This window comes from Mus musculus, chromosome Y (genome assembly GCF_000001635.26).
Source record: "Mus musculus strain C57BL/6J chromosome Y, GRCm38.p6 C57BL/6J".
Lineage (NCBI taxonomy): Eukaryota > Metazoa > Chordata > Mammalia > Rodentia > Muridae > Mus > Mus musculus.
In genome coordinates, this window is record NC_000087.7 from 8,791,565 (window position 1) to 8,863,653 (window position 72,089).

At 37.3% G+C, this 72,089-nt stretch overlaps 1 protein-coding gene across 1 annotated transcript; it reads right to left on the minus strand.

Annotated features, from left to right (window-relative positions):
- Positions 1–40,684: 40,684 nt before the first annotated feature.
- Positions 40,685–43,605, minus strand: Gm20815 (predicted gene, 20815). The gene is made up of 2 exons (NM_001017394.2): positions 43,482–43,605; positions 40,685–42,356 (listed from the first exon to the last, which is right to left on the minus strand). The coding sequence occupies exon 2, from the start codon at positions 42,073–42,075 to the stop codon at positions 41,392–41,394; it is 684 nt and encodes a 227-aa protein (NP_001017394.2). The 5' UTR covers positions 42,076–42,356; positions 43,482–43,605; the 3' UTR covers positions 40,685–41,391.
- Between the last annotated feature and the right edge of the window lie 28,484 nt (positions 43,606–72,089).

Below are 72,089 nucleotides of genomic sequence, written 5' to 3' on the forward strand. Positions count from 1 at the left end.
TTTGATGAGAATGAAGTGCCCCTCCTTGTCTTTTTTGATGACTTTGGGTTGTAAGTCAATCTTATCAGATATTATGATGACTACTCCTGCTTGTTTCTTCATACCATTTCCTTGGGAAATTGTTTTTCAGCCTTTCATTCTGAGGTAGTGTCTATCTTTTTCTCTGAGATGAGTTTCCTGTAAGCAGCAAAATGCTGGGTCTTGTTTGTGTAGCCAGTTTGTTAGTCTATATCTTTTTATTGGGGAGTTGAGACCATTGAAATTAAGAGATATTAAGGAAAAGTAATTGTTGGTTCCTCTTATTTTTGTTGTTAATGAAGGCATTCTGTTTTTGTGGCTGTTTTATTTTAGGTTTGTTGAGGGATAGCCTTCTTGTTTTTTCTAGGGCAAGGTTCCCTTACTAGTTTTTTTTTTTTCTGTTATTATCCTTTGAAGGCCTGGATTTGTGGAAAGGTAATATGTGAATTTGTTTTTGTCGTGGAATACTTTTGTTTCTCCATCTATGGTAATGGAGAGTTTAGCTGGGTATGGTAGCCGTGGCTGGAATTTGTGTTCTCTTAGTGTCTGTATAACATCTGTCCAGGCTCTTCTGGCTTTCATAGTCTCTGGTGAAAAAGTTGGTGTAATTCTGATTGACTTGCCTTTATAAGTTACTTGACCTTTTTCCCTTACTGCTTTTAGTATTCTATCTTTATTTAGGCATTTGTTGTTCTGATTATTATGCGTCGGGAGGAATTTCTTTTCTGGTCCAGTCTATTGGGAGTTCTGTAGGCTTCTTGTATGTTCATGGGCATCTCTTTCTTTAGATTTGGGAAGTTTTTTTCAATAATTTTGTTGAAGATATTTGCTGGTCCTTTGAGTTGAAAATCTTCATTCTGATCCACCCCTATTATCCGTAGGTTTGGTCTTCTCATTGTGTCCTCGATTTCCTGGATATTTTGAGTTAGGATCTTTTTGCATTTTCCATTTTCTTTGATTGTTGTGCCGATGTTTTCTATGGGATCTTCTGCACCTGAGATTCTCTCTTCCATGTCTTGTATTCTGTTGCTGATGCTCAAATCTATGGTTCCTGATTTTTTTCCTAGGGTTTCTATCTCCAGTGTTGCCTCACTTTGAGTTTTCTTTATTGTGTCTACTTCTCTTTTTAGGTCTAGTATGGTTTTGTTCATTTCCTTCACCTGTTTGGATGTGTTTTCCTCTTTTTCTGTAAGGACTTCTACCTCTTTGATTGTGTTTTCCTGTTTTTCTTTAAGGACTTGTAACTCTTTAGCAATGTTCTCCTGTATTTCTTTAAGTGAGTTATTAAAGTCCTTCTTGATGTACTCTACCATCATTATGAGATATGCTTTTAAATCTGGGTCTAGGTTTTCAGGTGTGTTGAGGTGCCCTGGACTAGGCGAAGTGGGAGTGCTGGGTTCTGATGATGGTGAGTGGTCTTGGTTCCTGTTAGTAAGATTCCTACATTTACCTTTCACCATTTGGTAATCTCTGGAGTTAGTTGTTATAGTTGACTCTGTTTAGAGATTGTTCTTCTGGTGATTCTGTTACCGTCTATCAGCAGACCTGGGAGACAGACTCTCTCCTCTGAGTTTCAGTGCTCAGAGCTCTCTCTGCTGGCAAGCTCTCCTCTTACAGGGAAGGTGCACAGATTATCTTGTGTTTGGACCTCCTCCTGGCTGAAGAAGTGGGCCGAAAGCAGGACCTTTTCCAGAAGCTGTGTTGCTTGGCAGGTCCCAGAAGTGCACACTCTCACCTGTGCAGACTAAGTTCCTAAGTTCGGTGGCGTCCCAGAACCAAGGTGGCATCTGCTGCTCCTGAGGCTGAGGCCTTTCTAACCAGGCAGATACCTGTCCTTTGGTTGGGAGGGTGGCTGGCTTTCTATGGCCCGAAAAGCCTGCTGCCTCAGCGGTTCTGTGGCTCCGCCTGTCCCAGAAGCTGTCCAGTTCTGTGGTGCACTCTCTTACCTGTTCAGATTAATTTCCTATGTTCGGCATAGTCCCCGAACCCCCGCTATTATAATTAAGGCTGCTGTAAACACTGAAGGTTTACTCATGATATGGTAGAGCATTTTGGGGTATATGCCCAGAAGTTGTATATATGAATATTCAGATAGACTTATTTCCAATTTTGTGAAGAAATGCCAGAATATTTTCCAGATTATGGAATCTGGAAAACACTTTGCAATCCCACTAGCAAAGATAAAGTGTTCTTTTTTATCTACATTTGCTCTAGCAGCTATTTTCATCTGACATTTTGGTCTCAACCATTCTGATTGGTTTAGGATGGAATCTCAGTGTGGTTTTGATTTTTATTTCACAATAAATGAGGATGTTGAACATTTCTTTAGGTTCTTCTCAGGCTTTTGAGATTCCTAAATTGAGAATTTTGTTTAGCTCTAGAGCTCATTTTTTCATTAGGTTGTTTTTTGTTTTGTTTTGTTTTGTTTTTTTTTTTTTTTTTTTTTTTTGGAGTCTAGCTTCTTGAATTCTTTGTATATTTTGAATATTAGCCCTCGATCAGATGTAGGGTTAGTAAAGAACTTTTCTCCATTACTAGGTTGCCATTTTGTCCTATTGACAGTGTCCTTTGCCTTACAGAACCTTTTCAGTTTCAGAAGGTCCCATTTGTTAATTGACCAAGATATGCTTTCAGACATGAACATGGCATGACTGTCCTAAAAGAGGCTATGCCATCAACTGACTGAGACAGATGCAGATATTTACAGCCAACCATTGGTCTAAACCCAGGAACCCCTATGGAAGAGTTTGATCAAAGACTGAAGGAACTGAAGGGAATTACAACCCTATTGGAAGAACAACACCATGAAAAAACTAGATTTCCCAGAATTCTCAGGTACTAAGCCACCAACCAAAAAGCATACATGTACTAGTACATAACCCCTACTATATATATGTAGCAGAGGATTGCATTGTCTGGCCTCAGTGCGATGAGGGTGTGTGCTTGTCCTGCGGAAGATTTATGTCCCCAGAAAAGTTGAATTCTAGAGAGGTGGGTGGGAGAGTAACCTTTTAGAGAATGGAGGGAAGTGTGGTAGGGGCCTCATGGAGGGAATGTGCTGAAGGGGATCACATTTGAAATATAAACAAATAAAATAATTAGTAAAATTGATAGTATGATATAGTTTAGAATATCTTCAAAACAGGAGCATGAAAGTAATTGGATATAGGAAGATAAATTTAATTTTAGAGATTTTAGGTATGGTAGTCAAAATTCTTTAAAGAAAAAAACTGGAATAATTATGTGTGTGTGTGTGTGTGTGTGTGTGTGTGTGTGTGTGTGTGTGTGTGTGTGTGTGTTTGTAGAGCGATTTATACACTGTGGTCCAGCCCAGGTATTTAAAAATAGATGTCTATGGTCAGATAGTAAAGGAATCCAATAGATCTTCTGTCCACAAGGCTGAATTTCCCAGATGTTCTTCAGTATATGTTGGGCTCTCAAAGAAATATACTCTAAAACCTTCAAAAGAACAAGCATACCTGTGAGAATGAAGACAAGCAGGCAAAAACCAAAGGGGTCTTCTATGTGCTTTATATAGGCTAGCACAAGAATATGTGTCCCAGAGTTAGGATAGGTTTTTAGACCTCAAATGAGGCAATGAACCAAAAATCACTTATATCCAGTGCTTTTCACTTTCAGTTAATTCAATATTCAGTAAAATTAACAACTAAGACTAGCAATCACAAAGGTAGAATTCATAGAAGTAATATGCCTGGCAACCTATCTCCTATATAACAACCAAATAGACAAGTAATAAAGTTCAAACAAGTAAGCTTTATTCAATAATAAAATATTGGGAAGACAAACAAGGGAATAGGTGTTGCAAATTCTGTCTTACAGTTTAAACACAGTGTACACGTTTAAACAGGAGGTGGTATATTTATGCCCACCACTGACATGTTAACTCAGTGCCTGTTCTATGGTCACAGTTGTCCATTTAGTGTGAAAATTTTACTCTGAAGCAATTTACACCTCTAGCTGTCACCATAGCTTCAGTCTTATTATGATTTGAATATATAATATTTTGAGTAGGCTAATATATTTAAACAGTTGGTCTCCAGGTAGAGACAGTGTTTGGGAAGGTTATGGAACATTTAGGAATGTTTTTTACGAACATTTCACATATTGTTCTATAATGAACATTAGCAAAAAATCCAATATATCTAGAAAAGAAAGAAAAAGTAGTTCAAGTCTAAGTGGATCCCTGATGCAGGAACACAAAGTCTAACCCGTGTATGTTCTTTTCAACTACCTCAGCCAGGGAATCTACATTTCACTCTAGGTGTGCAATGGATTTTTCTAAGCATTGGCTGTCTTGATCTGTATCTAATATAAGGCTGTATAGTTATTCTCTTACAATGTTAGAGCTGCTATCCCAGTGCCTGCACTAGGTAGCCCTGCTCCCAAAATTATAGCCAACGTTAGGGAAATAGTTTCTCTCTTCTGTCTTTTGAGGTCTCCCCCAACATGCCCTATTAGGTTCTTCAGCACTATTTCCTCTGAATAATAGGTTATGGATGGCACCAATTGGACTAGAATAGAGAACTCCTTTGCAGTAGGGGAATTAAGAACCTCTCCATGCACACACAGAGTCAACCCTGTTTAACAGGCCCACCATGCCTGTTCAGGGGAAATAACCCATTTGGAATGCACCATGGGTGTATTTTGGTTACAAATATGTTGATGTGACAAGGGAACTTTTCCCAGGCAGGTCCCCTGTCCTGATATGGTCTGTATGGTTAAGGTTCTTCTCTTGGGACCATATGCATACAGTGTCTATCTCGGACTCATTATATTTAGACATAAAACCAACATCTTCATAAAAAGGGTTTCTGGCATAATAACACAGCCAGCAGAAGATGGTTAGCTCTGGTTGGGAACTGGTCAAAATCTGAAAGGTTTTTAGCATCCTTGACCAGAGCAGATCTACGGGGGCGCAGAGCTTGCTGGGGAAGAACTGGGAGGTCAACAAACACTGGTTTGAGAACAGACTTTGGCATAGGTTTTTCAGGGCAAGACCTCTTGGTATAGGTTTAGTGTTTGCCAAAATTCGGTTTGGTCCTACAGTCACATTCAGGGGGTTTACTATTGGTTTTATCAGGAGCCTAATTGTGAAAATGAGTTTGAGGTTTTTTCCCCCAATAATATAAAATCGGAGGCCCCAAGGTTTCCCAGTTTCCCAGCCCTTTTCCTGCTTTCCTAGGCTGGTGAACTTTAGTTGAACTTCAGATTCCCTCCCCTGTCAGGTGACTGTAATAAAATCTTCCATTGATGCCTTCTATCCCGATGTTTCACAACCCCAAAAAGCATAATAGAATTGTTCTGGTTCCCCATATGCCACAGTTCTCTTTTTCCCAGACATATACAAAATTCTCCCTAAGTCTACTTAGTGTATGAATGTTGTAAAGTCTGTTGGGTGTCAGGCCATGAGTTATCAGCCAGCCGGCACAGATCAAACGTTAAATATGGAAATCATGGCATCCCAAGTGGTTTTTCTTTATTAGCCAGTTGGGCCCAGTAACCCATTTCAGGATTCTCAATTGTCCTAGTCAAGTCATAAGGCTGCTGCTGGTTTTTGATCTCTGAATGGAGACATGGACTGGGAACAGCAGCACATGCAGTCAGTAAAAACAGCAATCTTAGGACCTATTTAATTTTAACATGGAGGGATGAATAGGACTCCAGCTCTTTTAATAGTATGAAAAGTGATCATTGCAGAAAACAAGGATGAACCAGTTTTGTGATACCTTAGTTCTAGGATTGTCATAGACTTCATAAAAAATGAATATTTAGCACCAAATATGTGGAAACTAATGAGGGCAGGGGAAGGAGGGGTAGGAAGGATAGCCCACATCTGGCCAGAGTTCCTCCTATGCTCTGGGCAGGCAGACTTGGGAGAGCTGCTAACCCTCACGGCCTCTCTCCTGCCTTCCCATACCTGAATGTGTTCATTTTTTCCTCCCCCTCCCATCTCCCACCTAGTTCTCCCTCTCTCTCTCTCTCTTTCTCTCTCTCTCTCTCTCTCTCTCTCTCTCTCTCTCTCTCTCTCTCTCTCTCTCTCTCTCTCTCTCTCTCTCTCTCTCTGTGCCTTGTGTGATTTCTTTCTTCTCCCTTACAAGTGTGATTGAAGCATTCTCACTTGGACCCTTCTTGTTGTTAAGTTTGTTGAGTTCTGTGGATTGTATCCTAGGAAATCTGTACTTCTTTGGCTAATATCCTCTTATTACAGTTCATTTTTCTTTGAAATTTTATTTGTATTCGAAACAAGAACAGTGTTACATTTATGATAAAAATGATAAAATGTTGAATAGATTCATAAAAAGAAATCTTAGTAATTTATTGTTTATTTACTATTACCTGGACGTTTTAATCATTATCATAGAGTATAAAATAAAATGTGAATGTGAGAAAGAAATTTAGAGAACGAATTGGAGGGTAAGGATGGAAGGTGTCGAAATTTGTGTTTTGTTGTTATGAAGAGATACTATGACCACAGTAATTCCTATAAAGCAAAGAACGTTGCTGGGGCTGACTTACAATTTCAGAGGTTAATTTCATTATTGTCTTGCCGAGAATCATGGTAGTTTTCAGAAAGATTTTTGTTAGAGCCGGAGATGAAGCCAAGAGCTATAAATCTTCATCCACAGGCAGCAAAAAGAGGCTGTCTACACACTGGCCAGACATGAGCATATATGATATCAAAACCTGCCTCTAGTGACAGCCTTCCTTGATTGAGCAGCAGAGTAGAGCTGGCCCTAGATTTGGGGCTTTCTGATGAGCTGCCTGGTGGGCATGGGCATGGGTACCTGGTCCTGCCTCTTGTTTGATGTGCAGTGGTTTGGACAAAGGAAAGACCCCTTCCCTCCCTTCTGCCCTCACCACCCTTGGCAAGAGAGCTGTCCCTGATGGGGTCATGAGCCCAATCACCTCTTGCAGCACTTGGGAGAGTAGGCCATGCACCTCATCTGAGCAGCAGGGAGGGAGTTGGCCCTGGTTTGGGGGGTTACTGGTGAGCATGCTCAGAGGGAGTGAGAATTAGGGACCTGGCTCCATCCCTTACCTGCTGTAGCACTGTAGAGTATGACCCCTCTACCTTGTCTGGGAAGCACAGTAAAGCTGGCTTTGATGGCAGGGGCACAAATGAGAGAGCACTGAGGGTATGGTAGCATGAAAGTTGTTTGTGCCCCTTGTTGGCTGCAACTTTGGAAAGGGAAGCTTGGGAAGGGCAGGAAATCTCTCCCAGATGGTGGTAGTGTGGCAGAGCTGGTGGTCTGATTAGTCAGATCCCTCTCAGGCCCAGATCCTGGGGTTTGAATTGCCCCACCACAACATTGACCCCCATTGGTGAACTGCGGAAGTAGATTAAAATGGCCACCCTACAGATCCCATACTACAGGATCTCCATGAAAAAGGGCAACAAAAGGATATCTGAGAGGAGTTACAGTTATGCATTAGTACTGATAGTATAGTAGAAGGCAGAGAGCTCTTAAGACTCATTAAAATGAACAACTTGGAAACAAAGAAGTGTAGATAAAAGGGCACACTGTGGGATATACACTGTGACATTATAAATTCCAGGATGAGATTCTTATTCTGGTGGGGTGGTTGCAATGATGGAAGCGGAATACAAGGTGATGAGGAGATAAGTGGGACTGGGTGCCTTGATTTAAAACTCAGGAATATCAAACAAAAAGTTTGAAAAAGAGTACCAAATTTTCAAACCATTATTCATTTCTATGTTAAAGGGAAAAAGTCAAACATACACAAGGGTATACAACTATCTTCATAATATAAAAATAAAAAAATACTAACTTTTCTGACATCTAGGTTTCTACCCTAAAAATTGAACTAATATCATGTAAACATGACATTTTGTGAGTTAACATATTTTATTTTGAAGAGTTATAGTAAGCTATAGGTTTCGAAATAAGTTAGATACTTGCACAAGTGTGTGCATGTGCATGTGTGTGCAGACACACACACACAAATACACATAAGCTTATGCACATAATCCTGGATATATGGTATATAAATCATGATTTTTTTTCTGTTCAGGAAATGTGCAACAAAACTGAATTTTTTTAACATATTCTATTTTATTAATATTTTATTCTTCTTTCTCTTACAAAATCTACGGTGCAGATACCTATATCCCAGCTAATAGTTTTCTTGTAAATATCTAAAACAATTCTTGCTGGTATGGTAGTTAATACTCATAGCTACAGCCATAATTGGAAGACCTTTGAGTTAAAAAAACAGCCTAAGGTAATTGTTGAGATTCTGTTTCAAGACAGTAAAGTATGCACAAATACTTCATTACTCAATATTTTAAATGTTAGCAAGATAAATATCTATGTTACTATTTTAATTTGTTTACATATGTGTGGTTCATAATAAGAATGTCAGTGCTCAAATACAATTTTCTTTACTGATTTTTATTTTGGGCGTTTCAGTTTGCATAAACATTTTCAGAGTAGCAGAAGCCTTATGAAACAAAGGCTTGAAACATCTGTTATTTCTCCTAAATTATACGTCCCTACTGAATATTCATAAAAGGAAGGAATATCTCAAGCTTAATTATTTAATCTTCAATTTTTGTTTTAGATTATTTTTATATATGCAGAAACATTGTCAGGATAGAGTTTTCATATACCATTTATCTCTTTTTTCTTTATTAGTAATACTTTAAATAACCATAGTACATTTCTGAAAGTAACATCACTACCATACTACTTGCTAAAGTATAAAGTATAAAGAAATATGAAGAATGTCTTTATGCCAGGATACACCAAGAAAGTAAATCCATAGTCAGCTAAACTATACATAGACTAAACAAAACTAGATATAGACCTTTATGTTATGGGCAGTAGAGATGGTTCAACTGGTAAAGTGTTTCCTGCCAACCCTGACAGCCTGAGTTTGACTCTTATGTCCTATATTGTAGAGAAATAAAAGTGACTTCTGATGTCATCTGAGCTATACATGCACACCATGGCATTTCTTCACAGGCATGTGTGTGTTCACATGCACACAAACACACACACACACACACACACACACACACACACACACACACACCCCATCTCCACCACCACAACCACCACCATACCAAACCACACAACCGAGGGGGAGGGATGGAGGGAGAGATGAAGGAAAGGAGAGGGAGGGACAGAGACAGAGACAGACAGACAGAAACAGAGAAAGAGGAAGGGAGAGAATACTTTATTATCTCTCTTTAAATAATATATTTAGTCTCGACAGGTTTTCCCGTCCCCTTTGTGGGAGTATTTTAGCTAATGCCATCCTTCTGGAGTCCTGGGAAGCTTTTGCTTTCTTAGCATCTGGGACTTTCTGTTTTTTACCACCAGTTCCTCATCCTCCAGTTGCTATACACCCCTGTTCAATGTCCTTACCCTCTGAACAACTCTCCTGTCTTCTCCCATTCCTGATTCTTCCCCTCTTTTTTGCTCCCCCTCTTCTCTTCTTCACAATTCCCTCCCATCATCTACGTCCCTTGATTATTTTGTTCCCCGTTTTAATTAGGATGGAAGCATCCACTCTTTGGTCTTACTTCCTCCTGAAGTTCATGTAGTTCATGAGTTGTATCGTGGTTATTCCACACTCTATGCCTAATGCTAGAGCGGTGAGGCAGGAGTGGTTTGGAGGTTGGGGGATCACCCTCATAAAATCAGGGAAAGGGGAGATGGGATATAGGGGTTGTAGATGGAAAACATGGAATGGAGATAACATTTGAAATGCAAATAAGTAAAGTGTCCAATTAAAAAAAAGTATTTAGAAACAGTGTGAATAAGGATGGCCCCCATAAGGTTCATATATTTGAATAAGTACTGAGTAACATTATTGAAAGAGTAAGCAGGTATGGCCTTGTTGGAATAAGTATGACCTTGTTGAAATGGGTATAACATTTTTGGAAGTATTGACACTGGGTATTATTTTGATATTTCAAAATGTCCATTACAAGACCAGAGTTTCTCTCTTCTTTCTACCTGAAGATTCTCTCGCTACTGTTCAATTAACATGTCTGTCTACATGCTACTGCACTCCCACCACAGTAAGAATGAACTAAATATCTGAAACTGTAAGCAAGTCATGATTAAATGGTTTCATTTTACAATATTTTCCTGGTGATGGTATCTTGTATTAATAGAACACTTATTAAGCCATAGGTTCTCACTACATAGCTCAAATTTCCTTGGAAAGTATGATTTTGCTGCATTAGCCTACTGAATACTGCAAATAAAAATTATGTCTTACCAATACCAGTTACTTTCCACTATTGGAACAGACTAGCCTAAAGATCTAGTGTAGAAAATTATTTTCTCCACAAAAATTTCGTTTTTTTAACAACTTCACTAACCATTACTATCTCTCATTTTAAATTCCATTTTTAAAATAATTTTGTAAATTAATTAGTAATGTCAAAACTATCTTCCATTCACTTTCCTATTCTGTTTATTTTCTTATTCTGTGTAATGCTTAAGACAAATATTCATGTATATTCTGATATGGTATAATTCAACATGTAAAGCATTAACCAAAGTGGAAAATGGTCCATGGTCAAGCACTTACCTTTGCCAAACCTCTAATCATTAATAGGTCCTTATGATATCTTGTTGAAATTCATAGCTATCAAAAAGCTCTAAAACTAGAAGAATTTTATTATTTGTCTGTGTTCACAAAAGAGTATTTAAAGAGATGTCTTAGTAGTTAACTGAGATTGCTACTGAATCACAAGGGCAGAGTTTGAATTTACAGCATCCATATTGTTCATACAGCAACAATTTGGGCAATGGGTGTAGGGATATGATTCAAATTTAGAAGGGGATATTAGCAATACTATTGTTAGAGTTTGCTGGCTTCAAATATAGCCAAATCCTGGGGTGTATAACTCCAGAGGAGACACCCCAACCCAACCTTCCTGGACTGCTTGGTTCATAACACTTTCTCTTCGCACCCTCACAAAGTTCAAATACACTCACAGAAAGACACACACATACAATGCATACATACATATATACATACATACACATAATACACCCATTTTCGGATAATAAAGGACACAAGTTAAGGGCTTTTCAATGATCTCTCTGTTAAAATATAGTTCACTGCTAAAACATTTTATCACATAAGGTATCTTATGGATATCTTCATTGTGGGAATAATCATATGTTATATTTTGCATTAATTTTAAATGCATCAATTCACACAATAAAATCAGACTTCTTTTTTATTTTTTTATTTTTTATTTTATTTACTTATTTATTTACTTATTTATTTATTTATTTATTTATTTATTTATTTATTTATTTATTTATTTATTTATTTATTTATTTATTTATTTATTTATTTATTATGGTTTTGTGAGACAGAGTTTCACTCTATAGCCCTGGCTGTCCTGGAACTCACTTTGTAGACCAGGCTGGCCTTGAACTCAGAAATCCACCTGCCTCTGCCTCCCATGTGCTGGGAATAAAGGCGTGCACAACCATGCACAGCATAACATCAGACTATTTATTTAGTCTACAATAACCTGCATGAAAAATGAAATGAAAAATAGTTATTAATGTTGTTTAGTGACAGTTAACATTTTAAATTAATCTAGTATTTAAGGTACAGATGGGAAACATATTCTCAGACAATTAGCATCATGTTACAAAAGATTTTATCTATAATTTCCAATATAAGAACTTCAAGAAAAGACATCTTGTCTTAAAGAAATAATATTCTTGAATTGGAGAGATTGCTCAGTGGTTAGGAGTGATAGCCAGTACTCTTCCAGAGAAAACATTTGTTTCTCTACACATTCTTTGTAAGTTGAAATCATCCATGATTCCAATTTCAGGCGCTCTGATCCATGTACCAGACGTGTAATCTGGTGGTGGGGAGCTCTTAGGAACTCTAGAAAGTCCCAGAGAGCTGGGATGTGAGAGGCTCCCGGAACTGGGTGGTGATCTTAGCCGAAATGCCCAACAGTGCGGAGATGGAACCTGGAAAGACCACCTCCAGTTAATAGACAGGGCCCCTAGTGTCTCTAAAAACAACTGACTGAGACACATGCAGATAATTATAGTTAATCATTGGACGCATACAGAAGAGTTAGAGAAAAGTTTGAAAGAACTGAAGAAGATGACAACCCCATAGGATTACCAAGAGTGTCAATTAACCCAAACTCCCAGGAAGATCTGAGAGACTAAGCCACCAGACAAAGAGCATACTTGGGCTAGTCCATGGCCCCTGGCACATATGTAGCAGAGTATTGCTTTTTCCAGCCCAGTGGGAAAGGATAGACTGAATCCTGGAGAGACTTGATGCATCAGGGATGCTGGTGTGGGATATGTTGAGGTGAGATGGGGTGGGTGGCTTGTGGAACACCCTCTCAGAGGAAATGGGGAAGATGAATGGGTTGAAGAACTGTAGGAAGTGGGATCAGGAGGTGGGATATTTGGAATGTAAATAAATTAAAATAAAATACAAACTTACTGCAACATCAATAGCTAGTCAAGTCATTGCTTTCTTCATACTTGCCAGCAGTGTTGATGTTATGAAAATTTTAGAGAGAATATGATTTCATCAAATGCATCCGTGTCTCAAAGGAAGACATTCCAATTTTGGCATACTATTAATAACTCCAAAGATAAGCTAACGTTTTAGTGTGGGCTTTAGTCTGCTCATTGCCACATGCTTTCAAATAGTATTTTATTAATAAATATTTCACTAAGTTTTGAAATTACACTTTTATTTAGCAAATGCTGTCTATTTTAATGTTTTGTGTGACTTTGAATCTTATGTTGACTTCTATCCCATTGTCACTATTTTCTCTACAGTCTCATGCAACATTAAACAAATGAGAAATTAAAATTTTCACATCCCTACTTTTAAAAAGGTTTTTTTTTTCATAGCTCTTTTCACCTTAATGTTGAAACTTTGCTGGTTTTCTCAATATTAGTTTCTGGTTTTGCCAATAAAGCATATTAATTAGGTTTACTTACCCAATAGTTAACTTAATTTTAATTTGTCTGTTGAATTTATCTTCTAGCCATTCTAATCCAAAAGTTGTTAATCCAATCAAGACATGTTCATGCTTGCATCTCATGCTAACAAATATTATTTTTAATTTCCAGGTGCAGTATTTATAGTCAAGTGTTGGGAATGACTGTGGGTGAAGTTAACTGCCTTGTCAGCCAGAAGTCCTTACTAACAAAGTTTTGGCCTTAGTGGAAAAGTCCTATCTTAGTTGAGATTTCTGTGGGAAAAGTTGAGTCCTGTGTAGGAAAGTACTAGTCCCAGTTAAGAACAAATAGCTATAGATCTTGTAGACAGGTACTTAGCAACCCACTCTGTTCTGTTCCTCATGCTGAACTTTTTTTTACCTAGTCAATATCTTGCTTTGGGGAACAGGTGCTTTCCCCCAGAAGCAAAGTGATTTCGCATCATTTTCACTCCCCATTTCCTGTTTCTATTGGTATAAAACCTGCCTGGGAAAAACAAAATTTGTCAGCTTGATCAGGTTTTTTGTTGTTGTTGTTGTTTTTGTTGTTGTTGTTGTTTTTTGTCTTGCTGTCCATTCTTTGTGTTTCTTGTTCCCCATTCTCTCCTTAGGTGGTTTCTCAGACCCTGTTCGATTGTTTCATGGGTCAGGACAGTCGAGATTCAAGAATGCTCATGGTAAAAAGAAATTCTAAATGTTACTGAAGGACTCACCCATCTCTAAGCTCAAAGAAAAAAATTACTCTAATTCCTTCCAGGGCTGTGTCTAATGAACATTAAGATATTTTTCTAACAGATTTAGAATATAAAAATTCCTTCAACATATTAAAAACATTGTAGTTATTTGGTGAGTATATTGATGATTTTAATATTCTTACACATCATTGTCATTCACAAAGAACAATTTAACAAATTAAGAATCTGTTGAATAATGCCTTGCTATGTAGTGTAAGACGTAGCATAAGATTTTAAAATTTGAAAAAAAGTGATTCAAAAAGCTTTAGTGTAGTAATCAATGGATTTAATATTAGTATTATAAAAACACAATCAGTATAAAAATCAAATCCAGTTTCCTCCCAGTCATCTAACATCTCTAGTTATTATTTCAGGCACTGAAATTCAGCATGTCATCTAATCCCAGATGCATAAAATAAAGACTATAATATCTTAAAATAGTATTGATGAATATGAGATACAATCTATATTAAGTAAAATTGTTCCTTCACTTATGCTTAATTTTATTAAGGCAATATTTTCTGATAGCAATCATACTTATTTTTATACCTTAGTAATTTTAATAAACAGTTATTTAATTTTCAAATTGGTAATGTCAGTTTTGAATTGATTTACCAAATCAGTTGAATTGTAAATATTTACCAATATTGGAAGATAACTAAAAGTTTACATTATTATATTAGTTATTTCGTAGTTGGAATGAACACATGTCTGTAATGAGATGGTCTCTTAGAAAAGAGAGATGTTATAACTCTAACAACAAATTTGTTCTTATTCTTAAGTGGAGAAAACTTATTTATTAAGTTTCATAAAAATATGGTTTCCTCTTCATTCTCTTCCAGACAAAATGGTGTTGAACATAAGAATTCACAAGACTGTGGTAGCACAAATGAAACCTGTACAAGTTCAAGATAGATGAGATCCCAACACTTAGATGGGGAAATGTACATAGACTCTGTTCTAAATTGAGACCCTCAGGCATATGAAAGAACTCTTTTTTTTCTGATGGAATATTGCTGTGCATGTCAACCAAATTCCAGAGTTGACTAATACCTACAGAGAGTTGACCAACACATGTTATTTTTGTGGACTTCTTTGATGTTGTTTGTTTTGGCTCTCTCTCTCTCTCTCTCTCTCTATCTCTCTCTCTCTCTCTCTCTCTCTCTCTCTCTCTCTCTCTCTGTTTGTGTGTGTGTATATGTGTGTGTGTTTTGTGTGTGTGTGTGTGTGTGATTTTCTGAGGCTTTTTGATTTCATGATATTTTGTTGTTGTTGATTCAGGCTTTTTTGCTTTTTTCATTTAGAGAGAGAAAGAAAAAGAGAGAGAAAGAAAGAGTAAGAACATTAAATTGGGTATGATGGTTGGAAAAAATCTGGGAGGTATTCAGGGGTGGGACACATGCTCAAAATATATTGTATGAAAAATTGTCAATAATAATAATAATACAAATTACTTTATCCTAATCTCTCTCTCTCACACACACACAAATACACATGTAGTTATGTATACCTTTTAAATTCCTACAAATCATCATTGCAAAAAAACCTCTTAAGTTCTTAGAGCAGCAACAAGGCAGTTCATCTCATTTTTTGACTCACCATGTTAACCCTCCAAAACTAGAGTAAATTCTGTTATTGAAACTCTTTGTTCAAATTAATGAGCTTTATTTTCTGTCAGACATAATTATCTCTATAAACTGGGCTTAGAAAAAAATAGCATAATATATGTAACAGGATAGGGTGTTGTCTTAGTCAGGTTTTTTATTCCTGGACAGAACATCATGACCACGAAGCAATTTGGGGAGGAAGGAGAGATTTATTGGCTTACATCACTAAGGAGGTCAGGTCTGGAACTCAAACAGGTCAGGAAGCAGGAGGTGATGCAGAGGCCATGGAGGGATGTTCTTTACTGTCTTGCTTCCCCTGGCTTGCTCAGCCTGCTCTCTTATAGAACCCAAGACTACCAGCCCACAGATGGTCCCACCCACAAAGGGCCTTTTCACCTTCTTCATTAATTGAGAACATGTCTTAGAGTTGGATCTCATGGAGGCATTTACTCAACTGAAGCTCCTTTCTCTGTGATAACCCCAGCTGTGTGAAGTTGACATAAAACTAGCCAGTACAGGTCTATATACTATAAAATCTGCAAGACAATATGTTTTTTCAAGGGTTGCAGATTTCTAAAGATATTTTGGTTACTTTGGATTTGTAGGAACTTGACTGAATATTATAAAATTACTTACCAGAACTTCTCAGGGTACCCTTAAATGTGAGTCAATCTCTATACAGTAGAGAGCATATCAAATACTCGAAATAGTTTAAAGCACAGCACGACCCACTTGAGTTTTCCATCAAACAGAAATGCATTCTTTTAAACTGAATTGGCTTTTATTTTATTTTATTTTATTGAATTTGGAAAAAAAATATTTTCAGAAAGAAGGTGTTTATCATTAATCCCCTTGAGGTAAAACAACATTAAATGGAGAATGGAGGCTAGAAAATGTAAGACATATTGAGAGAATTTGGATGTCTGTGGACAAAACATTTCATTGTGCATACATTTTATGTTTTTTTTAACATCTTATGTTCATATTTTTAATCACAAAGTCACAAGTCCTTGAAATGGAACTTTGTACAATGAAGTTCATACCAAAAATATATATGTTGAATTTGTTTAAAAATAAATTAACATACCTTAGAATTGGGAATGATTAAAAAGCTTTGGGAACTCTGTATGTTTTACATTCGCCAATGATAGTAGTGTTGATGAAACATGGTCAAACGTTTCAGATACATTAACTGTAGATATGATGTTACAGCTATGGTCCAGTGAAACTAGGTTACCTCTTGGGCCAGTCATGAAATTTGGTGGCAATGTCTACATTTTTCTAAATTTAATATATGAAAGATGCAATACTAAGAAAGTCTTTAAGAACAGCTGAGGCCAGAACTGTGTGACAGAGTTTGAATCCTGGCAAAGAAGCCCCAAGAGGCTGTTGCATGAAGTTATGAAGGTAAAGTTTAAGCTACTGTAGAGATTCCAGAGTATTAGAAAGGCCAGGATGATGGGACATGATCTAATATCTGGACAAGGACATCTGAAGGAGAGAAATGGAATCAGTTTAAATGCTGAGAAATTCTGTGTGTGCTGAAGATAGCATATGTAGAGGAATTGGGACACCAAAGCTGATTTCTCCATGGAAAGCCCCAGAAATGGAGGATTTCCTTTCTCTGCTTGATTTTGGCTTTTTGTATAATCATCACTTTCTATTCCTAATACTTATTTTTATTTTGTGATAATAATTTTTACATTATTCTATTACGCATAGCAATAACATAATTTTTTACAAGATATCACAATACATTTTTGATGTGGTAAAAATTTTAAAGACTATGAGGACTTTTAAAGTTGAACTGTATTTTGCATTATTAAACACACAGAGAACTTTGGAAATAAGGGTTGGTAGTTCATGTCTAAAACATAATGTGATGTGTCTATGTGACCGGTTAACAATGAATGAAGCTGTGATGGTTAATGTTAAATACATAAAACAATATAGAATTGCCTGGGAGGGAAATCAGAATGAAGGCTTGTCTATACTACTTAGTCTGTGAGCATGGTTGTGTGCCTGCATCTTGATTACTTTTAATTTATATGGGAAGAACTTCCCTTGTTGTGGCAACATTATTTACGATGGGGATTCTGGAGTGTATGAGAATAAAGAAAGCAAATTAAGTTCTAGTAACCATACACACATCAATTCCTTGATCTATACTCTTGACTTGTGTCAAGTTTCTGCTACTTCCTGTTGCACTGATGCCCCAACAGTGATGGACTATAGTCTGAATTTGTGTGTAAAATAAATTTTCATGTATCTTGTTTTGGCCAGGATACCTACAGAAAGTTATAAGGTGCTAACTTTCTTAATGCAGTTCATGCTTGCCTCAAACTTACAATACTACTCCATTTTCTCTTCCTCAGTGCTAGTTTTTTTTGTAAGCCTAATATAATATGACTGAATAAATTTTCTTTTCATTTTTAAACACATTTATTATTATTATTATTATTATTATTATTATTATTATTACTACTACTACTACTACTACTATTATTATTATGTGGTAGCATATGTGATCTATAGCACATGTGGAAGTCAGAGCATCACTTTGCTGAATGCAGTTCCCTCTTTACATTCATGTATGTTCTGAGAATGGAATGAAGGCCATCACAATTGCTTAGTAAGTGCTTTATTTGTTTAGCATCTCATTAACCTCCCGTTTTGTGTGTTTTTTTTTTGATATTGTTTTTGTTTTTGTTTTGTTTTGTTTTGGACTCAGAACCTCCCTATGTAGCTCAGCATTGCATTGAACTTACACTCATCCTCCTGTCTTTCACGTACATAGATATTAGGTATGCATTATCATGACCAGTGAAGTTCATTATTTCTATGCTCTATCTGGACCACCGTGAACATTCAGTACTTGGTATTCCATATGAGCTACATTGGCATACTAACTTGCCTTAGTAAGGGATTGTATTTAGGTGATAAGACATTATGAACAACATCAACTGGGAGAGAAAATGTTTTGGTTCATAGTTCAGTTTGTAATTCATCATACATGAAAGTCACACCAGAAACCCTAGACTGGAATTTGGAGCAGGTAAGACCTGAAGTAGAGGACATGTAGAAAAATTGCATACTGGCATATTCCCCATGTTTTGATCATCCTACTTTTTTTTTTTTATAGCATCCAGTACCATCAGTCCAGAGCTGATACTGCCAACTGGGATATCCTTCTATAGAAATCATTAATTAATAAAATTCAACAAAGCCTTTTCCAGGCAAAAGTTTGGTGGGGTTATTTTCTCAATTGAAATTCAATATTCTCAAATGGTTCTGGCTTGTGTGAAGTTGATATTGATTTAGACAGAAGAGGGCATTAATGATTATAGCCATAGGCATGATGTGTTAAGTGTAAGAAATGTTGTCTTGGACTTATCCTTAACAGGAAGGCTTGCAGCTGCTGAAGTAGATTTGGTAGAGTACTTTATTCTCATGCATGAAGCCTTGGGTTTTATCTCTAAAACTGTATAAAGTAGGGCATGCTGGTACCTCTCTTTAATACTAGCTGTTCTGGAAAATGAAAGCAGGAGGATCAGTGGTTCATAGTCATATTGAGCTATTAAGTGAGATAAAGGACAGTCTGAACTATATGGAATATATCTCGAAAGCAAGTAAGGATTATAATACTATATAATACCAACACACAAACAAAAGCCAGCTTATATCACATGAGACTGTGACTCTCTCAGTTTTATTTAAGCCTCCCCTTACATAATCCAATAGCTCTACCATTGATCTCTATCCACAGTTTACCAGTGGACCTCATGGCTGCACATGTCTAGGGTGTAATTTATTTTTTTCCATTTTTTATTAGGTATTTAGCTCATTTACATTTCCAATGTTATACCAAAGTACCCCATACCCACCCACCCCCACTCCCCTACCCACCTACTCCCCCTTTTTGGCCCTGGCGTTCCCCTGTACTGGGGCATATAAAGTGTACAAGTCCAATAGGCCTCTCTTTGCAGTGATGGCCGACTAGACCATCTTTTGATACATATCCAGCTTGAGACAGGAGCTCCGTGTTACTGCTTAGTTCATATTGTTGTTACACCTATAGGGTTGCAGTTCCCTTAGTTCCTGGGTTGCTTTCTCTAGTTCCTCCATTGGGGTCCCTGTGATCCATTCAATAGCTGACTGTGAGCATCCAGTTCTGTGTTTGCTAGGCGCTGACATAGTCTCACAAGACACAGCTATATCTGGGTCCTTTCAGCAAAATCTTGCTAGTGTATGCCATAGCGTCAGCATTTGGAAGCTGATCAGGGGATGGTTCTCTGGATATGGCATACACTAGATGGTCCATCCTTTCGTCACACTTCCAAATTTGGTCTCTGTAACTCCTTCCATGGGTTTTTCATTTCCTATTCTGAGAAGGGGCAAAGTGTCCACACTTTGGTCTTCATTCTCTTGAGTTTAATGTTTTTAGCAAATTATATCTTGTATCGGGTATCCTATGGTTCTGGGCTAATATCCAATTATCACTGAGTACATATAGTGAGAGATTCTTTGTGTTTGGGTTACCTCACTCAGGATGATGCCCTCAAGGTCCATCAATTTGGTTAGGAATTTCATAAATTCATGCTTTTTAATAGCTGAGTAGTACTCCATTGTGTAAATGTACCACATTTCCTGTATCCATTCCTCTGTTGAGGGGCATCTGGGTTCTTTCCAGCTTCTGGCTATTATAAATAAGGCTGCTATGAACATAGTGGAGCATGTGTCCTTCTTACCGGTTGGGGCATCTTCTGGATATATGCCCAGAAGAGGTATTGCTGAATCTTCTGGTAGTACTATGTCCAATTTTCTAAGGAACCGCCAGACTGATTTCCAGAGTGGTTGTACAAGCTTACAATCCCACCAACAACAGAGGAGTGTTCCTCTTTCTCAACATCTGCGCCAGCATCTGCTGTCACCTGAATTTTTGATCTTAGCTATTCTGACTTGTGTGAGGTGGAAGCTCAGGGATGTTTTGATTTGCATTTCCCAGATGATTAAGATGTTAAACATTTTTTCAGGTGCTTCTCTGCCATTCGGTATGCCTCGGGTGAGAAATCATTGTTCAGTTCTGAGCCCCATTTTTAAATGGGGTTATTTGATTTTATAGGGTGTAATTTATTTGAGTAGTGGCTCTGAGTCACCTAATTTGTGGAAGACTAGCAGATTTCATACTTTGGTTATGAGGCACCTCTTTTAAGTACATTCAACTCAAACTTCGTTTAAACTGATAGATAAAGCAAAGTACTTTCCCCTATTATTTAAATGTGTGTGTGTGTGTGTTTGTGTGTGTGTGTGTGTGAGTGTGTGTGTGTATGTGTTCGTACGTACATATGTATGTAAGGAAATGCACATGCCCACAGGTGCCAGAGGCCTCCTGAAGCTCAAGGTAAAGGTGACTGTGAGCTAACCAATGTGAGTCCTGTGTAAGAGCAATACTCACTCCTCATTACTGACCACTCTAAACTCAAAGTGCTTTTATTCCCTGGCAACATAATCATGCCACTAAGTATAACTCTTAAATTATTTTTGTTTGGGGAAATTCTTTTTATACTTTCTGGTACTGATAGACCTTGTACTTCTGATATTGCTCATGATTCAGTCTCCAAAGTATAGGATTCATAAAGATAAACTACTGGTTCCAGTAATTTCATATTTTCAGACAGGATGTCATATAGACTAGGCTGGCCCCAACTTAGTATGTAACCAAGGATAGCTTCGAACTTCTAATCCTTCCAATACTAACTTGTTCCATGCAAACCATTCTATTTTTGAAAGCACCCATAGAGTAAATATTATTTTTTGTCAAATTTCTATTTATAAAAGGTCAATTCAACTAAAGACAATGTCATTTATATTCGACCTCTTTTGTAATCTTGTAAAGAATTCTTTGACAAACTATATAAATCTGTTCCTGTGACAGTTAGGACCTCTATTCTATATCATGAAAGAAATATCTGTGCAGAGGGGTTTTACTTCACCAAAGTGGACAAATATAAATTTTATTAACTATCTTTTCAGAGTTATATATTATCAGCTATCTTTGTCTGGGCATCTCTAAGGGCTAAAGTTTGAAATCTTGCTTTATCTATATATTATTCAATAATTATGTTAGGGATATTATATACTTATTATAACTGGCATACATTGTTCTGATAGATTAGAATAACGCCTGGATAGCTATCTCAATATATTTCAAACCCCAAGTACACATATTTCAGGGTTTCATATCTAGGGGCTACACAAATTAAGTACAGGACTGAAAAATATTATTTCTGATAATTAAATCAATGGAAAACATATTCTCACAAAAATATACTTACATATTTTTACTATATTTGTTTGTAATCCTTCATAGCTAAAAGCAGGTGTTTTATCTGGGAAATGACCAAAGCACTGGTGTGTCTAGTGCATAGATTATTTCTCAGCAATTAAAAAACAATGAGTACTCCCACCTTATCCTCTCTTTCTCCATTTATTGTTCTCCCTCTGATACACAGACGCAAAATTTTCAATTAATAGGAACTCCTCTGTAAGTATCAGGAAAGTGCTACACACTACAAAACAAGCATTGGGAAATTTCCAGGACAATACTCTCATTTTAATTTTGTAGGAAAAAAAAAAAACTCCCTTAGATACCTTAAAGAGGCAGAGACTCACCCCTTCTAAACATAGGTAGAATAATAGGTGACTGTTGATAAATATTCTGGAGCAAAGCAGCAAGTGAGAAATAGGAAGAGAAGGAAGAGGAAAAAGGAGAGAGAGAGAGAGAGAGAGAGAGAGAGAGAGAGAGAGAGAGAGAGAGAGAGTACTCAAAAGAAAGAAACCTTTAAAAGCCAGTGTTCATTAAGAATTTATTTATTTATTTATTTATTTATTTATTTATTTATTTATTTATTTATTTATTTATCTTTTTTGAGTTATTTAATCTTTTCTTCATACTCCAGGTGTTATACCCCTCTAGGTCCCCCCTCTGATTGTTCCACATTCCATACCACCGCCCACCAATTCCACAAAATTGTCTTCAACCCCCACCTCACCAGAACTACCCAAGAGACTGTCTGTGGCCTCCAGTCTCTTGAGGGTTTGGTGCATCTTCTCTGACTAAACCCAGACCTGGCAGTCCTCTGCTGTATGTGTGTTTGGGGCATCATGTCAGCTTGTATATTTTGCCTGATTGGTGGCTCAGTGTCAGAGAGGTCTTGGAGATCCAGGTTAAATGAGACTGCTTGTCCTCATACAGGGTTGCCCTCCTCCTCAGCTTCTTCCAGCTTTTCCCTCATTGAACCAGAGGGATCAGCAGCTTCTATCCATTGGTTGGGTGTAAATATCTGCACCTGACTCTTCCAGTTGCTTTTTGGGTCATTCGGGTACAGTCATAATAGGCCCCCTTTTGTGAGCACTTCATAGCCTCAGTAGTAGTGTAAGGCCTTGGGGCCTTTCCCCAAGCTGGGCCCCACCTTGATCCATTCACTGGACCTCATTTCCATCAGGCTCTTCTCTGTTTTTGTTCTTGAAGTTCTTTTTGACAGGAATAGTTCTGGGTCAGAACTTTTGACGTGGGATGGCAACCCCATCACTCACTTCATGCCTTCCTTATCTTTCTACTGGATGTGGATTCTTCAAGTTCCTGCTTCCCATCTACAAGTTCCTACTCCCCACTGTAGGGCATTTCATCTAAGATACCTCCATTTGAGTCCTGAGAGTCTCTCACCTCCCAGGGCTCTGGTACATTCTGGGAGGTCCCCAACGCCATACCTCCATAGGTTGCCTGTTTTCATTCTTTCTGCTGTACCTCAGGGCTTCAGTTTTTTTTTTCTAACCAATACCTGATCATGTTCTTCTCTAGTACTCCTGGTCCCCATCCCCACTTGAGACCCTCCCACCACCCCCACCCACTCTGTGATTTCTTTTTCTCCCTTCCAAGTGGGATTGAGGTGTCCTCACTTGGGACTTGTGGCTTGATAACTTTTTTAAGTTCTGCGGAATGAATACAGGGTGTTCTGCAATTTTTTGGTTAATATCCACTTATTAATGAGGATATACCATGCATGTCCTTTTGGTTCTGAGTTGCCTTACTCAGAATGATATTTCCGAGTTACATCCATTTGCCTGAAAAACTCAGGATGTCTTCGTTTCTTAATAGCTGAGTAGTATTTCATTGTGTAAATGAGCCACATTTTCTGTATCCATTCTTCTGTTTTGGGACATCTGGGTTATTTGCAGCTTCTAGCTATAATAAACAAGGCTGTTATGAACATAGAAAAACATGTGCCTTGGGGCATGGTGGGACATCTTTTTGGTATATGCCCAAGAGTGGTACATCTGGGTCTTCAAGTAGACCTATTTCCAATGTTCTGAGGAATCTCCACACTGAATTCCAAAGAAGTTGTACCTGCTTCCGTCCCACCAGCAGTGGAGGAGTGTTCCTTTTTCTCCACATTTTCACGAACATGTGCTGTCATCTGAGGTTTTGATCTTAGCCAATTTGATTGGTGTAAAGTACAATCTCAGGGTTGTTTTGATTTGAATTAACCTGAGCACTAAGGACTTTAAACATATCTTTAAGTGTTCCTTAGCCATTTTAGACTCTTCTGTCTTGACATCTCTATTTAGATATATACCCCATATTTGATTGGTTTATTTCATTTCTTGAGTTCTTTATATATTTTGGATATTAGCCCTTTATCAGATGTGAGGTTAGTTAAGATTTTTTTCTCCAGTCTGTAGGTTGATGATTAGTCCCATTGCCTATATGGTTTGCTTACAGAAGCTTTCCAGTTTCATGAGGTCACATTTATGAATTGATGATCTTAGAGCATGAGCCATGGAAGTAGTTTTTAGGACATTTCCCTCTCTGTGTCAATGAGTTTATCTTCTATTAGATTCAGTGGATCTTATTTTATGTTGATAATCTTGATCAACTTGAAACTGAGCTTTGTGCAAGGTGATAAGTATGGATTTATTTTTATTTTTCAACATACAGACTGCAAATTAGAACAGCACCATTTATTGAAAATCCTTTCTTTTTTCCATCATATATATATATATATATATATATATATATATATATATATACGTATATATACAGTTATATGCAGTTATATATATATATATATATATGTATATATATATATATATATATATACACATATATATATATATATATATATATATATATATATATATATATATATATATATTGCTTCTTTCCAAATATCAAGTGTCTATAAATGTGTGGTTTTCTTTCTGGTTCTTCTTCAGTTCTAGTCCACTGATCCATCTGTCAGTCTATGTATCAATACCATGTAGGTTTTTTTTGTTTTTTGTTTTTTTGTCTTTTATCACTACTTCTCTATACTAGAGTTTGAGGTCCAGGATTGCTCTGAGCCGGGATAGCAGTGGAGTCACAGAGTAGGACCCTGGCAATGGCTTTAAAATCGAAGTGTCTCAGGGCTTTCTAGCTCTCAAATTGTACTGAAATGCTGATGATAACTTCTAAAAAGTACTTGGTTTTTCTGAGTGTAGGCTGGCTTAGGTGATTAACACCTGTAGCCTAACAGAGGAGGATTAAGCAATGCAGCCTTTTTTCTAGCTCAGCAGGAATTGCTGGGCTCTAACTTTGAGCCAACAAGCCAGATGTCACTGGAAGAGAAGGAATTTAGAGAAGTGATTATAGAAGTTATTACTAAGTTATAAAAATATTTTTATGAAAGTTATATAAGGGCAAAAGCAAAAAGATCCTAAGTGCGGAAAGGGAAAAAATCTTCTAAGTGAGTAAAAGGAAAAAAAAATAGTCTAAGTGGAGAAAGGCAAAAAAAAAAAAAATCTCTCTCGATTTTCCTTGTTTCTTTGTCCTCAGCACTTATAAATATTTCAGAATACATGACCTCATGTTACAAAGTTCATCAACTATCTCAGATCAACAGGTTCACTGAAGGTATCAAACCATAACTATGATATTAGTGAAGTTTTGTATAGGTAAACCCAATCAATATTTTATCTTTTACCCTAGAACCTATAATAAATCATTAGTTCCCTTCTGATGACCTTTGGTTAATTGTTATACAACCTCTTGGAATGTGCTCTGAATAGGAGAAGGCCTAGTTACTATCTAAGAGCAATTAGCCAGTGACACTAGGAAAACTGGCAGTTCTCATTGCAGTTCTGACTATCAGAAAATGACCTAATAGCCCTTTTAGTTTGGGGAGAATTTTATTGAGTATTTTGCATTGATATGCATAAAAGAAGTTGGTCTGAAGTTGCCTTAATCTGGAAATAATTCACCAATAAAAACAAATAGACTAACAGACTGGTTATATAAACAATACACAACATTTTACTACATAAAAGAAACCCACCTCAGGGACAAAACCAGACACTACCTCAGAGTAAAAGGCTGGAAAACAATGTTCCTAGCAAATGGTCTGAAGAAATAAGCTGGAGTAGCCATTCTAATATAGAATAAAATCAATTTCCAACCCAAAGTTATCAAAAAAGACAAGAAGGGACAGTTAATGATCATGAAAGGCAAAATCTTCCAAGATGAACCCTCAATTCTGAATATCTATGCTCCAAATGCAATGGCATCCACATTCTTTAAAGAAACTTTAGTAAAGCACAAATCACTCATTGCACTGCACACCATAATAGAGGGAGACTTCACAACCCACTCTTATTTATAGAAAGATCAGGGAAATAGAAACTAAACAGAGACACATTGAAGATAAAAGAATTTATGAAACAAATGGATTTAATAGATATCTACAGAATATTTTACCCTAAAACAAAAGCATATAACTTCTTCTCAGCACCTCATGGTACCTTCTCCACAATAGACCATATAATCAGTCACAAAACAGGACTCAACAAAAATATTGAAAGTATCCCATACACTCTATCACATCACCATGGAGGAAGGCTGATCTTCAATAACAACATAAATAATAGGAAGCCAACATTCATGTGAAAGCTGAACAAAACTCTACTCAATGATAACTTGGTCAAGGAAGAAATAAAGAAGAAATTCAACACTTTTTAGAGTTAAATGAAAATGAAGGGACAATATACCCAAACTTATGGGACACAATGAACGTAGTCCCACAAAGAAAACCAACAGCTCTGAGTGCCACCAAAAAGAAACAAGAGAGAGCACACACTAAGAGCTTGACAGCACACCTAAAAGCTCTAGAACAAAAGGAGGCAAATTTACAAGGGGGAGTAGATAGCAGAAAATAATCAAACTCAGTGCTGGAATCAACCAAGTGGGCACAAAAAGAACTATTCAAAGTATCAACCAAACCAGGAGCCTGTTCTTTGAAAGTAGTATCAAGTTAGATACACCCTTAGCAAGATGAACTTGAGGGCACAGGGATAGTATTCTAATTAACAAAATCATAAATGAAAAGGGAGACATAAGACCAGAACCTGAGGAAATCCTAGGCATCATCACATCCTACTACAAAAGGCTATACTAAAAAAACTGGAAAACCTGGACAAAATGGACAATTTTCTAGACAGAAATCAGGTACCAAAGTTAAATCCAGATAAGAATAAAGATCTAAACAGCCCAATATCCCCTAAAGAAATAGAAGCAGTCACTAATAGTCTCCCAACCAAATAATGCCCAGGACCACCCACATGGGTTTAGTGCAGAGTTCTATCAGACCTTCAAAAAAGAACTAATTCCAACTGTCCTCAAACTATTTCACAAAATAGAAACTGAATGTACCCTATTCAATTCATTCTATAGATACCACAATTACTCTGATAAATAAACCGTATAAAGTCCCAACAAAATAGAGGACTTCAGACCAATTTCCCTTCTGAAAACCAATGCAAAAAATATTCAATAAAGTCCATGCAAACTGAATCTAAGAACATATCACAAAGATCATCAATAATGATCAAGTACGCTTCATCCCGGGGATGCAGGGATGGATTAATATAAGGAAACACATCAACGTAATCCACTATATAAGCAAACTGAAAAACAAAAACCGCATGATCATCTCCTTGCATGCTGAGAAATCATTTAACGAAATCCAACACCCATTCATGATAAAAGTCATGGAAAGATCAGGAATTCAAGGCCCATACTTGAATATAATAAAAGCAGTATATAGCAAAACAGTAGTCAACATCAAACTAAATGGAGAGAAACTAAACCCAATCCCACTAAAATCAGGGACTAGACAAGGCTGCCCACTTTCTTCCTATCTATTCAATATATCACTTGAAATCCTAGACAGAGCAATTGGACAACAGAAGTAGATCAAGGGAGCACCATGGTCCCTGGACTGGGGGATTCTGTGGACACCCACAAGGACCCACACAGGATCCTCCACGGGATCCTAAGACCTCTGGTGAGTGGAACACATCGCCTGGTCCAATCAAATTGCCCAGGACCCTAGACTGCACATTATTATTATGCACATCAGATAGGCATGTGTGTGTGTGTGTGTGTGTGTGTGTGTGTGTGTGTGTGTTTGTGTGTGCATATAAGCGTGTAGGTATGTTGCACTTGTGACCAGAGGAATGCAATCATGCAGTATCTTTCTTTATTTCTCTCTGCCATTTTCCTATGATGCAGTGTGTTGATTAGAATATATTTTGCCCATGGGATGTGGCACTATTACAATGTGTTGGCTTGTTTGAGGAAGTGGATCATTGTGTAGGCTTGCTTTTATGTAGTGCACAATCTCTGCCCAGTGACAAAAATTGATACTCTTCCTTGCTAAATGTGGCCACAAGCTTCCACATTGTTGCCTTCAGACTAAGATATAGACCAATTACTTCCTTCCCCAGCACCTCCTCTTCCTTCATGCTGCCATGCTTCCTACCAAGATAATAATGTACTGACCCTCTGAATCTGTAAGACAACCTCAATTAAGTTTTCCCTATAAGAGTTTCCTGTGTCATGATGTCTCTTCACATCAATGAAACCCTGTTGAACATAGGCAGTATGTTAGCCTAATATTTAATGCTTACAAGATAATTGCAACCAGCATGCAAGCACAAAGTAAAGATGATGAATGAGTTTCTGTATTTTTTGAACTTCTGAATTTTTGAATGAATGTGGGGATTGGGAAAATTAGAAAGTTTTGGGAAGGAGATAGAGAGGATGCAAAGACCTTTTGGGCTCCTGCCACTTGCTTTTGCATTCAATATATCTATTTTAAAACAACACCATCAACTAAAACAACCAACGACAGGGCATCCATACAACAGATTCACAGAGAAGACACCAAAGGGCATTACATTCTTGTAAATCATTTTTCAGCTAATGTCTGCTGTATTGAGCCTAAAGATTTTACTGTCAAACCGTGATGATTAATCACTAGATTGGATCTCTTAACACAATGATGACTGACACTGTGGTCAATAGGACAGTTAACGTGTATAAATACATCGTTTTTCACACAGTCAGTTTGAATTGTTACTATATTTCCCAGTTTGGTTTTTTTTTTTTTTTTGCATTTTATCTCCATTAGTGTGTTGTTTTCAGCCCTCACTTGCTACATAGAAAACGGAATCTTTTACAATATATTTCATTTAGGGTGCACAATGGAACCTAAAGACTAATTCAGTCCATTTCAAAGTAGAGCTCTCTGTTCTCTTTCCAAAATGGAATTTAAACTGTTTTCAAATATATTTTGCAGTTGTGTGGCTTAGTTTAATTAAGATTGGGGGGGGTTATTTCTCCCACAGTCCCAGTTGTCTAAAACTGGGAAAACTGTCTAGAAATGTTGTGGAACCTTTGTGACTGTGCCCTAGCAGAAGTAGATCTGTGGGGCAAGAAGGAGGGAGCTGGGTGGTTCTGAACTAAATCTTGGATTCTAAATCCAACCAAATGTGAGAAGGGCCCATTCAGGCTCTCAATGACACAGATGAACTTGTTGTTTCCTCCTATGCTGTCTTTATCATGATAGTCTGTCCCTCGTGAGTGTTGCCATATACATCTCTTCCTGAACATTGATTGTGTCAGGAGTTTTGACAACTTGACTTAAAAATAAGTATTGTAAGTGTACATCTGTCTCTCCACCTCTTCCCCTTCCCCCTCCCTCCCTCCCTCCCTCCCTCCCTCCCTCCCTCCCTCCCTCCCTCCCTCCCTCCCTCCCTCTCTCTCTCTCTCTCTCTCTCTCTCTCTCTCTCTCTCTCTCTCTCTCTCTGTGTGTGTGTGTGTGGGTGTGTGTAGGTGGGTGTGGGTGGGTGTTGTGTCAAATATATTGCTGTCAATTTTGCCTTCATGTATTTTTTTAATGTGTGTGTGTGGAATGATTTTTCACATTAAAAATTATTCTCACTTTTCATAAATTTCAGTGTAAACTTCAATTTTAGGGAGATAAGCTTCCAAATGGCTTTTTCTCTGGAACTCAATAAATTGGAATGCTCCATAGCTTTATGACCTGAGTGAGAATTGCCAATATGTTCCCAGTGATGCTGTGGGGCCAATCTTAAGATCTGTGCACCAGCTAGAGGAGCCTCTGTGTTCTTTGAGCCCTGCATTTGGAGAATAACTACGAATTGTTTGTACAGTTGGCTCTAGCATAGAGACTCTTTTTTAAAATTGTTTTCTCTTTCTCACTAGATGCCATGCATTGGAAAGTCCTTCGACATGGAAACTACTGACCATATTGAATGGTGGAGAAAGGAGATTCACAGTAAATTATAAATGAAGAAAACAAAAGTTACAGCCCTATAACTGATACTCCCACAGCTTAAGCTGTGTGGAATCATGGAGAATGTTGGAGGACTTGCAAAATTTGTTTGGATCTCATTCCTCCTCATTGCTCACATAATTTAGTACTTAATATCCTCGTGATTTCATAGATATATTTTTCTAAATACTTCTTAATTAAGTTGTGTGAATGTGTGTAACTCTGTGAATGTCTCTGTGCATGTCTCTCTTTCTATGTATATTTTTCTCTGTCTCTGTGCCTACCTGTGTGTCTCTGTGTGAATGTATATGTGCATGTCTCATTCTGTATGTCTAAATTTCTCTGTCTTTCTGTCTCTGTCTGTCTATCTATGCCTCTCATCTCAACTCATTTCTTCTCCTTGTTTACCTTCTTCTTCTATTGTTTTTCCTTCTTTGCCTTATCGTTCTCCTCCTTATTCTTTTCTCCTTCTGCTTCTCCTTTTCCTTTGCCTTCTCCTCCTACTCCTGTTTCGTTCTTCTTCTTCTTTTTCTTCTTCTTCTTCTTCTTCTTCTTCTTCTTCTTCTTCTTCTTCTTCTTCTTCTTCTTCTTCTTCTTCTTCTTCTTCTTCTTCTTCTTCTATGCCTTTGACTTCTCCTTCTCTCATTCTTCTTCTCTCCTTCTCTCCTCCTTATTTAACCTTCTCCTTTTCTACTTTTCCAAATCCTCCTCCTTCCTTTTGCTCTTCCTCTTCCTCTTCTTTTGTTCTTCTTCCTTCTCCTTCTCCTTGTCATTCTGCTCCACCCATTCCTCTTCCATTCCTTCTTCTCCTCTTCCTCTCCATATTCTTCTCCTTCTCTTTTTTTTTCTCCTTCTACTTTTTTCTCTATCTCACCCTCCCTCACTCCCTCCTACCCTTACCCTACCCTCCCTGATGCATTCACAGACTCTCCTCCAGTACTACTGGTCATTTGAATTTTGTCTTGCCAAGCTATGAAAACAAGGATGGTCTCCTGAGGCATCCCCTGTTACTGGTCTTTTCCATATATCTTTTCAATTGTCCTTTCACTGTTTTACAGATTTCTTCTAAGATCATTTTACCCCACCCCACCTCCATGCCTTGATTTCTTCTGGTGGGAGTCTCCAGAGTTTCAAACTCACATCCTCTCTGATGGTGTTCTGCCTGAGATACCACAAAATCTGGAGGCTAGAGTTAAATTTGATCATTGAGCTTGTGGCATTGTGCTATGTACAAAATGCCTGGTCTCCAGTCATGCTGAAGTCCTTAAACCTGATGAAACCTAATGGGTCGTAATTTTTACCTACATGGGAAGGAAGGCATTTCCTCCATATTTCTGGAACCCTGGCTCCTGGTAAAGTTACCATACCCACAAGCACTCCCGCCCTGCAGTGGCTAATGGCTAGCAGTCACATACAAAATGACCAAAGGTTCTGATCTTCAGGTTAGATAACTTCTAGTTACCTAGCAACAGCAAGATAACAAGCCCAATATATGAGAGGCTACTTGGCCCTACATCAGTCTTTCTCTCTCTCTCTCTCTCTCTCTCTCTCTCTCTCTCTCTCTCTCTCTCTCTCTCTATCTATCTATCTATCTATCTATCTCTCTAACTTTTACAATCCTTACTCTCTGTAAACTTTTACCTCTTTCTCTAAGCGTTCACCTTTCTTACTCTCTAATTTGCTTTCTGTTTTCCTTCTATGACTTTCCCCATCTCTCCTTTTGGCCATGGCAAGTCTAATAATCTTTTTACTCTTTTTTTTCTCCCTGCTGTCTAAAATAAAGCTCTAAAACATTATACTGTCTATGTTTTTTAGGCCCAATATGGGATGCCAGAGACAAAGAATCTGGTACCATTGTCTTCCCCTAGTTCACCCCCATCCGTGTAGTTTCAGTGGATTTACTCAGCCAGATGTACAATCAGGTATGCATGGTAGTTATCCTTCACTCCTCCCATGTCAGCCTTCACAGAGCACAGAACCTTCTTCCGTCCATGTTCTCTCTCACTTCACCAACTTCCCCTACACCCACAGTTTCACACTGGACACTTAACATTACTACAAATTATTAAAATGTAACTGCATTTAAATTTAAAAATAATCTCCTCATTTGAGTTGGTAACAATCCAATGCTTAACAGATATTCGTTAGTACTGCTTACCTGTTGACATTGATACCATGAACTTATTACTTCTGGTGGTATGTGATTTTTTTTCAAGCAAGATGAGGACTTGAACAATTTCTGAAATCATGTCTTTGGACTCACAGCACTTACGTGATGTAGTTCTAGTTTCCCAGAGACTTCCAGTATCTGTGATGAGCCATGAACTTGGGACATCTGCAGCATGACCCAGAGTTTCATTGGGCTGAGCAGAGAGATCCCAAGATTTGATTGCTTTCTCTGTCCAAAGTATATATATACGATTAAATTACAACTGCATAGTGGTTTTTATTACTCTGTGTTATTATCATTTCAAATCCTCTTATTTCTTGGCTGAGTTGCTAAATGATATCTTGTTCTGTGAACCAGCTGCCATTTTTGTTCTAAAGCGATTTGATGGATCTTTTCAGCTTTCCTAGTTCCATTTACTAAGAAAGGTAGCTTCTCTCTGAGGTTATGGTCTCAGAAGATGTTGGATGTTTCAAACCCTTCCCTGGAATGTCTGGGACTCTGCAAAAAAGGAATTAAGACTTTTGAAACAAAAGTGAGGAACTACTTGGTGTCTTCTTCTTGTGAAAATTCTGAGATCCATTCTTACAACTGGAAATATTCAAACACATTAAAATTATTCTACGATGAGAAAATCAACTGCATTATAATCCTGATACTTACTGACACATGAGTTATAAGGATGTTCTTTATTAAAAAATCAATTAGTTCTTACACTCTTTATTTCGTTCTAGAACACATTTTCCCCCTTTTAACAGCTGAAAAATCTATTTTACTTCAATTTCATTTTTAAAAAACCGTATTATTTTAAAAATTATAGTGGTAATTGTAATAAGTATCTATAAAGTGTTGCAGATGGATCATGCCCCCTCTTTATGTGGCTAATGGAAGGTTATTTAAAAAAATTCTTCCTAATGAACATCTATTCTTGTTGTTTATGTTGTTGTTGTTATTGATGATGTTAGATGTTATTACTTGACTTCAGGAATGTTAAATCTTAATGAGGGTCTTATTGTTCTCCAGATGTCTCCTTTCATCCCCCCCCAATATATATAATATATACATATATATATGTTTGTAAAAATGTGGTGAGTCCCTGTATGCACATTATCAAATGTTTCTGATTCAACTTGTGCACAAAGCAATCTAGATTTTGTCTTTTTACATTGGTGTTCTTTTACAGGGAAATGAAATACCAAAGCCTATCTGAAAGTAAGGATTTTTCAAAAGTCTCATTTCCTTGGGAATTCTAAATAAAAGTTTATATTCATTATGGAGAATGTATTATGAGCTTGTCAAGAGCATTTGAATATGAATTTCTTTCCTGTTATGTTTATTTTTCCTTGGTGACTTGAAGTGGAAGCTACTCACAGGAAAAAAAAGAGAGGTATCTAAAACTACTTCTCATTATCTCACTTTCTTTAAATTGAGATTTCTGATGTTGAAGAGGAATGAAGTGAGTGTGCAGATTTAATCCACATAACTCCTAAAAGAAAGAGCAATAGTCATGTTCCACAAACACATGTATTCAACACCACAATGAAATTGCATGGGTACTGGCTGAATCTAAAGTCCCTGTAAATGAATGTGTGTGTGTGTGTGTGTGAATGTTTCCATGTGTGTGTGTCTGTGACTCAGTATATCTAGGTGTATATGTACATGTGTGTGTTAGGATTTTATTGCTGTAAACAGACACACTTATCAATGCATGTTTTATTAGAAAACCATTTAATTGGGGCTGGCTTACAGGTTAAGAAGTTCAGTCCATTATCATCAAGGTAAGAATATGTCAGGATCCAGGCAGGCATGGTTCATTTGGAGCTGAGAGTTCTATATCTTCATCTGATAGCTGCTTGGAAATGAATAGCTTCCAGGCAGTAGGCAGAGGGCCTTAAAGTCTGTTCCCACAAAACATCAAATGTGTTTTTGAGTGTTTATGTGAGTATTAGTATGGGTTTTATTGCCATGAAGTGTCACCAGGATCATAGTAAATCTTGAACACTTTGTAAATTCTTTTCAGAGGTTTACTCCATTATTGTCATGGCTGGAAACATGGTAGCCTTCAGACAGACAAAGTGCTGGAGAAGGAGATGAGTTTTAGGTCTTGATATACAGGAAGCAGATGGAGACTGTGTCAAACTGGGGATTGCTTAAGGACAGCAGACCTCCAAGCCTACCACCACATTGTTACATTTCTTCCAACAAATTCACACCAACTCAACAAAGACACATCTCCATCAGTGTCCCAACTACTCCACCAATGTCACACCTCAAGAAACTATTTCACACCTCCTGAGAGTGCCACACTTATTGGCACTATTTATTTGGGCCCATTAACATTATTCTTAAAACTGTTCAATGGACAAAAGGTAACTTTAATGAAAGAAATAAAGAATGTTTCAAAAAATAAACAGGAGTATGTATGTCTTGGTTACTGTTCTATTGCTGTGAGAGACATCATGACCAAACCAACTTATGAGAGGAAACATTTAATTGTGGTCTTAGAATTCCAGAGGGCAAGTCCATGATATCATGGTAGACACCATGGCAACACAGAGGCAAAACATGTAGAGCAGTAGTTGAGAGCGAACAACTTATGATGGAGATGGCAGAGAGTAATGAAAGAGGGAGAGAGAGAGAGAGAGAGAGAGAGAGAGAGAGAGAGAGAGAGAGAGAGAGAGAGAGAGAGAGAGAGAGAGAGAGAGAGAGTCTGATGGGTTTTTGATATTTCAAGGCTCTGTGACAAATCTCCTTTAATAATAAAACAACTCCTAATTCATTCTAAACAGCCCATCACCCGGAAAACTAACACATTTGTACGTGTGATCATCTGTGGCACACAATTATTCAAACGAATAAAGGAATGAAAAAGAAAATGATATCAACTAATAAGTGGCCATGACACTTGGTAATATAGTTTATATCATTACTTTTCATTTCTCTCAGGGTAGGGTTATTTGCATAACATATTTCTGATCAGCCATCATTCTCAAATAATCCAAAAGCATCCTAACCCCACCCCACCCCCCCCACACACACACATTTCTACTTGATTAACGATATTGGCATTACTTATTTTTATGAAAACATATCCCTTATTCCTGATTTAGTTCAAATCGTGGGAAATGTTGATGTATAATTAATTATTATTCATAATGGGATAAAACAGAAATCAACAAGATTGAATCCATTGTTCCTTGGAGCTGAAGATTTCCCATCGATTTAGTAAAATATTATAAATATGATTTTAAAAGAAGGCAACACCCTGAAAAAGGCTTATTTTCATATTTTCATTATTTTCAGACCATTCTGTGGTATAAATAGGAATCTAGAGGAAGAAAGGTGTTTAAAGTCACTGACACACACACTTAACTTAGGTTTCTTTTGCACAGGAAGAAGATATATCAATCCTCTATATCTGGAGAATTTCTCCAGGACCATTAATATATAAAAGTCTTCAGGTCTCTAGGTTAAAACAACATTGCTTTTGCCTATAATTTATGCAAAGTAACCTCTTTTATACAGTTATCATATTGATGTGTGTATGCATACAGAAATATACAGGTAAGTCCAGAGGATAGGGAAGGGTATACTGTTTTCTGCTACTTCACTCCCTAATTTTCCCCTTGTGACAGGGTTTCTTGCTGAGCTAGGAGTGAGGCTGACATTCAGGAAGCCACAGTCATCCTTCTGTCTCTGCCACTCCTATTCCTAAGCACTTGTGTTGTAGGTGAATGTTTGACCAAACACTTGGCTTTACCCCTGGGACATCTCCCCAGATTCTTCTTTATTTTAAATAACCTCTGGATGACTTTTGCCCTCAATGTATTGAAACTGCTGTATAAGAATTTGTTATTTAGAAGATGGCAATATAAGTGGTCTGTGTGTGTTCAGTACAGACATGGTATATTAAGAACTACTTTCCTTCATTCCTTGAGAATTTCATAGACTATATTTTGATGGAATTTACTTTCCAATTCTTTTAGTAACTCCTCCCAGAACAAAACCTGGCCCATTCCCACCTAACTCCTCCTGCCAACTTCATATCTCGTCTTCTCCCCTTTGTTACAACCCATTCAAATCATTTGTGTTTCCCATAAACTCTTGGACATCTGGCTTCCAGTAGAGAATGAACAATCTATCACATTCAAAGTCAATACCTTTGATGAAAACCGACTATTCATCCTTCATCAACTGTCTATACCTTATCAGATAGCGATAAGTGATAGTGAGCCTTCCCGTTCAGTGATGGAAGACAGAATGGCCTAATTTTGTGCAGAAAGACACAGTTTTTCTCTTACCTCTGTGCCTTACAATATTTACATTCTCTTCCTTGAGGATTTCTAAGATTCAGCTCCTCTACTTCTTGCCTCTTTCTGTGAGTATTTGTGAATATGCATGTGTGTCTATATTACAGATGTCTGAGTTTACATACAACTCAACTCAGAGTGGGATTTTGCAATTAACTGCTGGCACTATCTCACACTAGACCATATTCCTTAATGCAGACTTGGTGTGGGTAAGTACCAGAAAGAAAGATTGCTAGATATCTTCAGAGTTAGTTGTAGTATAGGTGAAGTTTAGACTTCTGACCTTACATTCTGGCTAGAACCTATGGGTTTAAGATGCATGGATAGGTGATCAATATCCTGAACTTGCATTGCATTTTTGTTCTTTTTGAACAAAACGGAGATATCCTTGAAGAGATAGATGGATCCTATCACTTTGTTTCAAATAAAGAATTATGTGGTTAAATTGTTTTGAAATGTCAGTCATGGGACTTTGATGAAGGCTTTGGTACACAGTACAATGTTCATAGGTAGTACAATATGCTCTCTGAAAAGTGATTGGAACCTGAGGGCTTTAATTAATGAGTTAATCAATCAATGGATGTGCATGGAATGGGTAAGAAACTTGTAAATGAAAGTGGTCATTTGGACATGTCTTCAAAGCTGTTTACTGTCTTTGGTCCCTTCTTGTTTTAATGCTGACTAGCTGCCAATAAGTTGAACAATTGTGCTGCTTCATGCCCCTTTCATATTCATGTGATCATGGATCCTTCTTTCATTTGTGATAGTAACATGTCAGGTTCAGAGGAAACATGGCTTAATTCTTTAATTTTTTTTTCTAGAAACGGCATGCTAAGTGTAGAACCAATGTTACCTAGTTGTTGTAGTTGAAATATTCAGCCATGGTATCTGTTGTCTTTGAGACTCAAGAACTTTGCTGCTACCCACACCACTGGTCTTTCTTCTGAATTCACTATTGTATTTTAGTAGATTTCAATATCATATGAAGTACCAGAAAATGAGTGAAAAATGACAGTGGTGAAATGTGTTTAGAATCATTAAATTACACACTTAAAAATAAATAAATCAATGGATTTATTTAGTATATAAATCAAACTCCAATAAAACTTTTGAAAAGGCTTAACCAAATGTGATGCTTCTCATGTGAGTTGTTATTTGTCATAGCACCTGTGATTTAGCTGTTAATAGTAGTGGGTTTTATTACTTATGAATCAGACACCAAAACATCCATGAAGGGGTAACACTCCATTCCCTCAGGAGAAAGAAATCAATTAAAAGTCATTGGATTTCTTGATGAGAATTTTTCTGGTCAAAGCTGAGTTGGCAGCAAGTTGGACAGACTGGGGTGTCTCCCAGAAAGTGTAACACACATTAGAATTTCGGTGTTGTGAGGCTATAAGACATATTCACTTCTTGTCACCTATTATTGAGTATTCTTGCTGTTGGACGTACTTACCCTTGACTTCTGCCATGGAGGGAAGTGGGTCTATACCTAGGCAGGAGGAGGAGATTGTGATGAGTAATGTTTGTGTGGGTTATGGAGCAGGATAAACCTTAATGTGCTGGGATTTTATTTATCTCCAACTTGACAATCTAGCGTCACTTTAGGAGAGAGAACAATTGAAGAATTGTCTCTATTCACTTGGTTTTTGGGTAAGTCTATGGGACATTTTCTTCCTTGATGGTCGATGTGTGAGGGTAGGCAACTGTGGGTAAGCTCATCAGTAGTCATTTATAAAAGGAATGCTTTTACTCTGTACTTAAAATAAAATATTCGATCAAGCCACATGATTTTTGGTGGTTTGAATAAGAATATCACCTATAGATTCATATATATGGATATTTAGTCACCAGGGATTGGCAGTGTGTTTAAGGATTAGAAGGAATGAGAGAAGATGTGGCTTCATTGGAGGAAGTGGTTGTGTCAATAAGGGTGGTCTTTGAGTTTTCAAGAAACCAATGTAATGGCAGAATATCTGTTTCTGTCTAAGGATCAATAGTTCTCTATTGCTCCAGTGCTGCGGTCACTGACTTGATGTTTGACTAAACTTCTGTAAGTGTAATCAAGCCTGCAGTTAATGCTTTGTTTCATAATATTTGTTTTATCCATGATGTCTCTTCACAGCAATAGAACAATGACTAAGATAGGGTCAAGCAATAAGCACTCTTTCCTGGTAATGCTTCAAGTTCCTGTTTTGCCTTCCTTGGTAATAGTCTGTAACATGTAAGCTAATAACCCTTATATTCCCAAGTTATGTTTGATGTTAGTATTCTTCAGTGTGAAAAAGAAGCAAACTACAACAATTGCATGTCATTATATACATGAGAATATCTTACCTTTAAATTAAAATAAAACATCTACACATTATTTGTCCTTATAGGATAAGTGACAGTGGTACTATTAGATATTTTGTTTCTCTAAGAAATTGTCTTACTTAAGGTTTCTATTGTTGTAAGGACATACCATGTCCAAAGAGCTAATTCCATAGCAAAAGTTTTTTTCAGCTTATATTCCACATTGCTGTTCATCATCAAAGTAGTTGGGAAAGAAACTGAAACAACACAGGTTCCTGGAGCCAGAAGCTCATGCATAGGCCATGGAGTGGTGATGCTTAGTGACATGCTCCTTAAGTCTTGCTTCCATAAGGAGCACAAGACTACCACCACAAGGGTGTCACCACCCACAATGAACTGTGTCCTCTCCCACCAATTAAGAAAATTCCTAACAGCTTGATCTTAATGAGGCATTTTCTCAACTGAGGCTCCTCCTCTTTCAAGACTCTAGATCTTGTCAAGTTTCTATGAAACCAGTATGGCACTCTGAATGTAGTTGGCCTATGAGGAGGTGTGGCCTTATAGGAGTGGGTGTGGCCTTTTTGGAGGAAGCATATCACTGTGAGGCTTTAAATCTCTGCTCAGTGTGGAAGACAACACCCCTGCATGCAGAAGACTCTAAGCTTCCTCTCCACCACTACATATGCCCAGACACTTGCATGTTCACTACCTTGATGATAGTGGACTGAAACTCTGAAACTGCAATGAAATGTTGAAAAGCCCTAATGAAATGTTTCTAATGAGTTGTCTTAGTCATAGTGGTTTTTCACAGCATTGAAACGCTAATTAGACATCCAGCTAGCATAGAAACTCTCCCAGATATCAAAATTAATCAACAATAGAGAGTATTTTCAAGTCATTTGGCATTCCCACTTATTCTAGAGAAAAAACACAAATGATTGAGTCCATGACAAGCCTGACTAAAAACAAAAACAAAAAAACAATACAAAAACAAACAAACAAACAAAAAAACAAACAAACAAAACAAAAACAAACAAAAAAACTACAACAACAATAAAACCAACCAAACAAACAAACAAAAGAAACACTCAGAGTGCATATGGGACCCATTAAGACCCCCATGAAGCACAGGGGCTACTCAGGAGTAGTGACCAACATATTGGGCAACCTCATAGAGTTTGAAACCCAAGAGAACTGGCATAGAAAAGAGATCAGCACATATGCATTGCGTACACCTTCACTCTTTTATGAGAATGAGGTCACACATAAATTTGAGACAGGAATTTCCAGGGAATAGACAGGCTGAAATGGTACATAGGTATGTTGGGAGTCAGATGTTTGGAGGAGAGCCAGGGGAACAGGCCAGTGTGGGAGCTTTTTGATGGTCATCTGGGGCACTCAACATAGACCTCCCAAAGATCACAGGATTCATCCCAGGCAAAGAGTGCACAGGGAAAGAACTCAGGATCCACGCCCCACCATATATTATCTCACAGTTTATTCATTTTCTCTTTTAAATTACTCTTTGACCTGATCGGCTGGCTATTTGTTAAGAAACCAAAGAACCTAATGTGGATATGCACAATTTTAACTATTTGCACAAAATTTCTATTCTTCCTGGGTCTCCTGCTTCACATTTTGAGAACTTCATCTTAGAATTCATTTGTCCCTCAGTGTCCTCTAGTCCTTTGTGTGTCCTTTATTGTTTTTAAAGGTCACCATCAATTTAATCTTTCTTAACTTCTTCCTGGTCTCTTTTCTGCATGTTAATATTGGATTTCTTAAAAAGATATCTTAATGGGAATAGAGAGATGACCATGTTGTCAAGAGCACTATTGTACCGTAAAAAACCTGGATTTGTTTTCTTGAATTCATATCCAATGGTTAACAATCAGCTTTAATGCCAGCTCCATGGGATCTGACAACTCATGTCTCTGTGGTCACCTATACTCTCAATCTCATGCCCTACTCCCACCCATATAAATAAAGATAATAAATCTTAAAATGAGAGACAAGTTTCATTTCGTTTCATTATTCAAATGAAACCTGATTTTGTCTGATTTCTGAATCTCTTTGGATCAGTTTTCTGGGTTGCACTTTGAGTAACAAGGCCACATTTCTTTTATCTATCACTCTTTCCCCAACTTGTTGTTTCTCCCTCAGACTTCATACCAGAGATTCTATCTATGTCCCGTCTTTCTCCGCTTCTTCCTAAAAATCCATTTTTTGCTGCCATCCCTGCTCCTCTAAGTCATATCTCCAATTTTTGCTCACAATGCAGACTACAGAATCTAACCCTGTCCATTTTAGCCTGTGTGATATTAGATGTATGCACTGTTCACAGCCTGCGTTGCAACTTTCATCTTCCTTGGATGTTCTTTCCACCATAGTCCATCTCTTCCAACAAAGTGTTCACTAAAAGCATGTCATGTCACACGTATTAATTTTTAGAACAAAACAAATTTTATTGACAAAGATACTGAGGTTGTCAAAGACCCATAGGTACCCAACACAGGAAAACAAACATTTTTTTTCAATCCTATAAGTTTATATTTCTGTACTTTGTGATTTTTTTCAATTTAAGTGATATTTGACACCAGAGTATAGACATAGATATGGAGGTCACCAAGAAATTTGATAAAGTACACAGTAGGATTGGCTAGAGCTTTGTAAACAACCTTTCCGAACTTTTTGGATCCATCATCTCTGGTGTACTGCACCCAGGAACCTATTAAGAAGTCATTGTCATCACCTGATCTCGCCTCAGCCAGAGGGGTCTCTGGAATGATGTGGAGGTTACCTTCCTTGTAGTCATCCAGGAGCTGATAGACGTAGAGGACCGGATCCTTCTTGTAGGAAATGTAAAAATAGTCCTGTAAGAATGGCACCTGGGCTAGCACCATCCCACTCCAGTTGTCCTCAGAGCCATCTTTCCCCTCAAATTTGTGTTGTACCTCTCTGCCAACCAGGGCGCTGGCGAGGTGGACATCCCTCACCTGAGGAAAAACTACTTTGTGAGGCAAGACCTTAAGATTTAAAATCCTCTCATCGCTGTGGAGCTCCTGTCCGTAGACACTGTCAATTCCGTCATACTTCACCAAATAAAGAGAAGGGTTTGTTGGCAGTTGACCTAGAATGATGGCCTTCCAATGGGTGACAGGCTCATTACCTTCCTTCCACCCGTGAGAAATTCTGCAGCCAACAATATTCCCCAGGGCCTGGGAAGAAGGCTTCCTCCTACTCTTCTTCTTGAGTGATGTCATACTCAGACTCTTCAGAGGTATTGTCTTCTACCTGGCTGTAGACCTGTTGTGGTAGATCACACTGTCTTGTGGCTTCCATTCCCTTCAAATATCATACTTGCTCATTGCCTGGGACTGAAGATCTTGCCCGTTTAAACCAGACACAATGCTGTTGCCTCTGTCATATATATGAATTCCTGATGGGCAATGGTTATGGGTTGGGAGTGAATGCTGGACCAAGACTCTTCTCTAAGAGAACTTCTGAGCAGGTGAAGAAGATTATGCTAAACAGTTTTGAGCTCCTAAAATTAATTTTATAAAAATAAGAAGTTAATAAGTCAGCCATGGTGGTACACACATTTAATCCCAGAACTCAGAAGGCAAGGACAGGCAGATTTCTAAATTAGAGACCAGCCTGGTCTACAAAGTGAGTTCCAGGGCAGTCAGTGCTATAGAGAGGAACCCTGTCTCAACAACAACAACAACAACAACAACAACAACAACAACATCAAGTAAAAGAAAACAAACGAAAATCAAACGAAAAACGAACAAAACAGAAATACAAACAAAAAAATAACAAAACAAACAATCAATTGGAGAAGTTAATAGGAAGTGCTGGTGACCCATAAATTTAATCATAGTACTCAAGAGGCAGAGTGAGGCAAACCTTTGTGAGAGAAAGGCTAGTCTGGTCTACACAGTTAGTCTCCTGACAGCCAAATCTAAACATTCAGAAACTCAAATAAAATTAACCAAACAAGCAAACAAACAAACAAAGAAACAAAGAAACAAGGGAAACAAAGAAATAAAAATAGTGAAATTAACAAGTAATTCTCTAGAGCTCAGAATAACATACTCAGATCAACATTTATTTCTTCAGCCCTGAGTAAATTTGCCTCTGATGAGGATCGTCTCCTTGAAATTCTATGTCAATTTAGGTTGTGCTATGACTATTACACCCAATGATCAAGAAGAAAAAAAAAAAAAGGGCCAGTGGGGTCACCATTATTCTCTTGTAAGTGTAAGCTCTGAGCTAAGTTCTTGCATTCACAAATATCTTCCCAGGGACACAGCACACCACTGTCCTTCTTTATTGTTTCTCCTGACCCAGCTTCAGAATTATTCGATGAAGCCATTGCATCACTGAACTCAGGAACAACTTAAAAAGTCGAGGCAATATCAGCCTTTTAGAACTAATAACTTCTAACATGCACATGGACAAACAGGAGCTTTGGCATTTTAGTGGAATTGTGATCTAGATATGGTTAGCAAGGATAATAAATTCAGGAGATAAACTAACCTAGACCATTCATCTCCCTTGCTAATAAACATGGGGAAAGTAGAATGTACAGTAACTCACTGTAGGAGAGAAAATTTTTAGCTTTCTGTAGCTATGAGGGTCCCAATTACTTCATAAATGTACTTACCCATAGAAAAATATCCTAGTCGTCAAGATTCTATCTCCTGATACAGACCAGGCACCAAAAGCCTGTGGGAAAAAATGACCTGGCTTTGACACACCACTGTGAAGATAGTGAACTCACCTTGAATGGATTCTAGCGCCTCCAAGTGGAATAGATGCGCAACCTCCAGCCAGTGCTCTGTGACATCACCCTAGTTCAGCTTACATCATAGAACCCCTCTCAGGCTGGTTCCTTCCCTAGTTACACTCAGAAACGTTCAGCATCTCGAATTTACCTTTTCATATGGCCTCCTAGAAATAATAAATTAAATCCCAACTGAAAGGCCTGATGATCTGAGTAATATTCTGCCAAAGAATTTCACCCTAGCATGGTTTTTATTGTTTGGTTGTTGAATTTTTATTTATTTGGTTGGTTTGTGTTTTGTTTTGTTTCATTTTTGTTTTTATTTTCGTTCTGAGAAAGTCTTCGGTTTCTGACTTGACAACATCCATGGTGGTTATTTTTCATGTTCTACCCTTTCCCTTGGTTATCTTTAAGCTGTGCTTCTTATCATAAATATTGTCAGACTCTTTGAGGCTGCGCACTGGATAGCACACCAATTTTCACTTTATGAAAACCCACAGATAGAGGAGGACTATTTTTATGCAAACAAACCTGGAATTTGACAGGATTAAATGACATGTATTGAAACCAATGGCTATCATGAATTATGGATTCTTTGGAAAGTAAGAGGACAACATAGATCTTGGGCATGCTTACAAAGTAGTGATAAAATTAAAAAAAAAACCTGATATCTCCCAGTCATATTTTAAAGGTTTTTAAAATTTACCAGCACTTTTGATTATAAGGAATTTCATAGATTAAATGCAGTAAAACAGGATGAAATAGATGAGGTAATTTTACTTTTGAAATATGTGTAGACAGAATACTGGACACAGGTATGTATAAAATTTACTTACAATTTAGAGGACACTTTAATTGTTCATGCCACATAGATATTCAGTTCTTCAAAAAAAATCCATTTCAGTACCTTCAACGGTCCCCACCGTACCCTGTACATCATCTTCATAGGATATGACACTATCCATAGAGAGCTAGATCCTTCAACAACAGTCATCAAAAAAAAAATCATTCCTTAAGGTGTGGCCACAGGCCAATGTGATGGAGGATCTTTATCTGAGATTCTATCTTCCCAGGCTGATTTAAGTTCACCAAAAAAAAAAAAATATCTAAGAAGGACCACTATATATCCATATCATCAATATTGATTGCCTCACTGTATGAAACATACATGCTATGGAGTGATTTAAGATGTCAATTACTGGATGAATGCCTTAAAAATGAGAGACAGAAGGAGAGAGAGAGAGAGAGAGAGAGAGAGAGAGAGAGAGAGAGAGAGAGAGAGAGAGAGAGAGAGAGAGAGTGATAAATATATTTCTCATCTATGTGTATTAGTGCAGGGCTTTGTTTTCAAAAAAATGGATGGGATGGTTAAATACTATATATTAGGTTAGAAAAGTAAAACTCAAAATGACTATTGTAAAAATATAAATTTAATAAGGGACATTAAAAAATAGGAGGTATTTTGGAAGAGTAAGCACAGCAGCAGGGGGGAGATCTGATAGCAATGGAGGATAGTGGGGAGGATGAAGATGGTAAAAGGACACTGTAAACCTGTGCAAAGGGTCACAGAAAAGGCCTGCGACTTGTACACTATAAAAAACACTGGTATAAATTAACAGAGTCCAAATAATATTTTGATTAATTTGGGGATTTTAGCTTCAAGACACTAAAAAATGTATTTGTATTTTTCAACTCACTTGTGGTTCTTGCTATGTTGAACATGATATGGGTGACAGGATATGGTAAGGTGCTTCAAAGTTTGTGTATCATTTATCATCAAATGCACATGTCACTCAGTGAGCTGCAAGGCTATCACAGGGAAGGAGGTATCTAAAGATCTTAAGTGTACATGACGTAGGAAGAATAATGCCCCCACACTACTATAGATGTTGAAATAATCACATGTTTTTCCCCAAAATAATTTTCTGAAGATTAATCCCCAGGTGTGAATATATTTGGAAGAAATTGAATGGGTCAGGAGGGATATGACCTACATATAAAAATAATTTAATAATGCTGTTATAGAAAAGGTTTAATTATGAAAGGGAGTTTGGTTCCCTCTTTTCTCTTTCTAGCCCATTGGATCCCTCTGTGATGACATCATCTCACAAGAATTCACTCATTTGCTGATGGTGTGTTCATCATTGAATATACAGACTCCTGAAAAGAGTCATACAAAATATGCTTCATTATATACTAGAAAATTAGTGTCATTTTGTTTGGCAATACAACATGTATGATTATGCCTCAGAATCATGAGCAAGTGGGCCATATTGGAAATATAATTAGTATATTTCTGCTGACTGAAGATCAGATGGGTTGAGTATCATCACATGTGCTGTTCATGAGAGGAAGCAGCATAGATGGTGAGTATAGATCAGAGAGGAACATCCAAGGAGGACACTATGTAAGGAACCCTAGGAAGAGCACCATTACTGCTTTTAGCTAGTAGACATATTTTTAGAATCCCCACTTTCTAGGGTGGAAAAGAAAACTGTATTACTCTAATTTACTAAGTATGGTCATTTGATACATCAGTGATCATCACCAAGGTGAACAGGTGTTGACAGATGTTTGGGGACTCAGAAGAAGCCTGTTCTGGGAAAACCCATTGCCTTCAAAGTACGGAGACTTCTGATCAGCAACACTGGATAAACAGTCTACATTGGCAGCAGTAGCCCCATTGTGTCCAAATTAGTGGTTTTCAAACCATCGATTGAGACTCTTCTGAGTGTTCAAACAACCCTTTCACAAGTGTCACATATCATATATCTTGTTTATAAGATATATACTTTACAATTCATGGCTATAGCAAAATTATATTTTTGAAGTTGCAATGAAATAACATTATTGTTGTGGAGCTGTATATTAAAGATTCACAACATTTTGAAGATTGAGGACCACTAGTCCTGACTTCTCTAAAGCATGCCTGTCACTATGGGCTGGAGGAATAATCCCCTTTATTCAATCAGGCAAACGCAGAAAAATCAAAACACTACCCAATAGTTATGAAAGTTAAACATCTATTGTACCACAGTCTATAAGCAGGGCATGCTGGCATGTTAGACAAATGAGATCAAAATTAAAATCAATGTGACCAAATGAGAAGCAGAGGAGAATTACCAGTACCCTAGTGGTGACATAAGTGGGTATTAGCCCAGACACTTAGAATACCCAAAATACAAGTTACAATCTTCCAAACATATGAAACTTAAGGAGATTGAAGACCAAAATGCTGACACTGTGCCCCTTCTTAGAATTGGGAACAAAACACCCATGGAAGGAGTTACAGAGACAACCTTTGGAGATGAGACAAAAGGATGGACGATCTAGAGACTGCCATTCCTAGGGATCCATCCCATAATCAACCTCCAAACACTGACACCATTGCATACACTGGCAAGATTTTGCTGGAAGGACCCAGATTTAGCTGTCTCTTGTGAGGCTATGCCATGGCCTAGCAAACACAGAAGTGGATGCTCACAGTCAGCTATTGGATGAATCTCAGGGACAGGAATAGCGGAGGTAGAGAAGGTACCCAAAGAGCTAAAGGGGTCTACAATCCCATAAGTGGAACAACAATATGAACTAAAGAAACCCCCCAGAGCTCATTTTTCTAGCAGCATATCAGAGCTCATGTTTCTAGCTGCAGTTGTATCAGAAGATGGAGTAGTTGGTCATCATTGGAAAGAGAGCCCCATCAATCTTGCAAACTTTATATGCCTTAGTTCAGGGGTATGCCAGGGAAAAGATATGGTGGTGGTGGTGGGGGTGTGGTTGAGGTGGTTATGGGGGGACTTTTGGGATAGTATTGGAAATGTAAATGAAAAAATACCTAATTTAAAAAAAAATGAGGAAACTATTGTCAGAACCACCAGTAAGAATTTTAATTAACTGCCCTAAAGTCTGGATTTAAGATTCCTTGAGAATCTTCCAAAACAAAAGGAAATGCAGAATCTTGGTGCTGTAATTGGAGAAACAAGAGAAAAGCAAACAAGAATTCATCACATAAAAACAGACAGAAGAAGTATGAATTAAAGACATATTTAGACAAGATGAATAGTGAAGTAGAGATTAGAGCAAGCAGAAAGGACTGAGGAGATAGCTCATTGCTTAGGCCCACTGATTGCTTTTGCACAGGACCAGGGTACAATTTCTAACACCCACATGGTTGTTCACAACCACCTGCAATTCTAGTTCTAGACGATCTGATGACCTCTTTGGACAACACACAGACACACACACACACACACACACACACACACAGACACACACACACACACACACACATCACACACATATACTCACCCACAGAGAAAAAAATCTTTTAGAAAACAATTATACAAACAAAAAGGAGTCAAGTATAGTTTTATTCCCCTTTTACACCAGCACTCAGAAACAGACTAAACTCTGTAAGTTGAATGACTGCCTAGCTAATAGGTGTGTTTTCAGAATTTTATTTTTCTCTTCTTTTTCTTTTTCTTTTTCTTTTTCTTTCTTTTTTTTTGTATTTTAGGACTATTTCAGTATTTGTTTAAAGATTCTAGATTTTTTTTTTTTTTGATTTACTTTTTCTAATGTTTTAGGCTTTTTTCGGGCTTTTCAGTATTTTACAGTTTTCAGGTTTTTTTTTTTTTTTAGGGGGGGGTGCGGGAGGGTAAAGCCCTTTGTGTTATTTAGAGTTTTAGGGTTTTAATGGTTTTAAATTTGGTAGGTTGTTTTGTCCTTATAAATTTTTTGTTTGTTTGTTTGTTTGTTTGTTTTGGGTAGGGTTGAGGTTTATTTTTATTTTATTTATTTATTTATTTATTCATTTATTTATTTATTTATTTAAGGTATTTCAGGGTTTTAGGGCTTTTTAGTGTTTATAAATAATTTTAGGATAATTGTAGTTTTTTGTGTGTTTTTGTTCTTCTTGTTGTTTTGTTATGTTTTGATTTTGTTTCTTTTTATACTTTTAGTGTTTTATAGGGTTTTAGGATTTTGTAAGGGTTTTTTGTTTTCTTGTGTGTGTGTTTGCTTTTTTTTTATAGGTTTAGGATTATTTTTTTATCTTAGGATTTTAGTTAATGTTTCAGGGTTTTGTAGGTATTTGGGGGGGGTAGGATTGTTTTTATAGTCTCAGGATTTTAGTTAGGGTTTCAGGGTATTGTAGGTTTTTTTTGTTGTTGTTTGTTTGTTTATTTTTTTGTTTTGCTTTTTTAAGGGGGTTTTCAAGGATTTTATTTTGAGTTTCAGAGTTTTGATGTGTTTCTAGAACTTTTTAAAGGAACTTTTTTTTTAGGGTTTTACAGTTCTTGTGGGTCTTTTTACTGTTGTTGAGTGAGTTGCCAGGTCACTGCATTGCAATGTAAGCCTGGTCCCAGCAACTTTTCTCATAACACTTGTACAGTACTGCTTTTCAATTTGGCTTTGTTACAAGGTTTAATGAGTGTCTTGGTCTGAATAAGACAACCTCACGAAGGCTTATAAGCTTTACTGCTTGATTCCCTGGTTAATGGAAGTGTTTGGGAAGGATTAGGAGGTGTGGCCTTGTTGGAACAGGTGTGATCACTCCTAGTAAGGAGTGATCTTTAAGGTTTCAAAGTCCATACCAGGCCCTATGTCTCTGTCTCTGTCTCTGTCTCTGTCTCTGTCTCTGTCTCTGTTTCTCTCTGTCTCTCTCTCTGTCTCTCTCTCTCTCTCTGTCTGTCTGTCTCTCTCTCTCTGTCTCTCTGTCTCTCCCCCTCACTCTCTCTCCTGGCTGCTTTCAGATCAGGATGCGAAGCTCTCAGCTACCTCTCCACCACCATGACTGTCTGCTTCCCACCATGATGATAATGGACTAACCCTTTCAAACTGTGAGCAAGCCCCCAAATAAATGTTTTCTTTTATAAGAAAAAAAAATAATTTTAGGGTATTTCTTTATTTTTTAGTTTTGTTTTGTTTTGTTTTTTAATTTAATTAAGGAATTTTTAAAAATTGTTTTAAGCATTTTTTTAATAAGGTTTGTAAAATGATTTTCTTTTCCAGTGTTTTTGGCGATTTTTTAAGGCAGAAGAATTTGTAGTTGTTGGGGTGGTGGTTTTGTATCTTTTCATTTTCTTTTTTTTTTTTTTTTTAATTGCTTTTTTCTTGTCTCATTAGGGATCTAGACTTGTAGAGTTTTTGGATTTTTTTTTCTAGGGTTTTATAATTTTTTTAGGGTCTTTTTAGAGTTCTTGTGTTTTCTTATTTATAGAATTTTAGGGTTTTAAAAATGTTAATTAAGAATTTAAAAAATAGCTTTTTTGGGTCATTTAGTGTTTGTTTAATAATTTTAGGGTTTTTTAGGATTTTAGGTTTTGCTTTATTGTTTTAGGGTTTTTTTTTTTACGGTTTTTAAATGATTTTAGGGTTGTTCTCAGTGTATTTGGCGAGATTTTTTTTTTAAGGCTTAGTGTGGCTATTGTTCTTTCCTTGTATGTTTGTTTGTGGTAATTATTTTATGGTTTTTTGGGTCTTTGTAGAGATCTAGAATTTTTTTGTTGATTTTTTTGTTTGTTTTTCTTTAGGGTTTTAGGTTCTTTTAGTTTTGTTTATTCAAAAATTTTATGTTTTTTTTTGTTTGTTTGTTTGTTTGTTTTAGGGTTTTTATTGTTCATTTAAAGCTTCAAGTTTATTTTCTTTTCTCTTCTTTTTTCTTTTTTCTTTTTTAGAGTTTTTAGGGTCTTTAAGGTTCTGTCTCTAAGAACATAGAAACTGAACCTATTGCTTTTAGATTATTTATAAAATGTGTTCCATTCTGAAAACAAGAAACACTATAAAGTCATGTTTGTTCATTTGCGTGTATGTCCCCAGGAACTATAGATTATGTGTGCCTAATGCAGAGCTCTAAATATGTCCTGATCATACAGATTTAATTGTCACATCATGAAAGTTCAAGAACTATACTATAAAGCTATATCTATGTATCCTAGTTTATTCATCTTTCAAACAAATATAGTAGAAATGTCACAGAGGGCAGAATTTATTGATCATGATTTCAAAAAAGGACCTCAAAAGTCTATAAATCAAGTATCTTATACTAGCCAAACTCTACCCATCTATCCAGTTCACTCCTGTAAGAATAATTGCACCTGGGTTTTGGTTAATTCTTATTAAATTCTCCAGTTAAAAAAGGTCTTTATTAGCCATCTTCCAGCTTAGTGAAAAACTCCATTCACTCTCCTTCTGAAAGCAAAAGCATTTTTCTTTCACAGACTATGTTAATTTTACAACATTTGTCCCTGGATGGTTTCCATTTCCACAGTTGTGTTTCCCATGACTCAATATTTCATCTCTATTCAGACAACTCCTCTCATATACCACAGGATAATACACAAAGGCTCATTTGTGAGTCATGCCAAGAAGGCGGAATGAACTTGGGGGATACAGAAGAGGGAAAGACACAAGAGCAACAGAAGTATCATTAAGCTGGATACTACTCTAGAATACTGCATGCTATTCATGTATCCTGGGGATCCAGAAATTCATCTAGACTGGACCCTATTTATCCATTGGTAGGATGTAGTCTGAAGCTTAGCCTATTAACTGGCAGCTCCCAAAGCTTTGAACTGATCCAATGATTATTATCTTCCACACAATACCCAGTAGTATCCAAGCTACATTCCCTGTCACAGGCAAAAGCCCGGAAAAAGAAAAGAAAGCACTGTACTGTGTGCTAGGGTAGTGCTCCTAGAAGGTATTGGCAATCTACACTGAATCTATTACCACAACTGCAAAGGTATATGGCACAGGCAATCCAAGGATCACCATGCTTCCCATTTTATCTCTCCAGTCTATATATCCTCTCCCAACTCTACACACTATGCTCCTATTCCTAGGGATCATTTAGAGGTCTCATAAATACCACCATGTATAACCCCAGAAGATGAGAGATGTTTGAAGCACATCAATAGATTTTAAGTCTGACAATTGTTGATGTCATCAAAACAATTTTCTGAGGTGTGCTATGCTTTTGTCAAACGATGGGGCTAGAATGGCCCTGCCAAGATCTAAAGCAGAAATAATAGTTTTTTGTTTTTTTGTTTGTTTTTCTATTATTATATTGGAACATGTCATCATCAATTGCACTTCCTCAGTCTAAAATAACAGGTGATACTTACAGTTATTTGCTGCCATCTCTAAAGTCTGGGCAAGGCAACTCCTGTGATTCTCCAAGCCTTGCTTCTTACCAGTTCTGGGTTATATGCTGTCAGGATAATATTCTAAACAGGGAACTCTATGGATATCCAGATTTCAATAGTTTTCCCTTCAAAAATATAGTAAAAAAATTCCAATTGTACATTTATTTTAGTATTTCTGGTCAACATTTTCCTACTGAAGTGACAGAAATATTTACTATTTTTATATCTTTATACTAACATTATATTTCTGTTTGATTTGTAGGGGACAGGTTTATTTGAGACAGTCCTACATTACTCATGCTGACCTCAAACTTGCTATATAGCTATGGACAGTCAAAGGCCTTGATCCTCTTGCATTCAACTGCCAAGTGCTGGGATTACAGATTACAGTATCATAGCTATTAAAATATTTTCTATGACTGATAAAAGAGGTGAGGATTTGACTTTAGGATTTGGGTATTTTTCTAATTGTAGTCATAGTTTACATTGAATAGAGTCATTATGTGAAAGGTAACAGAGATTCTGGTCTTTCAGATTTCTACTCATTAGCAGATCAGTTAATACATTTAAATATCTGCTAAAAATGTCATGGCATAAGTGGGAACATTAGTTTAAGATCTTGCCTAGGGAGGTGTCTGATTTTTAAAAGATTCAATAAATAGGAGTAGATTTATGAGTTTAACATGAATGAGCATGTCTTATCTAATTTGCCAATGTTATACATAATAATACAAAACATGCATTTTAAGTTTTTAGAATTATTTTCCTAAAAACATATATATTTATGACCAAATGAGCTAGAATTACTCATAACAAATATTTAATATTATAAAAAGCCTAAATTTTGTTGAAAGAAAATGAAACTGATTCTCTTGAATTTATTGTAGTCTGTTATTTTGATAAGTTTTTCTGAGGTTTTTAGAGATCTAAAGACAAAATATTCAGTGTATGTTTTTATGATAATTTTCAAGTAAGTTAGTATACTGAGACTAAGATGGTAAGCCCAATGCCCACACTACAAAGAGGTTCTAGCTTTTGGTATGTAAATGACTACAGTGTTTTTTGCTATGAAAGGTTTAAAAATTGCCTTCATTTGGAGTATTTATTTATTTTTTATCTTTAGTCCCTATCTGTTTCCTGAACTGACTCAAAATGGCAGCTCCCTCCACATTGTTCTCATGCAGGAAATGATCTCCTGTTTATTTCAAATTGAATACCCCCCAAACAATTAACCAACCAAAAAAAAAAAAGGTTAATATGGTAATTGCCTCAGATCTTACTTGGAAACCATTTGATGACTACAATGATTGTTACATTAACGGGGAGACGATCTAAAATAGTTTGGTGATATTATTCCACAGGATTATTTTGCCATGGTTGTTAGGAAAGTTGTTTCCATACACTTTTTTTTTTTTTTTTTTTTTTTTTTTTTTACTAAATAGGGACTAAGTTTAGGATTGTAAAAACTAATTTGCTAGTTTGATTTGTTTTTCTAAAATTAACGACAGAGTCCAGATGACAACAGTAAGTAATCTTTCTCTATCTTTCAACTATACCTGAGGCTGACATATTCTAAAAACTGGTAATCCTCTCTTCATCTCTCAGCAAATGTCTGTCTCTTGGAAATTTATGATCTCGTCTCCATTAAAATTCTTAGTGGTTTTCATTGGTATAGTATGTGACCATACCTCTCTGATTTACAATTCAGTAGGACTTGAACAGAACCAAGGATAGTTAGATAATGAGACTTAATTTAGTTTCAAGTGTCGAACACAAGGCTAGTTTCTCCATTCCTAATTGATACATAGGTATACGAGGTTAATTATAAAGTTACTTACTATAACAACCACTTGTTTTTCTTGTTCTTTATCGAATTTCTGTACACCCACATACAACTTCTGAAACATATTTTTATACTGCTCATATAATTTGTTGTTGATCATGACCCTGTAAAGCAAAGTAATGAAAGCAGTCAAATTTATACAAATAGGAAAAGAACGCTCAAAAAAAATAAATTGTTCTTTTCATACTATAAAAAGAAAAATAGCAGTAAAAAATCATCTAGTGGGAAGTAATTACAGATTTTTTTTTCTAAGAGATTCTCAGAGAAGTTTTATTTTATGTTTTAGATTTTCAAAATTAAAGTTTACAGACAGACAGATAGATAGATAGATAGATAGATAGATAGATAGATAGATAGATAGATAGATAGGTAATTTTTTTAGTAAATTAATTGTATTTCAAAGTAGGGTTTTATTCTGTTCTACCAAATAGAAAGTCTAATTTTTTTTCCTATATTGACTCAGTTAAGACTTAGTGTAAAACATAATTCAATTAAAATATACAAATTGCCTGATTATGTAACTGATTTTTTCTATACTGTTAAACATAATAAACCATAAAGTACATTTCTAAAACTTTGTGCAATACTTCCGTATTTCCACAACAAATGTAAATCAAAATTTAAAGTCTCATTAACATTTACTTAAAGTAGAAAATACTTTTCTGTGACTCTCACCAAGCAAGTGAAAGATCTGTGTGACAAGAACTTCAAGTCTCTGAAGAAAGAAATTGAAAATCTCAGAAAATGGAAAGACCTCCCATGCTCATAGATTGGCACGATTAATTCAGTAAAAATGGTGATCTTGCCAAAAGCAATCTATAGATTCAGTGAAATCACAATCAAATTTCAAACTCAATTATTCATAAAGATAGAAAGAACAATTTACAAAATCATCTGAAATAAAAAAAATCCAGGATATTGAAAAACTATTCTCAACAATATAAGAAGTACAGGGAGAAACATACTCGACCTCAAGCTGTAGAATAGAGCAATAGAGATAAAAATATATGCAAATGATACAAAGACAATGACTTTATTAAATACACAGGCAAATGGAAGGATATAAAATATATCATCCTGTGTGAGGTAACCCAATCCCAAAATTACAAACATGGTACACACTCACTGATAAAGGGATATTATTCTAAAAATTCAGAATATCCAAAATGTAATTCACAGACCACATGAAGCTCAAGCAGAAGGAAGATGAGAGTGTGGGTGTTTCAATCCCTCGTAGAATGGGGAACAAAATACTCTTTGGAAAAAAAATATGGAGACAAAGTGCAGAGCAGAGACTGAAGGAATAACTATCCATTGTTTGCCCAACCTGTGGATCCATCCCATATACAGACACCAAACCCAGTCACTATTGTGGATACCAACACGTGCTTGCTGACAGGAGCCAAATATGGTTATCTCCTGAGTAGCTCAGCCATTTCCTGGCAAGAAAAGAGGCTGATGCTCACAGACAAATATCAGACTGATCATGGGGTTCCCAGTAGACAAGATACAGGAAGAACTGAAGGAGCTGAATGGGTTTGCAACCTTATAGGAATAACAACAATATGAATCAACCAGACTGTCCAGAGCACCTAGGGACTAAGCACCAACCCATGGTTCCAGCTGCATATATAGCAGAGTATGACCTTGTCAGACATCAGTGGGAGGAGAGGTTCTTGGTCCTGTGAAGGCTTAATTCCCCAGTGTAGGCATGTACCAGGGTGGGGAGGGTAAAATGGAAAGATGGAGGAGACCCTCATAGAAACACAGAAAGGGTAAATGGAATAGAGATTATCTGGGGTGAAACAAAGAAATGACTAATATTTGAAATGTAAAGAAAGATAATATCTAGTAAAAATAAATAAATAAATAAATAAATAAATAAATAGATAAATAAATAAAAATAAAAATAGTTACAAAATACTACATATAAAAAGAATAATTCACTATGATGTCATACAGTATATTAACTAATATTTCCTAATATAGAAATTATGCTAATACTATATAGTTTAAAAAATTATATATCCAAAAATGTACCTTCAAATTTTCCCTGAAGATTTTGTACTGGAAATCTATAAAGAAATTAATGTTTTAAAAAGTACGGATGCAGATCTTAGAGTTTGATGGCTCAGCTTTTGACATACAGGCATGACAATGAGAGTTTGACCCTCAACACTATACCCTCCAAGAAAACCATTAAAATTAAAGATTAATCATACAGAATTATTGTTTGGAATATACATCATATACAAAATGTTAACATAGATTACTTGCTATATAATCTATTATACTTTCATTGAAATACTTACACTAAGAAGGAAATAATAAGTTTGAACATATTACAGTGTATCTCCAATTACTTCTTCAGAATTTGCATTCTAATTATCATTAGTTACTGAAGATTCTGTTCTTGGTTGGTAATACAACAAGATATATAAACAATTATTATTATTTTTTTTTTTGCAAATATTAATGAAATACTTTTCACCTGACTGGACTTATATTTTAATGCTACACAAAGAAGCTCTGCATTCAATCTTCAACAATGAAAAAATAAATAAATAAATAATAAAATTTAAGTATAAAAAATATAGAAGACATGTTTCCTTAGGCCCCAGTAAATTTGTGAGGCTGAGTACTTCATTTTCAAGGCCAGTCCAAACTGCACATGTGCTAAGATAATGCTGAGATACAGAGTTAGAGCTTACCTTCCTATACCAAAACAACACATACATAAACACAGCCTTCCCTGAATCATGTCTGAAGTACCAGCTCTTCTAAGGTTGAGAGGAGCCTCTGGATTTGGAAGAACTTTGGCGCCTATATATGCAAATTTTGGAAATCTGGCCTTTCAAAACCAGGTAAAGGAAAATGAAGACTGGTCTTCAGTTTGTTTTTTGAATTCCTGGTGGGCAGCAGCAGTACAGAAAAGGATCTAGTCTGTTTCCACCAGTAACTGACCGCCAGTTTACTCACAACTCACATCCCCAGGCCCCAAGAATACTTTTAGGGTCTCCAATTCCCTAGCCTTTCTGGTTTCAGCTAGGTGATAATTTGTTCAATCTCCTGCCCATAGCGAAAAAGTTCTCTCTTTTTCTTGGGTAAAGTGGATTGTGAACCCAGAAGCATTAACCACAGGAGTCTAATGAGGGTCACCTGCTCTCCTTTCTCCTTTAGTAACACCTCCATCCCTCCACCATCATCCCACTGGGACCCCCAGCTGAACCAGGATTAACCATCTTTCAACAGTTCACTGACTCCCTCCACAGAGACTTCTGCCTACCATGCTTCCTCAAGAACTTTACTTCCTCAGGAACTCAGCTTCCTGGCCACCACAAAGCATACTGAGTAACAGGGTTTGAACAGCAGGAAAACAATCTTAGCCAAACCCATTGCTGATTGTTCCTGTTTACACATTCCTACAAAGGGTGAGAGAGGATTTATCAGTCATCTGTCATCACAGTAGCAAAAGGTGGTAGTATTTTAGCTTCCACTTCTACTCTGAGTTTTTCCATTTTTCAAGTTTGCAATAAAGTTACTATTATTCTGAGATGAATGCTTTTGCAAAAAACATCACATCCAATGAAACTGAATTCTATCATCAACTAACTTCTGTGACACTCTCGAAGCAGAACAATTCTTCATTGAAACTGTTGATCAATGACATCATGGATAGACCATCTTAATAAACACCTATTCCTTAAGTGAATGTACCCTGTTACCTGTGGCCTGAGAATGACAACAATCACTCAAATCAAATAGCTTTGTACATAGCAGGAAATTAGTATCCAAAAATAATGCCTACAGTTCATTCCTTGCTGCAGCAGATATGTCAACTCTTCCCTTAGCTAATATGGAGGTAAAATAATTTGGTGAAGTGAGGGACATTCAAGTACAGCCTTATTACAATGAAATCCAGTGTCCATAAACTGTTCTTCTTTTTTTCTTTTTTTTTTTTGTATCACAGTAAGCCAAGATTTTATATTAATTTTATATTTATTAGATACTTTCTTCATTTACATTCCAAAAGTCCCCTCCCGCCTCCCCTCCCCCCCCCATGATCCCCAAAATACCTATTCCCACCTCCAGGCCCTAGTAGTACCTTGAGCTGAGGCATATAACCTTCACAAAACCATAGGCCTCTCCCCCCACACATGGCCTACCAGGCCATCCCCTGCTACACATTCAACTAGAGACATGAGCTCTGGAGGTACTGGTTAGTTAATATTGTTGTTCTTATTTAGGGTTCAAACCACCTCAGTTCCTAGGGTACTTTCTCTAGCTCCTCCATTGGGGGTCCTGTGTTCCATCCAATAGATGATTGTGTGCATCCACTTCTGTATTTGCCAGTCACTGGACTAGCCTCACACAAGACAACATCAGGGTCCTGTTAGCATCTTCTGTAAGTCAAGATTTTTAAGATCTACTAAAAACAAAACAAACAAACAACAAACAAACCAAAAGACTATTTATGTTCACCAAAAAAGCTAATAGTGATATATTATTTTAATATATCATACAGTTAATATATTTGGAGTTATTTAAAATTTATGAGAAAAATGTATTTTCAGGATTGCTGCAGACAAACATATCAATAAGACTATTCAATTGATTGTTGTTTTATATCAAACAACTTTTTTAATATTCATTTTTATTGTTAAATATTTTATAAATATTAAGGGACATGATAAAAAATGGAAGGTTTGATAGGTTTTGAGTGGGCATCAGCTGGAGGAGTTGGGGTACAAAATAAAAAGAAGAATGTGATGTAAGTCTGTTTACTCAAAATATGTTTTTAGTTGTTAACAAATTCAGATAAATTAAAATTATGTATATTTTCTTATCATAAAGCAATAAAAATTAAATCAAAACATATTTCTAGAACTGGTGGGATTGCTCAGCAGTTATGAGAAGGGGCTGTTATTTTACAGTTCCTGATTTCAATTCCCAGCAATAACATGGTGGCTTACTACCATATATAAAGTGATCTGATGTCCCCTTCTTTCATGAAGGTGAACCCATAAACAGAGCACTCATACATTTTAAAAATGATAGACTTAAAGACATTAAAATGTTTATACTATTATTATTATTATTATTATTATTATTATTATTATTATTATTATTATTATTATTATTATTATTATTGTTAAAGTGCCTAACTACTTCTTTTCATTTCTTTTCACCAAACCAGCCTTGAAAATCTAATGCACAAGTAGGAAAACACTGCAAGTAAATGGGCGGAATGCTCTAGGATACATGAAATACACACTAGACTAGTTGAAAAAATGGAAAAACTAGCTGTTAAGAGCAACTGTTGGTTGGGCAGTGGTGGTTCATGCCTTCAATCACAGCACTTGGGAAGCAGAGGACAAGGATTTTTGAGTTCAAAGCCAGCCTGGTGTAAGTTCCAGGAAAGACAGTGCTACACTGAGAAGCCCTGTCTTGAAATTTAATAATAATAATAATAATAATAATAATAATAATAATAATAATAATAATAAAAACAAAAAAGAAAAGAAAAGCACCTGTTCTATGCAGAGGACCAGGCACAAAGCACTCACATTGTGGCTCATAACATATGCACAATCACAGTTTCAGAGAATCAGTGCTCTCTTGCGGCATAAGTGAGAGAGAGGGGCTTCTCAGCCTAGCACATAGGTGAGAGAGGTGACCTGGGCAGCTAGCACATAAGTGAGAGAGAGGCTATGCCCAGCCTAGCACATAAGTGAGAAAGAGGGCCTGCAAGGACTAACATCTAAGTGAGAGAGAGGTCCTGGGAAGTCTAGCATATAAGAAAGAGAGGGGCCCTGGGCAGTCTAGCACATAAGAGAGAGAGAGAGGACATGTGCAGCCTAGCACTTAAGTGAGAGAGAGTGAGAGAGAGAGAGAGAGAGAGAGAGAGAGAGAGAGAGAGAGAGAGGGAGACAGAGACAGAGACAGAGACAGAGACAGAGAGACGAAGAGAGAAAGAGAGAGACAGAGAGAGAGACAGAGAGAGACAGAGAGACGAAGAGAGAAAGAGAGAGACAGAGAGTGCCTGCCCAGACTAATGCCTAAGTGAGAGAGTGGGCCTGAGTGGCCAAGCACATAAGTGAGAGAGAGAGGGCCTGCACTGCCTAGCACACTCTTCTAATCAAGCTGAGGACTAGGAAAGTAGAGACAGGAGAGTACCAGGGGTTGAAGGAAATGTGCATGCTCCCTTCTGAACTCTTAGGGCAGCATAGACTCTTCTGGTGTGCGTGTGTACATGCAGAAGTCCACATTATTAAATGTTTATGCACATAAATAAATAAAAAACCAAAAATGCGTACAAGAGCCTCTACAGCTGAAATTAAGTAGAGCCATTTGCTGTATTTCATATGTTTCATATTTGTCCTAGATTTTCAAGTTTGTAAGCACTTATCAACCAACAAACTGGAAATCATTTGTCTTAAAGCCAGTGGCTTATTCCCACCTTCTAAAATCTCCCTTCAAAGTGTTGGTACTTGGTATTCCATGAACGCATGTGCAGGGTGTATTTAGCCAATCAGCACAGTCGTTTGGTGAGACCTGTTTGCTCCAGCTGGCATCACAAAGGATCCTCTGAGGCTTCTGTCCGGGTCTGGCTCCTGACAACTTTTTTTTTTTTTTTTTTTTTTTTTTTGCCATTGAGGAGCTAAGCACAGAAGGGTGCAGTTGTGAAGGTGTTCTCCTCATACATGACCTGTAAGTGATAATCTGCCCTGATCAGGGTTGTTGTACAGTTAATAGAGGTGTGACAGGGTGGGGAATCTCAGGCCCAGGAGGCCACTAAGTGAGGAAAAGCCTCCTGATCGCCATTTCCTGTGGAATCTGAGGGTGAATGGAAGGTGGAGGACCGTATTCATGGAAGAGGATTGAACAGGTCAGGGCCATAGGGAATTGGGAACCCTTGGAAGAGAAAAGTTTTGGGCCTGGGGATAGGATCAGAGAACCAGCTGCAGGACTGTGGGTCAGGGAACAGTGAGCCATGGATGAGATGCCTTGGCGCTTGTCCTGTGTGCTGTACAGGATCCCTTAGAAACACACTGAGGATTCCTCCCTCCTCATTGTCTTCTCTATGGTGTGTTCCTTTGGTATAGACTGTATGAACATTGCAGACAGTAGAATGGCATAGGAAGATGAATGAAAAGAAGAAGAGGAGATATTGTAAGAGATTCATATGTCATTGGGGATGGATTCTGACCAGAGATCCTTCTGTCCCAATCTCCCATCTATTGGGATTAAAGACTTGCACCACCAAGTTCAGCTTTTTCTCTCAGTTTAGGTTCTGTAGGATGGGATCTATCTTTGTAGTTTCAGCTGGTCCAGCTTGGTCTGGCCTTGAACTTACAATCTTCAGATGTTTGAAATCCTCGGCTTCCCCAAATCCCTAATTTCTCCAATATAAGGTCTTTCTGTGTGGGTGGTGGTGGTGGTTCATGTTTTTTTGTAGACTTAGTGGTGGATCTTCTTGATATGAATATACAGTTACCATGTTCTTTATCTTTCTGGATAGCACTGTGCGTTTACGTTAGACTGAGATAAACTGGTAAACGGAATTGCTGATGTTTTGTTTAAAAAGAATCTGTGGGAGATAGGACCAAATTTCAGATGCCTCAAAGGTTAAAGGATGTTGCTCATTGTTTATTGGGAGGAGGGGAGGACTCACATGTTGAAGTTTGGCCAGTTTTTGTTTTTTTTTTTTTTTTTTAAACTGAGAAATGGCAGATTGATAACTTTGGTTCTAAAGGAGGTTTTTAAAGAAGTGAGTTAAAGAAGTTTTTAAAACAAGTTGTGAGGGAGAGGGACATGATAAATGGGATACACGGAGGAAATGGTACGGGTAAGTATATATATATATATATACATATATATATATATATATATATGCATCACCATTTTGAATATGTATACAGAACTCTCTGAAAAAGGCAATTGATTAAAAATACACATGTTAAGTAACAAAAGAAATGATCTTTCATTGAGCTAAAATAATTATTTGTTGTTTTGTTATTTTTAATTATTTAAATGATACTTTTTAGTCAGGTAACTAAGTTCTTTTTTTTCCTTTTTATTTTTATTGTTTGTTTTTTAACTAAGAAGACTACTGAGTTCTTAAGAGAAGAATGGCACTTAAGAAATTGATGGTGATACCAAAGGAAGGTTACTTATTACACTTGGACTTTGATGATGAGCACGATGACATAAAAGTTTCAGAGGAGGCTCTTTTGGAAGGTATAGCATTTCCAGTGTCAGGTATTAATTGTGTCCTGCAGTTCATTAGATTTTACCTAGTCACCTGAAATGGAGGAAGTCTTGTTAAGTTTACATATACTTCATTTCTAATTTTACCTATATCTATCTATTCCTATATACAAGGTTTAGCAGCACATATACCTACTCTTGGAACTATATCACCATATTTTGAGAAAGAAGAACTTTCTTGATTTTGCCTCAACAAAAGACCTGAACATTGTTCGTATAATATGTTTGCCAAACATGAATTTATCTCATAAAACCTTCAAGTAAATTATCTCCTTTCTTATTCTATTATATATTTTCCTTATTTACATTTCAAATATTATCCCCGTTTCTAGTTTACACGCCAAAAATCTCCTGTCCTCTCCCCTCTCCCCCATCTCCCCAACACACCATCTAAAAATGCCAGCCCAGGTATTCCCCCATACTGGGGCATAGGATCTTTACAGGAAAAAGTGTCTCTCCTCTCATTGATGCCTGACTAGTCCATCCTCTGCTACATATAAAGCTGGAATCATATGTCCCATTGTTTGTTTTCATTGATTGGTGGTTTAGTCCCAGGGAATTGTGGGGTACTTATCCACACTTTGGTCTTTCTTCTTCAGTTTCATGGGTTTTGCATATTTTACCTTGCTTATTCTGAGCTTCAGGGAAAATATCCACTCACCAATGAGTGAATATCATGTGTGATTTTTGTGATTGGGTTATCTCACTTAGAAAGATATCATACAGATCCATCCATTTGTATAAAAATTTCATGAATTCATTGTTTTTAATAGCTGTGTAGTAATTCATTAAGTAAATGTACCATATTTTCTATATACATTCCTCTAAAGAGAGTCATCTGGTTTCATTTCAGCTTCTTGTTATTATACATAAGGCTGCTATGGACATAGTGAAGCATGTGTCCTTATTAAAAGTTTGAACTTCTGGGTATAATCTTATCAATTTTATGAGGTCCCATTTGTCCATTTTTAATCTTATAGCACAAAATATTGCTGGTATTTTTTTTCAAGAATATTCCCCCTTTGCCCATGTATTCCAGGCTATTCCCCACTTTCTCTTCTATAAGTTTCAGTGTCTCTGGTTTTATGTGCAGTTCCTTGATCGACTTAGACTTGAGCATTGTACAGGGGATGAGAATAGATCAATTTACATTCTACTACATGCTAACTGCCAATTAAGCCAGCACCATTTGTTGAAAATGCTGTCTTCTTTCCACTAGATGGTTTTAGCTCCTTTGTCAAAGATCAAGTGACTATAGGTGTGTGGGTTTATTTTTCTGACTTCAGTTCTATTTCATTTATATACCTGTCTACCACTAAACCTGTACCATGTAGTTTTTATCACAATTGCTTTGTAGTGCAGCTTGAGTTCAGGCATGGTGATTCCACAAGAGGTTCTTTTATTGTTGGGAATAGTTTTTCTTATACTAGGTTTTTTTTTTTGTTGTTGTTGTTGTTTTTTTTTTTTAATTCCAGGTGAATTTGTAAATTGCCTTTTCTAACTCAGTAAAGAATTGAGTTGGAATTTTGATGGGGATTGCATTGAATCTTTAAACTACTTTTGGCAGAACACACATTTTTACTATATTAATCCTTCCAATCCATGAGCATGGGAGATCTTTCCATGTTCTGAGATCTTGTTTCATTTCTTTCTTCAGAGACTTGAAGTTTTTATCATATGTATCTTTCACTTTCTAAGTTAGAATCACACCAAGCTTTTTTATATTATTTGTGAGTATTGTGAAGGGTGTTTTTTTCCCTAATTTCTTTCTCATCCTCCTTTTCCTTTGTGTAGGGAAAGCCCACTGATATGTTTGAGTTAATTATATATTCACCTACTGCACTGAAGTCGTATATAAGGTTTATGATTTCTCTGGTGCATTTTGGGTCACTGATACATGCTATCATATATTCTGGAAATAGTGATATTTTGACTTCTTCCTTTCCAATTTGTATTCATTTGTTTTCCTTTTGTTGTCTAATTGCTCTGGTTAGGACTTCAACTACTATATTGAATAGGTATGAAGAAAGTGGGCAGTCTTGTCTCGTCCCTGATTTTAATGGGATTGTTTCATTTAGTTTAATGTTTCCTACTGGTTTGCTGATTTTTTTTTTTTTTATATTAGGTATGGGCCTTGAATTCCTGACCTTTCCTGGACTTTTATTATGAATGGGTGTTGTATTTTGTCAAATGCTTTCTAAGCATCTAATGAGGTGATCATGTTGTTTTTGTCTTTGAGTTTGTTTCTATAGTGGATTAAGTTGACAAATTTCCATATATTAAACCATCCGTGCATCACAGGGATGAAGCCTACTTGACCATGATGGATGATCGTTTTGATGTATTCTTTTATTTGGTTTGCAGTGATTTTATTGAGTATTTTTGCTTCGATATTCATAAGGGAAAATGGTCTGAAGTTTCCTTTCTTGATTGAGTTTTTGTATGGTTTGAATATAATTGTAATCTGGCTTCATAGAACAAATTCAATAGTGTTCCTTCTCTTTTGATTTTGCATAATAGTTTGAAGAGTTTTGGTCTTAGGTCTCCATGTGTAAGACCCTGAAGATGGACCTCCTCTCAAGTCCATTAAAGTCCTCAGATGAGATGGCCAGCACCCCAATGACTTGAGAGAAATCCACACCTGATGCAAACTGTAAGAGGTTTTATTATCAGCTAGCTAAGGACAAACTCCTTCCACTGTGCAGGGCAGGGGCATATGACTCTAAGATGTGACAGAAGAGGGTTTTTATTAGCTAGCTGAGGAATTGAGATGAGTTGGGAGGAGAGTTTGGAGAGTTGGGAAGAGTCGGGAGGAGTGTTCTTCTCTGCCCAGATGTCCTTGGCAAAACTCCAATTTTCGAATCTCTAGCTGTAAGGCTCAGAAACCAAAATGCTTTTTGGTGGCTGTAGAGAACATAGAGCTTCTTTCTGGCTGTATTTTTAGAGCTCAGGGAATACCAGCTTGGAGAATGTCCAGGGGCTTCACCTTCCAGGGAGAAATGCTCTAAGTTGGGGTCTCACATTTCCCACTCCTTCTAGTACATAGTTCTAATTTTATAAGTTAGAAAATTAAACCTCTGGCCCAGCTGCCAAATAAAGCCAACCTGAGGTCACAGCTTTAGGATTTGTAAGATTGAGAACCTCAGAAACCCCTTGAATGAGACGAAAGAGACTCTTGCCTGTGGGAGGAGGGAAGAAGGGGGGTTCCTGTGCAGTGCCCACTGTGTGTGAGCAGTGCCAGGCCAGTGGGCCATGGCAGGCCAGAAGCGGTTACATGCTGGAGGTGCGGCAGCAGGGCTTGTCAGAAGCACCAGGGAGCATCCTTTTGATCTGAGTTCAAGTTTGCCAGAATGGTGGCACCGGACCCGGACAGGATCTTCTGTTTGAAATTTATGTGGCACGAAGATGGTTCCTGGTTAGTATGTTTTTTTGTTTTTGTGTTTTTGTTTTTGTTTTTTATTGTGTTTCAGCATTTCCAAGGCATCTTTTCTGACCAATTGTAGGGCCTTCAAGTGAGCTAGTGGGGGTTCTGAAAAAGAAACATCAAGTTCAAACATTGCACCTGCTTCTGTTAAAGGGAGGGGCGTCCCAAGTTGAGGAGTTTGAATGGTGAAGGTTTAAATTTCCTCGTGGTGTTCCATACTCAGAACAAGGCAAATGGAAAAAAGAGCTGCATAATCTTTTCTGTAGGTCTCTAAAACCAATTTAGTCAAGGTTTCTTTTAATGCTCTATTCATCCACTCTACCTGTCCTGAAGTCTGGCATCTATAAGAACAATGTATCTTCCAATGAATCCCCCATTGTCTGGCTAACCCTTGGCTTACCTGGACAATGAAGGAGGGGCCATTGTCTGATGAAAGTACCTTAGGGATGCCAAATCTTGGGAAATTTTCCTCTAATATCTTCTTTCCCATGGCATGGGTGTTCTTGTTATTAGTGGGGAAGGCTTGGACCAAGCCTGAAAAGGTGTTTGTAAAAAAACAAATAGATATTTATTACTGTACTTGGCTGGTTTAACTTCAGTAAAGCTACTTTTCAGTATGCTCATGGCCAGTCAACTCTTATCCACCTTCTGGGCGGGGGGTGTTCTTGTGGTGCCCAGCAATGGTGAGGGCACATGCTTGGCATTCATTAACAATCCCCTGGGCAACATCTGGCAATCTTATAACATAGCTGTTTGAGCTCTCAACATTTTCTTTGACCTTCTCAATTTCCAAGTGCATGAGGTGGTTTAGATTGGAGACATATAGTTACCTTTCTATTGTGGGCAGGACAGAGCAACCATCTTAGGTCCTAGAGACTCCCTGGGTAGTACACCCACATATATCAGGTATTTTGTCTGTTAATTTCTGATCTTCTGGAGTATAGTCAAAGCCTGCATCTTTGAGTTTATAATGGTCTTCACGTTCTTTATTTTATTTATTTATTTTTTTTAGGCCAGTCAGTTCAGGCATCAGATTTCCCTTCACTATGGCCTCATGGACTTTGTGGTGACAATGGCTATGTATGATGTCCAGTTTTTGCAAAGTGTATGGCTTTAATAGTCTCAAGGTTTCCTTTTTATTTTTAATATCTTCCCCAGTAGATGTGAGTAGCATCCTTTTTCTACAGATACTACCATGCATGTGGCAAAGGCATACATGCTGTCTGTTTAGATATTGATGTTCTTTTCTATGGCCAGCTGCAAGGCCTGGGTAAGTGTGATTAGCTCTTCTCTCTGGACTGTCATTTCTTCAGTAAAGCTGCTTACACGGATGGTTTCTTTTCCGTTGACCACTGCTGGCACCACTTTTCTTTTACCTTCAATCAAAAAGGTGATACCATCTGTGTACCAATTTGGGCAACCTGACCATGGCTGGTCAGTGACTTCTTTCTTAGTTTTGGTTTCTTCTGCCAGGATGTCTATACACCTTCACTGGTAGGGAGTTGTCAGCTTCAGGCAGCAAGGTGGAAGGATTCAGGATAGCAGGGGTGCAAATTACACTCTCTCTACACTCTCTCAGTCAGAAAGAGGCTCTGATAATGGGTCCTGTGAGCATTAGTCATCCAGCAATCTGGCAGCTGCCTAACAATGCTTTCTAAGGCATGGGGGCAGAGGGGGGCTACTACTATAGTTCCTTGACCTAGAGTCAGTTTGTCAGCATCTTTGAGAAGTACTGGCACAGCAGTGATATCTTTTAAGAAAGACGGCCGTCCACTGGGCATTGGGTCTATTTTTTTTTTTTTTACAAGTAGGCCACAAGTCTTTTCTATGTCCCCAGAGCTTAGTTCAGGACCTATCTCACTATTTCTGCTCTTTTATCTAAATAGAGAGTGAATGACTCGGTCACATCTGTCAGGACTAGGGCTGAGGCACTAAGCACGATTTTTTAATCTTTTTAAAGGCCTCCCCATATAAGGGGTCCATGAGAAAGTCCCAGTCTCTTTAGTAAGGGGGGATTATTAGGGAGTGCCAGGTGGCAAAGCCTTGCTTTTTAACTGGTAGCAACAGAGTATTTCAGGAAGACTGACAAAGGACCAAACACGCCTAGTTCTAAGAGCCTTTGAAGGTGAGGTCTGATGCCCTCTCTGGCCTCTTTGCTCATGGTGTATTGTTGTACCCCGAAAGGAATCTCACCAGTTTTCAATGTCACAATGATGGGGGGGCACCATTTTTGTCTCAATTATACCACCAGTCTCTGCCCAGGCTGTTGGATATCTCTCTAAATAGGTCCATTCTAGTACTTTTCTTGACGGGGTTTGAGACTCATGTAATCTATATTCTTCTTCTAATTTTAAAGTTAAATTTATAGGGACAGGCTTGCCAAGGGATTGAAGTTCCTTCCAAAGAGCAGCTTATTTGGGATATTAAATATGCTAGTATGTCTCTCCACAACAATGGGGTGGGGCTTGAGGAATGAAGAGGGAGGAATGAGTTACTTGGCTTATTCATAGATTAACTTTCTTTTTTTTTTTTTGTTTCAATATGTCAACATTTGCAATGCTATACCAAAAGTCCCCCATAGCCACCCACCCCCTCTCCCCTACCCACCCACTCCCCTTTTATGGCCCTGGCGTTCCCCTGTACTGGGGCATATAAAGTTTGCGTGTCCAATGGGCCTCTCTTTCCAGTGATGGCCGACTAGGCCATCTTTTGATGCATATGCAGCTAGAGTCAAGAGCTCCGGGGTACTGGTTAGTTCATAATGTTGTTCCACCTATAGGGTTGCAGATCCCTTTAGCTTCTTTGGTACTTTCTCTAGCTCCTTCATTGGGGGCCATGTGATCCATCCAATAGCCGACTGTGAGCATCCACTTCTGTTTGCTAGGCCCAGGCATACTCTGACAAGAGACAGCTATATCAGGGTCCTTTCAGCATAATCTTGCTAGTGTATGCAATGGTGTCAGCATTTGGAAGCTGATTATGGGATGGATCCCCGGATATGGTAGTGTCTACATGGTCCATCCTTTTATCTCAACTCCAAACTTTGTCTCTGTAACTCCTTCCAAGGGTGTTTTGCTCCCACTTCTAAGGAGGGGCATAGTGTTCACACTTCAGTCTTCATTTTTCTTGAGTTTCATGTGTTTAGGAAATTGTATCTTATATCTTGGGTATCTTAGGTTTTGGGCTAATATCCACTTATCAGTGAGTACATATTGTGTGAGTTCCTTTGTGAATGTGTTACCTCACTCAGGATGATGCCCTCCAGGTCCATCCATTTGGCCAGGAATTTCATAAATTCATTCTTTTTAATAGCTGAGTAGTACTCCATTGTGTAGATGTACCACATTTTCTGTATCCATTCCTCTGTTGAGGGGCATCTGGGTTCCTTCCAGCTTCTGGCTATTATAAATAAGGCTGCTATGAACATAGTGGAGCATGTGTCCTTCTTACCAGTTGGGGCATCTTCTGGATATATGCCCAGGAGAGGTATTGCTGGATCCTCCGGTAGTACTATATCCAGTTTTCTGAGGAACCGCCAGACTGATCTCCATAGTGGTTGTACAAGCTTGCAATCCCACCAACAATGGAGGAGTGTTCCTCTTTCTCCACATCCACGCCAGCATCTGCTGTCACCTGAATTTTTGATCTTAGCCATTCTGACTGGTGTGAGGTGGAATCTCAGGGTTGTTTTGATTTGCATTTCCCTGATGATTAAGGATGTTGAACATTTTTTCAGGTGCTTCTCTGCCATTCGGTATTCCTCAGGTGAGAATTCTTTGTTCAGTTCTGAGCCCCATTTTTTAATGGGGTTATTTGATTTTCTGAAGTCCACCTTCTTGAGTTCTTTATATATGTTGGATATTAGTCCCCTATCTGATTTAGGATAGGTAAAGATCCTTTCCCAATCTGTTGGTGGTCTTTTTGTCCTATTGACGGTGTCTTTTGCCTTGCAGAAACTTTGGAGTTTCATTAGGTCCCATTTGTCAATTCTCGATCTTACAGAGCAAGCCATTGCTGTTCTGTTCAGGAATCTTTCCCCTGTACCCATATCTTCAAGGCTTTTCCCCACTTTCTCCTCTATAAGTTTCAGTGTCTCTGGTTTTATGTGAAGTTCCTTGATCCACTTAGATTTGACCTTAGTACAAGGAGATAAGTATGGATCGATTCGCATTCTTCTACATGATAACAACCAGTTGTGCCAGCACCAATTGTTGAAAATGCTGTCTTTCTTCCACTGGATGGTTTTAGCTCCCTTGTCGAAGATCAAGTGACCATAGGTGTGTGGGTTCATTTCTGGGTCTTCAATTCTATTCCATTGGTCTACTTGTCTGTCTCTATACCAGTACCATGCAGTTTTTATCACAATTGCCCTGTAGTAAAGCTTTAGGTCAGGCATGGTGATTCCACCAGAGGTTCTTTTATCCTTGAGAAGAGTTTTTGCTATCCTAGGTTTTTTGTTATTCCAGATGAATTTGCAAATTGCTCCTTCTAATTCGTTGAAGAATTGAGTTGGAATTTTGATGGGGATTGCATTGAATCTGTAGATTGCTTTTGGCAAGATAGCCATTTTTACAATGTTGATCCTGCCAATCCATGAGCATGGGAGATCTTTCCATCTTCTGAGATCTTCTTTAATTTCTTTCTTCAGAGACTTGAAGTTTTTATCATACAGATCTTTCACTTCCTTAGTTAGAGTCACGCCGAGATATTTTATATTATTTGTGACTATTGAGAACGGTGTTGTTTCCCTAATTTCTTTCTCAGCCTGTTTATTCTTTGTGTAGAGAAAGGCCATTGACTTGTTTGAGTTAATTTTATATCCAGCTACCTCACCAAAGCTGTTTATCAGGTTTAGGAGTTCTCTGGTGGAATTTGTAGGGTCACTTATATATACTATCATATCATCTGCAAAAAGTGATATTTTGACTTCCTCTTTTCCAATTTGTATCCCCTTGATCTCCTTTTGTTGTCGAATTGCTCTGGCTAATACTTCAAGTACTATGTTGAAAAGGTAGGGAGAAAGTGGGCAGCCTTGTCTAGTCCCTGATTTTAGTGGGATTGCTTCCAGCTTCTCTCCATTTACTTTGATGTTGGCTACTGGTTTGCTGTAGATTGCTTTTATTATGTTTAGGTATGGGCCTTGAATTCCTGATCTTTCCAAAACTTTTATCATGAATGGGTGTTGGATCTTGTCAAATGCTTTTTCTGCATCTAACGAGATGATCATGTGGTTTTTGTCTTTGAGTTTGTTTATATAATGGATTACATTGATGGATTTTCGTATATTAAACCATCCCTGCATCCCTGGAATAAAACCTACTTGGTCAGGATGGATGATTTCTTTAATGTGTTCTTGGATTCGGTTAGCGAGAATTTTATTAAGGATTTTTGCATCGATATTCATAAGAGAAATTGGTCTGAAGTTCTCTATCTTTGTTGGATCTTTCTGTGGTTTAGGTATCAGAGTAATAGTGGCTTCATAAAATGAGTTGGATAGAGTACCTTCTACTTCTATCTTGTGAAATAGTTTGTGCAGAACTGGAATTAGATCTTCTTTGAAGGTCTGATAGAACTCTGCACTAAACCCATCTGGTCCTGGGCTTTTTTTGGTTGGGAGACTATTAATAACTGCTTCTATTTCTTTAGGGGATATGGGACTGTTTAGAAGGTCAACTTGATCCTGATTCAACTTTGGTACCTGGTATCTGTCCAGAAATTTGTCCATTTCGTCCAGGTTTTCCAGTTTTGTTGAGTATAAGCTTTTGTAGAAGGATCTGATGGTGTTTTGGATTTCTTCAGGATCTGTTGTTATGTCTCCCTTTTCATTTCTGATTTTGTTGATTAGGATTTTGTCCCTTTGCCCTCTAGTGAGTCTAGCTAAGGGTTTATCTATCTTGTTGATTTTCTCAAAGAACCAACTCCTCGTTTGGTTAATTCTTTGAATAGTTCTTCTTGTTTCCACTTGGTTAATTTCACCCCTGAGTTTGATTATTTCCTGCCGTCTACTCCTCTTGGGTGAATTTGCTTCCTTTTTTTCTAGAGCTTTTAGATGTGTTGTCAAGCTGCTAGTATGTGCTCTCTCCCGTTTCTTCTTGGAGGTACTCAGAGCTATGAGTTTCCCTCTTAGAAATGCTTTCATTGTGTCCCAAAGGTTTGGGTACGTTGTGGCTTCATTTTCATTAAACTCTAAAAAGTCTTTAATTTCTTTCTTTATTCCTTCCTTGACCAAGGTATCATTGAGAAGAGTGTTGTTCAGTTTCCACGTGAATGTTGGCTTTCCATTCTTAATGTTGTTATTGAAGATCAGTCTTAGGCCATGGTGGTCTGATAGGATACATGGGACAATTTCAATATTTTTGTATCTGTTGAGGCTTATTTTGTGACCAATTATATGGTCAATTTTGGAGCAGGTCCCGTGAGGTGCTGAGAAGAAGGTATATCCTTTTGTTTTAGGATTAAATATTCTGTAGATATCTGTCAGGTCCATTTGTTTCATAACTTCTGTTAGTTTCACTGTGTCCCTGTTTAGTTTCTGTTTCCACGATCTGTCCATTGATGAAAGTGGTGTGTTGAGGTCTCCCACTATTATTGTGTGAGGTGCAATGTGTGCTTTGAGCTTTACTAAAGTGTCTTTAATGAATGTGGCTGCCCTTGCATTTGGAGCGTAGATATTCAGAATTGAGAGTTCCTCTTGGAGGATTTTACCTTTGATGAGTATGAAGTGTCCCTCCTTGTCTTTTTTGATAACTTTGGGTTGGAAGTCGATTTTATCCGATATTAGAATGGCTACTCCAGCCTGTTTC

Bases quoted from the DNA above. Each gene is read 5' to 3' on its own strand.
- Gm20815 (NM_001017394.2), bottom strand. From the start codon at position 42,075: ATGACATCACTCAAGAAGAAGAGTAGGAGGAAGCCTTCTTCCCAGGCC.